General features: G+C 38.7%; 2 protein-coding genes across 2 annotated transcripts; both read left to right on the top strand.

Moving 5' to 3' along the window:
* The first annotated feature begins 6,175 nt into the window (after positions 1–6,175).
* On the top strand, positions 6,176–7,981 carry LOC149011618 (putative GATA transcription factor 22). Its single transcript, XM_089162083.1, has 3 exons — positions 6,176–6,573; positions 6,680–7,087; positions 7,271–7,981. Exons 1-3 carry the CDS (start codon positions 6,238–6,240, stop codon positions 7,601–7,603), a joined length of 1,077 nt encoding a protein of 358 aa, XP_089018209.1. The 5' UTR covers positions 6,176–6,237; the 3' UTR covers positions 7,604–7,981.
* A 31,794-nt stretch (positions 7,982–39,775) lies between these two features.
* Positions 39,776–59,845, top strand: RH20 (DEA(D/H)-box RNA helicase family protein). The gene is made up of 10 exons (XM_089161842.1): positions 39,776–40,035; positions 40,128–40,405; positions 49,245–49,424; positions 49,518–49,679; positions 49,850–50,004; positions 55,874–55,966; positions 56,072–56,157; positions 56,246–56,472; positions 58,799–59,032; positions 59,377–59,845. Exons 1-10 carry the CDS (start codon positions 39,980–39,982, stop codon positions 59,430–59,432), a joined length of 1,527 nt encoding a protein of 508 aa, XP_089017968.1. The 5' UTR covers positions 39,776–39,979; the 3' UTR covers positions 59,433–59,845.
* The last annotated feature ends 12,244 nt before the right edge of the window (positions 59,846–72,089 follow it).

The raw sequence follows: 72,089 nt of genomic DNA, 5'->3' as shown, positions 1-72,089 counted from the left end.
GTATGTACTTACAACAAAAAAGAAGAAGAAGAAGAAGAAGAATATCTAGTATGTAGTATCTATTATTAACATAATGTGTTTGTGATAATTTAGTACGAATAGTGGGCGCACAGCACATGCGACGATCTCATTTGATGATTTTTGGAGGAATGTGACTATTGTGCTAGAGACCCTGGAGCCATAGTCAAGGTCTTGCTTATGGTTGACTCTTCCCTGAGGGGCCCCACTATGCCCACACATTAATGCAACACTTGAGCGCGAAGATAGCCATAAAAAGAGCAAACCCAGAGACCACACTACTTACTTAAATATTGTGCACGCTCGACGGACCACTCATTTAATGCATCTGATCATAGGGTGGGTAAGTAATTAGTAAGGATTATTAATTTGTATTGTAGTAGATATTAGTAATTCATTCAATGACAGGTCCAAGTCTCTAATTGTGAGTTTGAGAATTGTGCATCCTATTATCTCAATCCCAAATATCAGTATAACAAAAATTTGGGGTTAAGATCAGACCTGCTTAATGCCGTCATGCAGGTTATTTCGAAGTTGGAGCCGAACTTAATTGTCCATTCAAATTGCCACATGGAGGTGAGATATCAGGGATTTAGAACTTAGTACTTGCTTTTTATTTTTGAAAGAATTTAGCTAACCATAAATACAAATGGTTATAGATAAAGATGTTGAGGGATGCACTTGGGGTCTTTGGTTCAGATGTTGTTGTACATAATCGACAAAATTATGATCTAGGTTAGATGCATGATTATTATTATTATTACATTTTACATATAACTATATAAGTAGAAATTTTTATTAAGCATTAAAGTATTAATTTAATGCATTTGTGATAATGTAGCTAAGTGGTGGGTTTTGTATGGGGGAGATGCAGAGAACCTTTGGAGAGTGGTAGTGAAGATCCTTTCCAAGACTTGCTTTGCTTCTGGGTGCAAGAAGAACTGGAGTACATTTGGCATGATTCACTCTAAGAGGAGGAACATGTAGGGAAGTTAGCGCCTAAATGACCTTGTGTATTGCTACTATAACTTGAGGTTGAAGATAGAGCATGCTAGGATACACGCTAACCGTGATAGGGGACAAGGACATCTAGCTCGATGATATCTTCAAGGTCACTGTAGATGAGCAACATCCCCTCATTGATTGGTTGTTAGACAAGGGTGAGCCGGTGTTGGACCAGCTTGGAGGTAGGCCAGACCCATTCATTGCTCAAGCTATGGGAGTTGATGTAGATGAGTACATGGCATCTCGAGAGGGGCAAGCGCATGCACTGCCGCCACTGCGGATGAGGATTGGATGATGGAGCCTGGCACGCATGAGGATGATCCAGAGTACACCCTTGCTCCTAGTCCCAATCAGACTCAAAGGGATGATGATGCTGACGATAGTCTTGGTGGTGGTGGAGTACAAAAGCGATTATATGTTCCATTATCAAAGACATAGCATCCCTGGAGAGATACACTGGAGAGACTCAATACACACATGCCACCCAGGATGACGATAATGGTGGTGAGCTTCATCGTGGTCGTCTTATGACCAACACTCAGCTAAGGAGGGAGGAGGGTCATGGGGAGGAGCAGCAACACATGCATGGCTATGGTTATAGTGACGATACTCAATCGTATGGATCATACAACTATTTAGATTCGACAGACAGCTTATCGAAAGTGATGGGGCCCATGAGCTTGGAGGAATCCTTAGGCTCCACATCTCCTTATGGCTATGGGGCTTATGGTTATGTTTTCCCTCCCGCTTATGGACACGATGGTACATACCTATCTTCTAGGAGTTCGTACTACTATGGGTATAATGATGGATTATCCATGAGCTTAGATGATTCTAGAGGCTCTACATCTACTTATGTGGGGGTTATGATGGTTGGGGTCATCATCATCCAGAATGTCCCGATTATCCCTCCCAATGGCTCGGGGTCAACTGTTATGTTGGAAGCAGTATACCAATATGGTATGAAAGTAAACCTACCATCATATGAACCAGCACCACCACACCCAGCAAGGTTTCTTGACTCTCTTCCATATCTCTATTCACATTACCCTCCTGATCGGGTAGTTTTGCATCTATAGATGACGCCAATTACAAAGCTCTAGTTTCTTTGTACATTCATAACCATTAGCATGAAATGATATGGAATGACTTTTAAAAAATAATGGAGGAGAAGCTCGTAACTGTAGCTTTTGGGCTTTGTAGCATGAGATCACATGACATACAACAGATGGATCCACCAAGAGGCATAGTACTTGGGTATTGACATGATACAGGTGGTGCCAACGCAAGTATATCTTAGTTTTACTTGTATACTAGTATTTTAATGATGTTTATTGTCTTTGTGCATATTTATTTTGGTTTAATTGTTTAAAATAATGTTATAGAATTCTAGTTTTATCCGTATATAATCGGGTATATGCCGATCAAGAACATCAATTATCAGCAATTCCAACGTGTTTATTGGCATCAAATTAGGATAGACACCAAATTTAGGCCCAAAATTAACTAAAATTCCCCCGAAATTGGGGGGTCGAAATCTGGTCTAAACATGGCTATATATCACAATGAATTTCGGGAAAATTTCTGACCTTGAGGGGGAGAGGCATCCAAACAAACTCATAAACTATTTTCTCTCTCTCTTCTCCCTTCTTCCTTCTTTTTTTTTTTTGGGGGGGGGGGGGGGGGGGGGGAGCTGTTTCCCAAAATAAAACTCTACACTATTGATTATGTACTTATATTAATACCAAATGATTGAACATTAAATGACCATGTGATTAGCCCATGACATGACTACTGAACCAGCAGTTTTGTGATTTTGTGCTACAATATCTTGACAGCAAACCCCTAAACAAAACTGAGCTTTTTCGATAAGAGTGAATTTCCACCGCAAAAAAAAGGCTGGATAAAAGCCAATCTAAATATATCATTAATTTAATGGTACCTATTTATTTTAGGTCTGGTCAGACCAATTTAATTGTAATTGATTAACTTAAATATATGGGCAAAATGAGAGATATTGAAATCAACCAAATTTGAACCAGAAAATGTCAACAAATTAAATAAAGCCAGTCTCAATCATAGCTGATGGTGATGGCAGGCACACGCCATACTGATATTTGAGGGCCACAAAAATTGTAAGCCATGCATGCATTAGCCACCTCATCAGCGTCTGAGTGTGATAGTGATGTTGGGTCCTTATGCCTTAAGGACAAAGTGTCTTATAGCCACAAAGGGACACGAAGGTTATGTCCCTTAGATTGCAAGGAGCCTTGTGAAAACTACCCTTTACTTGGACATACTCGAACAGTATTGTCAGCCCAACATGATTTATAAAGACAGAGAGAGGGAGAGGTATGCATCCTTATCGAGGAATCAATCTCTTCCTCAATCATGCATTCGGGAGTGATTTCTAGACTCTGTACGTAGCCTAGCTCCTCATCATAAAAACAAATAGATGAACATTTTATTTTAGTCCAATAAAATTATTTATTTATATAAGAAAATTTGGGGCATTATTGTGGCTATTAATTGTATAAGGATGAAGAGCTTCAAAGATGAACAAAGGGATAATTTGTGAGTCTGTTATAGAAATCTGTATGGAAGAGTGATCAGATTTGACTAGATGAAGCTACGAGAGGTACATGTAGACTTATTCAATATTGAAGAAGTAGTCAGAATCCGTTCGGCTGAACCAGATAAAGTGACATCCCTGGAATACTACCTTGAGTACTCTCTCCTAATTATCTTTATATGCTTAAGTTTATCATTGTTACTTCCCTTTTCTCTTTTATTTAACCTTGCAAGGATCCATGTAGCTGACCCCGTTGTGTTGGGGATTAGATTATGGTTATTGTTGTTGTTGTCCATGATTGATGGGTGTGTTCAGGGTTTGGGCTTTGGACCAATATGATCTAATAGACTAGTCTACCTTGGGAGTAGATGTATATTTTTATTGTATAACCAAGTAAAAATAAGTGAAATTCATGGATTTTTTGGCTTAGGGTTTTGGGTGAGAGTATGAAACGCCATTCCAAGTGTTTTTGGAGATCTCCATTAGAGTATTTTGGCATACACAATGAAAGTTCTCTAGCTTCATCCATGGAGGAAGCTTTATACTTTCTAGGTTCCTTTTTGAAATGGGCGAATTTATGTATATTGGGTGTGGGGCTATTGTATATACCACCAAGGAGAGTCGAACATTGACCTCTTCACTAAGAGGTGTTGGTCATTGTAAATTGAGCCAACCTCTTTGGTGTGTGAATTTTGCTAAATCTCTAAGTTGTTTATACTTGTGTTTGTTATTGTTCATTGTTTTTTTGTGTTCATATTGACATATAAAAAATAATAAATTTCATCATTAGATAAGAATGCAAAATCAACTTAAAATACATTCCAAGAGACATGACCAAGTGCAAGTTGAGTCTAGATTCTCAATATGTTGGAGTAGAGGATTGTGCTCCCCTCAAATCCCTCCACCACATGTTTAAGAGAAGGACTTGCCTCTACCCACTTATGGTTCACTGTATCAGCATTCAAAGATGGACTCTCATCTTAACCATGTAGTGAAGAAGTGTGAGGAGAGTACAATACTGATAGAAAATCCCAACTTGCACAAACTTATGTTATTAATCTTAGAAAAGTTTGGGGATTAAGATGTTAACTACAAACAAGTGGTGGATTTATCCTATTGAGGATAAACCTACTTGGAAAGGGTAGTCTATAGCAGATACTTCTAGTGATACCCTCATTATTTAAAGTGGGAAAAAAATAAAAATTTGCTCATTAGTTCGATCTTTTACAAAAAATATTAGGGAAAAAAAATCTTGATGTCTTTATAAAACCAAGCAAAGTATATTTGATACTTAGCTGTTGTTTCAATGAAAGTTTTGGATCTGTTCTCTCTCCTTGTATTGAAGACAAAATTTCTCTTGGATTATGCTTAAATGGACAGATGGTATCACGGATGATACAGCTATCCAAGTTTTTAATCGGCTAAGGATAAATCAAAGAGAGCCATACAAATTAATAGCTGAAAGGACCAACCTAGTTCCCTTCTGAATACCCCAAAATATCTACATGAGTGTAGAAAACCCACTTCAATTCTAAGGTATGAGATCCACAACTTATGAATGGCCAAAATGTAGTTGTTTCCCTCATATACCCTTGTGGATTAGATTTTCCTTTGAACAGTGAATAACCTACTTTTGGCATATATTCCTCTTGTTTCCTATCTGTTATTGGGTTTCTTTTTGGTAGATATCTGTTATTGGGTTTCCACCAACTACTAGGAAACAAGAAATGAAGAACAATGGACCAAAAAGAAAAAGCTGGCCTAACTAAAAGTCTTGTAATTTAACTGATCATGGTAAAAAGGGCAGGGTTGAGAGATAAGAAAGGCTCAAGGTTCAAGTCTATCAGCTAAGCAGAAATGTGGGGATGGAGGGGACTGGGCCACTGTTTTGTCCCTGTCTCTTGCCTGCAAACGCATTTAATAGTTCTTGGCAATATGAAGGAGAGCCAAAGATGCTATACCATGCAAAGGCCACACCATATCCTCTCATTGCACAACCCCCTAAAATTCTCTTCATGCATAAAGAAACCATAAAACCCTAAACGGACACATGTTAATTACAAAAATACCCATCTAACCGTTAAAAATAATTCTCTCAAGAAATTTAATTAGATACAACAATCAAGAACGCATTTGGGTCAAGTTCTTCAGGTGAGAAAACTCTGAACTCTTCTATGTTATCTGCAATCAAACCATGAGACTGAAAAACTAGACGACTCAAGGTCTTGAATTTAGTGGGTTCTACTCAAAAGGAACATTGAGAATGTTGACCATGCCCTTCTTAAACTCTCAGTGGTGATCAGATGGACTTGGTGATAGGCAACCAATCCAATGGTCTATGTTTATTTCTCTAGGGTTGTGGTTGTTCGTCATCTTCAATGCCCTATGGGAGTTCAAGTTGTAGTTTGTTTAGTCTCTTCATTTTATAGATAAGGTTTTGTCACTGTAGGTCAGGTAGTAGCACTCTAGCAACATCTCTTCTTTTGGTTTGTCCCTTTAACTTGTGTTCCTGGGTGTCATGAAGTCACGTGAACTCCTTTTAGGCCTCTCTTTCCTCAGACTCTTTAAAAGAGATTGACCTCCATACTGATCAGTCCCCTTCTTTAGACCGTTTTCCACCTCCTCATCACCTCCCATCTCATATGCCCTCGTCCTTTGCTGGACAACAACAAGACTGTTCTTTGTTTCCTTCATTTTTTTGTTTGTCTTTCTGTCTCCTCCTCTCTCTTTCCCAAATTTCATTCTCTTCCTCCATGAATCCAGTTTATCAGATTAGTCCTCCTTTACCTTCTCCATTTTCAATTGCAGAGCCTAATGATGAGAATCACCACTACCTGCAACTCTTCAGTCCATCATCTAAAGCTTCTGCTTCTTCTGAATCTTCTTCTTTTCTCTCAAATTCTATCTTCTCCAACCTAGCTCAAGAGCATGGAAGTGCTTATGACAGAGACCTACAGCAAGGAGTACATCAAGAAGAGGTCAGGAGAGAATAGTTATAGGGTTTAATTGAGTAAATTCAATAGCGAAAACTTTATGATCTTGTTATCTTAGCTGCTAATACTTGCTTTTTTGATGACATTATAGGCCATGAAGTGCGTTTTCAAAGTTGGATCGAATGCTCATCATGAGGTTCTGGAGTCTCCTTCACTTCCCACAGTGGACCATGACCTTATGAATGGCCAACAAACGTCAGTTTATGAAGGAAATTATGGAGATCAGTATCAAAGTAATGGTGGATCAGTCAAGTGGATGTCCTCAAAGATGAGATTGATGAAGAAGATGTCGAATTCAGATCGAACTGGGGTAGATATAAAAGTGGAGAATAAAAACAAGTTTCAAGATCATCAAAACCCACCAACCTCACCTTTAGACACAGAGAATAGCAGCAACAGCTACTCCAACAACAACAGCAGCACCACCACAGTTAGGGTTTGCAGTGACTGTTACACTACTAAAACTCCCCTTTGGAGGAGTGGCCCAAGAGGCCCTAAGGTGAATAAATGCTTTACTGCTGTTCTAATCTCCATAACTTCATCTATCTATCTATATGGAATGGATCCGTTATCTTTCAATGGAGTTTCAGTTTAATTTTGATCAGGTTTCCTTGCCTTTCTTAGCTAATGAAATCTTCTTTTCTTGTAATTTGAGTCTCTTATAATCATGCATATGGTGCAGTCACTATGCAATGCTTGTGGAATTCGACAAAGGAAAGCAAGAAGAGCCATGGCGGCAGCTGCTGCAGTAGCAAGTGGAGGACTTCTTGGGAATGAGATATCATCTATGAAGACAAACGTGAGCAAGGATAAGAGATCAGATAATAATGGCTACACTCAGCAATACAAGAAAAGGTTCAAATTCACAGGCCCTTGTAGCAGAAACAAGATTTGTTTCGAAGACTTCACTATCAATTTGAGTAAGAATTCGGCTTTCCACCAAGTGTTCCCACAAGATGAAAAGGAAGCTGCAATCCTGCTAATGGCCCTATCTTGTGGTCTTATCTTGCTTTAACTTAGTAGCTATGAAATAACAAATGTATGTGCGATCATGGTAGAGAAAGAGCAGTAAGATAGAACTAGATCCACTGAGCTACCAAAACCAATAAAAGTGAGTGATTAGTTTCTTCTTTTTTTGCTCAGTGATAACTTGAGTTTGTGGCAGATTTTAGCAGTGTTGGTGATCAAATTATTGTCTGTTGTTCATCATGAATTGTTAATTTGAATGGAGAAGATGATAATACATCTAGGGTTTCCCAGCTCTCTCTTTCTCTTTCACTTCTTTTTCAGCAGCAGCTTTTTCCTGTTTTGCTAAAATGTAAAAGCATCTTTGTACTTCATTTTGAGAATGAAAACTGTCATAATAACAGTCAGTAAAAGATTAGTTAACCATCACCTGATCATCGCCTCCTACTCTCCTCCAACCACACCCCCGGGAAAAAAAGAAAAAAGAAAAAGAAAACCCTCAAAAGACATGCAAGGAAATCATTCAAAAAACCTAGCACTAAGGGTTCTACAAACACTAATTCAAATAATCACATGGTTGACATTGCATGTTGATCACAGAGTTCCCAGTCGATCCACAGTTGGAATCTGAAAACTGTCAGCCATTAATGATTCCACTGCTTTCAACACAGTCCATATGTATAATAACCAGATTTTTTTTTATTGTGTTTTTTAGGGTACAAGGACGGATTGAGCCCAGACATATAAATGGAGTGGGGAGAGAAGAAACTTCTGGTGCTGGTGAGCAACTGCACAACAGACTTGTTAGTGTGTAACGTTACAGTGCAATGTACGAGGAAGTCTTGGGTTCAAACCTCTTGGTTTACACCTGACCTTCCACATAGAAATAGTACATTATCAGAGGAAAAATACATGGTTCTGTGACTTACTTGGCTTTCTGACTTCTTTTGTGCTTTACCCAATTGGCTCATGATAAGTTTGCAAGTTACTGTGCACACAAGGACAAGGTAGAAACTGAAGAAGGCTCTTTTTAGGCTTTCTAGACATATATGCAAAAGACGTACAATTGCAGGTAAGCGAGAGGGTTTACCAGATTTTTATTTTACTTCTTTTTCCTGGGTTCAAAAAGAGACTTACCAGATGTTTTTGTAGGCTGCTTAGTTAGGTTGCAAGTGAAAGAAAGGAAAGGTAAGTGAAGTCAGTTTTCAGAAGGGGAAAAAGAAAATTTGTAATCAAGATTACCTGACTGTTGTGTTATACAGTTGGATCAGACAGGATAAAAAATACCCTAAGGTGGAGTGCGTTAAATTTTTCAAGAAAGTAGATACTACTTAGACAATAGAATAGTTCTTAATGTGAATAGAGAACAATCGACAGTATAAGAAATCTAATAATAATTCATGACGATATACAGAGATAGATCAAACACTAGAAACCATGGTTGGTGTGCTCCCAACCTTGGCCTTCCCACCCAATCTTTTTCTCATCAGCTGCCATATCCTGTTAATCCTAATTGTATATTTATTGGAATGGTTCAGCTAGAGGATCTTGATCACCTATCTTTTACCTGCCCATTTGCCCGTTCCCTTTGAGGGAAAGCCGTCCCTTCCATTTGGGCACTGCTTCCGTTTCTCCGTTGGTTAATTTTGCTCGCAGGTGGGCCTGGATTCTGAAGAGTACTTTCTCTGCCTCTACAATATGTGATCATGTAGGCTAGTTGGTTTTTGGTACCACCATCTATAATTTATAGTGGAAGTACATTCCTAGGATATAGTCTTCCAAATCATGTCAAGATAGTCTTCCAAATCTAGCTAGCTATCTTGACATGATTTGGAAAGCCATTTGCTTTGATGTCTTTTCTAGGCTTCAATCTGTCCCCCATCCCTCTGTAGGGATACCGAGGGAATATGCATATTGTTGTTACATGGGTTCTACTGTTCTAGGCTCCCCTATCCAATCTCCCGGCCTCTTGCAGGCTGGCTCTCTCTCTCTGGCCTCACACTCTTTTTCCCCCTTGTATGTTCTTCTTGGTAATGTTAGTTTATTCATAAACAAAAAAGTTTTCTCTTTTTATTCTTCTCCTTTTTTGGGGACCTCATTTTGAGATTAAGATTTATTCATAACCAAAACTAGGCGTGATTCACAAACCCTCAACTGAACCTCCACCTTTTTTATTTGGGTAGTTCTAAGTAATTGGGATGGTTCCCACTAATTTTGGTCCTTTGCATCCGCTAAATTAAGGGTGTCAAGTGGGGTGGTTCTTAACCAAATATAGTCTTATACCCCTTCAAACTATTCAAACTCCAAAATTGGAATGAATGAGACTCAAACACTATTTAGCAAGGGAGATTGTAATTGGACTCAACCTTTATCATTTCTAAATGGTTCTAGCCAATTTCTTATTAGACTTTTGATTTTGAACCCATTGGGAAACCCATCTTAGAAAATGGTCCCTTCCCATTTAACAGATGATCCAAAACTAGTGTAAGTGGATCTAACTTCGTATTTTTTTTGTATTAGAGTACAGGTTTTTATACTAAAGAATACATCATGAAATACCCGGAATAACCATAAATCTGAAGGTAATTCCTAAGAAGTAGGAACAACTGACCATTCCCTGACATTCCCCTTCAACATGTCGGATAAAAAATTGTAAGCTTGCCTCTAAGTAGAAGAAAACATGCCCAAGATAACCCTTTTTGAGCAAGTCAGCTGGCTAATCTATAGTAGAAACATAACAGACTGATAGCTACTGAGAGGCAAGTAGGTCACAAACAAAATGAAAATCCATTTCCACGTGCTAATTGCGAGTATAGAAAATAGGGTTCACAGTTATATACGTGGCTCCTATATTATCACACCAAATCTATGGAGCTAAAGGCAAGAAAGCATGTAACTCTCCAAGTAATGAGTGAACCCATATTAGCTCAGTAGCAATAAAGGCTATAGCTTTGTATTCAGCCTCAGTGGATAAATAAGAGATCATGCTATACTTTTTGACAACTCTAGGAGATGAGACAATTCCCAAGAAACACACAGTATCCTGTGGTATAATGTTGATCATCGAGACATCCTACCCAATTAGCATTAGTGTAAGCACTTAGAGTCATAGATGAAGTGCCAGAAAAGAATAGCCCTATAGTGGAAGTGCCTCTAAGGTATCTCAAAATAAGTTTGATTGCACTTCAATGGATATTTGTTGAACGAAATATAATTGAGCAACCCTACTCAGCGCAAAACCAATAGTTGGACGAGTGTTTGCAAGATAATGCAAGCATCTAACAATATGCCTAGACATTGTCCCTTCAGTAAGAGGTGTCTCCTCTCGAAGAGACAAAGATACACCAAAGGCAACAGGAGTAGATACACCTTTGCTTCACTCATATTGGTTTGAGATTAAATCTGTAATATACTTTTGTTGTGCTAAGAACAACCCTTTAAAAGTTCTTTTAGCTAGCTTCAATCCCCAAGAAAGTAGTGTAAATCACCAAGGTATTGGCAAAGATAGTAGACAATGCCTTCAAAAGAGAACTTATGGCATTCAGACTATTCCCAACCAATATATCATCCATGTAGATAAAAAACTAGAGTGTAACTGTAAAATCCCCTAAAATCCTAACCCAATAACCCTTCGTTTCAAGCCCACGAATCCAGAGTTCTAGTAGATGACAACTTTGGACCATGGAGTTGAGCCCGGGAGTTCAAAAATCGAACCTATGGACTTGGATGAACTAGGAGATGACCCAACTACTTTAATTGATTTCAAGAGGATAGAGAAAGTCAATTTGGAAGATTTAAAGGGGAGATTTTTGGCATGCACAAAAACCAATTCAAAAGGACCCCAATGCCAAGGTAAAGTATGCCATTGAGCTAGGTTTGTTTTGGGAAATCTATCATTTGAAGCCTGTTGAAAACTGCTTTCACATGTGAAAGTTATAGGGGCGGTTGATAGGGGTGGTTAGGCAATTTGATTGACCCCCCCGAAAAGGGGCAATTTCGGGTTTTTAGGTTCAAAATCCTATTTTATTGCTTTTTAACCTCATAAATGAATTGTTTATGTTCCTTAGAGGCTGAAAGCTTGGGAGAGGAGAAGAACTTGGAGTTTGGAGAAATCCTTGCATGTGAGGCAATGTCAAAGCTTGGATTACAGAGATAATCGCGTGTGAAGATAAGAAGACCTAGAAACCCCCTTTTCCAACTAGTTTTCATGGTATTTGAGTTTATTGATTGCAATAATGGTGGTAGTTGTAGAAGTTGGGTTGAGATGAATGCTCATATATGCTCCCCATCATGTTTCTTAACCCCTTTGAGTGATGAATCATGCTATCCTTTCCATTTGAGATGATTCATCTCTTAGAAACGCCTGAAGACGACATTCTAATAACCAACTTTGGGATTTTTAATTTGAGACTAGTTGGATGTTTGAGGTGTTTTTGGAACAATACTAGTGTTCCATTGAAGTCCCAAACCCCCGCCCCCAAATCAATTGATTTCGAAATGAGCTTGAAATTTGGTTTTGGTTGTAGCCAAGGAGGGGCAGTCGACTGGCCCTGGTGAGCTAAACTTGCCATCCCCTATCCGAGTGTGCAAGTTGGGTCCAATTGATGCTTAGTTTGATTCCCGACTTAAACCTAACTTAGTCGATATGTTTCTAGGGGTCTTGTAGCGTGTTGGCACACTTAAATTGTGGATTTCTTGGATTATTGGAGATCATTCTTGTTATTGACAGGTGAGGAATACATTATCATGTGTTGTGTATTTGATTTAAATTATAATTCTTGTACATATGTCGAATACCTTTTTATTAATTGTGTGTGAGACTTGCACGGATAAAAGGTAGTATGATGTTTATGTTTATGTTACTATTCAATTCATTCAATGATGATTGTGAATGTGATGTATTTGGAAATTCGAGTGGTAAAGTACTATATATATATATATATAACCCCAATCCCGAGTTGTGGGTTCACCCATTACTCTTGGTGCCTATGCACTGACTTAGATTAGTATATAAATGGTCAGTAGGTGTTTAGAAGCATGGTTAGGTTATCCCCACATGATACTACCCCTTCAACAAGGGTGATTTTAATGGTTGGGTCCTGTGGGCATCCAAAAGACTACTTGAGTGTTGTGAGGAGACACATGCCCACTATTATCATGCAATGGTAGGGTTGCATATGTTAGGGTTGGGCTCATTGGCGTCCAAAAGATGGCTTGAGTGTCATGAGAAGACATGAGAGACATTTGTCCCAACATATGTGAATGACCATAGAGTAAAGGAATGGCAATCCAAAAGACAGCTTGAGTGCCGTGAGGAATAGCATTCCTAGGTGGAGAAGGATATTGGACTAAAAGGGCACTAGGCATGAGGAAATGTATCTTGACCACATTTAGTGTGTTACTTTATGATTTTGCATTGGGCTAGATTTATCCCTGACAAGCACTAGTTCTTAGACCAAATGGTGTTGGTGAGAGAGTGGTGACCTAATTCCTGACCACAGTGTGATGTGATCTAATCCCATTGTCGTGGGTTCCCAAAAGAGGTAACTAGTATATAAGGGAGAGTGACAAGACTGCCTAGAGGAGGAGAGTGTTGTAACTTAATGCATGTCTTGTGAAATCCAGCCCTAAACCTAGCCTAGACACCCTATCTGTTTTGGGATAAAGAAGTGACTTGTGGATATTAGATCTATGAGTGGGACCCAAAGTTCAGTGTGGATAGGTTTAGAAGATCCTAGAAAGTCAGGTCGAACCTCTCCCTTAGTGTAGATCCGAAGACCCGAAGTGAAAAAAGAAGGCATGTGGGCCATCTCAATTGAAAACACAGTGTTTGAAACCAAACCCATAGAAAATTGATGATGGAATTCCCTATTTGAAAACCTTGTCTAATTTGGAGATGAAATGCACTTTGATGAAGAGAAGATTGGTTGATGACCTTAGGGCATGGTTAGACATGATTTGAAGGCATTTCTCCATGCTAGGTAAGTTATAGTTTATGTGTTTAAAATCTCATTTGATTCCGATTAGTGAAAGGCCCTCAAATCCCTGATTCAGGCTTTGCTGATAGCCCTGGTAGATTGCCTGGTCAATCTACCCAACCAATCAACCCAAGGATATTGAATTCGGGCAGAATCTTCTAAATAGGGTTATATTGCTATACATACCATAGGACTTCGTATTTTTAGTCTCCCTTGCCTCCAAAACACCTAGAGAACAAAGGGAACTCATCTCCAAGCCTCCATTAGTGGGAAGAAGATCTACACTCAACTCTCAAGCTTTCTATCTCTTGTTCTTCAATCAAAGGTTAGTAATCACTCTAATATGTTATTAATTCATTCTTACTATGATTATTCTCTTCTCTGAAGTGAGATTATGAAGAAGATGTTGCATCCTTGCAATCATATCTTCTACAATCTCTATTCTTTCTCTATTGCTATGATCTTCCTATTCAATACAAACCATGATTCTTATGTTTTCTTCATGCATCTATGATCATATTCTTATTATGATTTCTCTAGCAATATAGATGCATCTCCATGATCATTCATACTCTTGATTTATTGTGTTAGTCTACTAGAATGAGGTCTCATCATCTCTAGTCCTTCTCTTTCATTCATAGCTTGTTTTCAATGAAAACTATGATTTTTACCAAATTAGAAAGTATGATTCTAAATTAGTAAGTATTGGTTTTGATCAGTGTTTGATGTCTAAACTGTGCTTAGATAGTCTTAGATTATTGTTTTAGAGATTCCCTCTAAGTTTCGTAGTGTTTCGAATCTCGTAGAATAGGTTTCAGATAAAAAAATCTGATTTTGGATGCGCACTATTCAATGGGCAGACTGCCTGGGTCGATTGGACCAATCAACCCAGACAATCTACCCGCAGTGACAGCATCTCCGTTTTTGATTCGTTTTGACTCCAATCTTTTAGAATTGCTTCTTGTGACCTATCATTTTTGTCAAGCTTGTTTAGGTGATTTTGGATCTGTTTTCTGATATCTTATTTGAAGACTATAAGTTCGGATTACGAGGTGAGTATTCCAACTCCCAATATGCCTACTTGCATGCCTTTATGTATTATGACATGAATGCATGATTTAACTACTATTGTTTGGTTTCTTTTACAACATGATACTTCTGCAACTATAGTAGCTTTTCCACATTTGTGAATTACATATTAGAATTGATTATTGATTATGAGAATGCGATATGGACTATGATGTGGATATGAGTGTGAATATGATATGTTTGGAATCATGATGTGATGTGGATGCCTAGGTCGTAGTTGTGGAATGGGGAATGCCCTATTGGCGTTTCTGTCTTTAGACATCAGTGGAAGTGGTATGGGACACTTTCCTATGGTGCCCCTTGACTCTTTCTTTGACTACTTGTTGACATACCTAGGATTGGTCTAGCAGTGTTTGTCTAGGAATACCCCTGTTATATCAGACCCGACTCGGAAGGGTATTGAGACCGAACGACCCGTGGCAGCAATGGGGATTCATGGGCGCTCAAGACCGTTAACCAATCCGTGAGGAAACATGAATCACATTGTGGGGGCCATTTATTGGTAGGGTTGCAAATCGTAGACTTGGGCTCATGGGCACTCAAGACCGGTAGCCAACCCGTGAGAGGACATGAGAGCTTCCCTCTATTATTTGTGGATGACCAATAGGGTTGATGAGTCCGTAGTCCGGGACTATGTTGACTCTAGTGGAAAGGATACCGGAAAGGATTGCCAGGGACGAGGAATGGACGTATCTAGACTTGAGTTGATATAACTAAGTAGAAGACTTGCATTTGGCTAGGTTTTACCTTGACATGTGCCAATACTTAGACCAATGGTGATGTGAGAGAGATGTGACCTAAACCCCAACCATGGAATGTCCAAGAGGATGCATGACCCAACTACCACCGGCAGACCCAAGATGCCAAGATGGCTGAGGGAGAGTGAATGACCTTCCCAAAGAAGTATGGTGCTATGACTTAAAGCATGTCTGCCAATAGAGACCAGCATACATATATAGAGTTAGAAGCATACTTGCATATATTGTTTCATATCATCGCATATATGTTTGCCTGTGAATGCATGTGAAGATGCTTATTGTGTTTGGATTACTTGCTAAGTTCTTTTGAGCTTACCCTTTGGGGGACTTGTTTTTAGATGACATTGTAGGATCAAAAGAGAACTCGTGCCACAACACGGAGGACCTTTCATACATGGTACAGCTTCGGATGTCCTTGGACAAGGTGTTGACCAGCGAGGCAGCCAACACTCAGATTTGGACTGCGCTGATGGCTCCCATTGATGGCAGCCAACATCGTCTAATTTGCTGATGGGATCGTGCGCTAGATGCTGATTTGAAGCTTCAAGAGCATAACCCAAAAGTGAAGAAGATGAAGACGAAGAAGAAAAAGAGCCTACTAAAGATGTGGATTAGATTCTCTTGTTTTTTCTAGACTTTTATTTTACTTGTATTAGTTTAGAGCTTTGCTTAGATTTCAATCTACCTTCCGCATATGTTGTGGGGTATATTTCCACTATACTCTATAGTTGTCTTTTGTTTTAGTATCTTGTTATTCCGCACTCTGATATTCTTTAGTGATCCTTTTGAGATCCTTTCTTGACTTTTATTTGTAAAATACTTGAATACAATGATTTGTTCTTACTTTTGATTATGTTATTGTTTTAAATGGATATGATCATTCCTAAACTTGATCTTCGGGGCTGTGGATCACACCTCCGGATATTCCAGATAGGGTACCGGTTGGCGGGATGTGACATTTCTACCATAGAAACTACATTTGTTAAAGTTGAGGAACATAATTGCACATTCATTTATTATCTCATTATATTTATATTGCCTATTGATGTATGTGACGGATGTGCGATGTATGATTATGTTGACCTCATTGAGTTCTACGGAATTCATTCGTGTATATATATATATATATATATATATATATTCTTCATAGATTCTTCTTAGATTTTTTTGTAGGTTATGAGAACACCTTTTACCTGGAGAGTTTGCTGTCGGCGGAGTCCTATGAGGGACTGGCGGGAGAGGACATCGAGGTACACAGAGAATCGTGTCCTTGCTCAGACTGCTCCTATAGAGTCCAACCTTTCTGAAGCCATAGGGATACCATATGAGAATGTAGTTGCCATAATTGTGAATAGTTACATTGTTTATTTATTTGTTAGGAAGTGACGCTACTTATACTTCTAAACTTTTGATAACAATACTTAGAACTTCCACTGTAATAACTCTAACCTTCCTTCTTTTACACTCTGATTATGAATTTTGATTAACTTTGATTATTAATATTAGGATGACAATAATAACTTTGATATTTGATATTTTTTATCCTTTTGCTCCAAGGATATATTGTGTTATGTGGTTATGGATTGGCTATGAACCTAGATCATGTAGTGTATCACCCCTACGGGTATTTGGATAAGTCCCAAACCGGCTGGGTGGGGTGTGACAGTAACTATAGCCATATGATATAGAAACAAGGAAGTATCGGTCTTGGACTGGACAACCCCTTGGGATGCAAGAAAGGAAGTAAGCTTGTTGTATCATGCTCTTGGGGCCTATTTGAGCCCATACAATGACTTCGGAGATGACAAACATTATTGAACTTGGTTGGATTAAAAAATTGTGAAATCCCTCGATTTCTAACCCTTTAACCCATTGGTTTCAAGACAGCGAACCCGGAGTACAAGTAAGCGACAACTCTGGACCATATGAGTTGAGCTCCAGTGTTTGGAATCAAACCTATGGAGATGGACGACCACGATGAAGACCCGATCATTCTAATGAATTTCAAAAGAAGAGAAGGTCAGTCTAGAAGCCAGAAAAAGGAGGTTTTGGCATGTCCGTAAACCGATGCTAGAGGACTCAAAATTCGAGGTAAACTATACCAATGATCAACCCTTAAAAAGACATTTTTACCCTCTGAAGCCTGTCACAATCGGCTTTCTGATGAAGGAGATATAGGGCCAGTTGGTCGAAGGAGGTTGACTGGCTGGATCAACCGCCCCTGTCTAGTTTCGGGGCAGATTCAGAATTTCGGGTTTAAACCCTAATTTATGATTCTCTGACCCCCACAAATGCAGTGTTTATGCAAGAGGGAGGCTGAGAACATGGGAGAGAAGTGGAGCTCATGATTTTGAAGCTTCTTCACTCCTTGGGTAGTGCCGAAGTGCGAGAAAGAAATGAAATAGCACAATAAGGTAAGGAGACTCGAAAACCCCTTGACGACCTCTCTTTTGAATGCAATTATGATAAAATCTTTGCATTGCTATAGTGGTTATCATTGTTGGGTTACATTGAATGCTTCCTATTGTCCCACCAATGCTTCCCAACCTTTGTGAGAATTGGTTCATGCAATCCTTTGCATTCGAAACCGATTGAACCTCTCAGAGACGCCTGTGGGTAGACAATGAGAGCCTATTTTGGGGTTTTCATTTGAGAACCAATTGGGGTGTTTAAAAGGTAGTTTGGGGACCCTAATACTGTCAAATTGAAGACCCCAAAGTCTCATTGCAAGTTGACTTCAAATTGGGGACGAAATCAAGCTTCCTGGATGGAGCCCTATACTGGGCGGTCAACGAGGACCGGTCGACCAGCCCCGTATGCCCCAACCCCCTACCCCCTGTTTGGGTGTGTGTTTTACCCCCCTTGATTCCAAACAATTCCCAATTATTGCTCATTTAATTTATTGTGTTTCTAGGGTTATTTTAGGTCAAGTGCACCCTCTTTCTGGTGGATTACTTTGGGATTTGGATATTTATATAGATTGAAAAGTGAGGAATATGCTTAACCATATCTTGTATGAATGATGAGTTATTTAAATCTTCGGTAATTTGATATCTTGTAATCTCTTATAAATTGTGTCACTTTGCACGAATGGAAGGTAATGTTATTTTATCTTTGTTTCTATTTAAAATTTGATGAATTGTTATATGAGAATGGAATGAATGTGTGGGCTTGATTTTGGGATTATGTCATCTTATACTTATATACCAACTAGAGTTGTGGGTTCTCCCATTACCCTAATGACCTTATACATATATGCACTTAGACCTAAGTACATGAATGCTAGGTGACTAGAAGTGTTTGGCTAGGTCTTTCCATGAGTATTACTACCCTTCTGGTAGGGGTACTAAAGCTGGTGAACCCGTGATGTCAGTGGTTGGGTCCTGTGAGCATCAAGTAGGTCCACTGCATCATGAGATGGTAGGGTTGCATATGTATAGAGTTTGGGCTCATGTCACTTTTAGCGCAATGTGCGATTTCTATGGGAAAGCCACGAAAGCGTCAACCTGTATATATGTGGATGACCATAGGGTTGAGAAATGGAATCCAATAGATCCCTCCCGTTGAGGATCCTATTTCTAGGTGGATAAGGATATCAGACCACTAGATGTCTCCCATTTAGGAATGATATCTGGACCATAGGTTGTACGAGACCATAGGACTATGCATTGGGCCTAGAGTTGTCCTTGACAAGTGCTAGTTCTCATGCCAAACGATAATGTGAGAGAGTGGTTACTTATATCCCTAAGCTATGGATTGATGTGACTTGACCCAACAACCGCAGAGAACCCGATAAAAGTCTCTTGTTGAGGGAGAGTGATTGAAACCACCCAGAGGAGACTGGTGTATAGCTTAATGCGTGTCTACCATAGAGACCTCATGATAGAGTAAAAAGCATAATATCATTTTCATTCATTAGTCATATTACCATTACTAGTCTTATATGTGTGATGTGGGAATTATGTGGATGAATGCTTAATATGTTGTTGAGTTGACCTCACTGAGTTCTATTGAACTTATTCCTTTTATATATTTGTTCTGTTAAATCTTACTGTAGGTTATGAGGACTCCATTCAAATGGAGGATTTGTCATCGGTAAAATATTTTAAGGGAGCAACTTGTGAGGAGGTGGACTCGCATGGAGCTTCGTGCCATTGCCAGGACTGCTCATACGAAGCTGGGTAGCAGTGGAGAGTCGGCAATACCCTTGGAGTCAATAGTGTCCCTCGTAGCTTTGTGTTTTGTTTTCATTCTTAAACCTTTAAGATGGGCGATGTCGCTTTCTATTAAAGTAACTAGAATTTTCCGCTACAAACAAACATTTCTTCCTTCTAAACTCTTATGTCAAGTTTTGATTACATTTGGATTATGTTTTAACTCTAGTTGAGGGATAATTGTAACCTCTTTGATAATTCAATTTATAACTTTAAACATTTATTTTGATTTATTCTTATCCTTTGATTTTTCTATGTCATATGATTGTGTGGGTTTGTCATTGAACCTTGGTCCTGTAGTGTATCACCCCACAAGTATTTGTGTATGACCGGATCCGGCTAGGTGGGGTGTGACATAAATCCTAAGGGCTAAGCCATGTAAACATTCTCCTCTAAGTCTCCATTTAAGAAATTGTTGGAGACATCTAGTTGTCAAACCGGACAATTATTTGTAACCGTAATAGACAAAACCACCCATACAGTAGTACGCTTCACTCCAAGACTTAGCGTATCCCTAAAGTCACTTCCAGGGCATTCATGAAGCCCTTTTACTACTTAATCTAGCTTTATATTGGTCAACAGACCCGTCAGGGTGATGTTTAATAGAAAACACTCATTTGCAACCAATACATTATGTGAAGGCTTTAGTGGTAATAGGATCCATGTCCCATATTGTACTAGTGCATTAAATTCCTTTTGCATCGCATTTTGCCACTGAGGTGAGAGAGAAAACCTTAAAAAAGCAAGTAGACACATACTAGTGTGGTCTAAACTGGTTTGGGAGTGTGTAGTCATAGACTGGTTTGGTAGCGTGTAGTGATAGAATGACTTATAAAATCACATCCTAATGTGGTTTAACCTAGTTGATCATTTGAAGAAGGAAAAAAATTTGTTGAGGAGCTAGCTAAATCAGGTTGAACCATTGAGTCAACTCTTTTAGACTTATCCATGAGACAGTGACTGAACCAGTTAGTTCAAGTATTGGCGTAGGACATAAACCACTCATCGACATGTTAATACATTGAGCCTTAGATCAGCCTCAAGGCTGAACGCCCAAGTTGCATTGAGCCATCCTCGATTATCCACCCATAACTATTAGGAGGACTAAAACCTCCACCAAATTGAGCCGGTTAGTACTGCTAGGCCCATCACTTAACATAAAACTGCCTAGGTGAGTCAATAAAACCCTGGCTCTACCCAAACCTACGCTGAGCCTGGCTTGTTTTTAGCTCGATTTTTTCAACCCAAAGGGCGGGCTTGGGTTACAAAATAATAAACCTTGACAGGTTTGGGTTAGGTTCGAGTTTAGCCCTCATGCTAACGGCCTAGCCCAACTCAACCCGATGTTAGTTAAATTTAATTTTAAAATTATAGTTAAAGTTATTTAATACCATAATAGTATATCATTGCATCGTTGTTTAGTTGATAAAATACACAACTTGCAATAAAGAGGTCATAGGTTTGATTCTACTTGGTGGCAATGGTATCATCCATTTTGTTTCCCTCTATAAATTGGACCTTGGGTATGAATTAGTGGGGTGGGGGAATAGAAAAGGAAAGGATTTGTGGAAATGCTTCAAATGTGGGTCCTACTTTTGTTGTTTCCCACACTTTTCCACAAAATCTCACCTATTTAGAGGGACTTTGGAAAGGGATGGGGTGGAAAGTTAGCATGCCACATCAGCAGAAAAGCTTAAATCTTCCAACTTTCCCACTCCCATTAAACCAAACAACCCATAGTTTGGGAGTTCATGAAAATGATTACCTTTTCAAACTTTTTTCCCACCCCACTCCAAATTCAACAAACAAACAATGCCTTAGGGCCAAAACAACCATATTTTTTATAACCAGCAGGGTATCCTAAGAAGACACAAGGACAAGACCTATGTGGCAATCTTATAATAGAAAAAGGCCTTAGCCATGGATAACACAGGCACCCAAATATCCTCAAAGCATGTAGTTGGTTTGACAGAAAAGAAGACTTTTAGACATGACTGAGAGCTCAACACAGGGATAGGAAGTCGATTAAATAGAAAAACAGCAAGTCAAAAAGAAGCGGGCATCCCTGTTTGAAAGAGCGAAGCCAACCCATACATTGGGATATGCTATCCTCATGCTTGGCAGTCCCATTTTGAGGAGTGTATTGGCATGAAACTCTATGTGTTACCCGATGTTCAGTATAAAACTTAATCAATGACTAAAATTCAGTATACCCATATGTTTGCAAAGAACAAATTTTGGTTGAAAAATGATTCTCAACAGTGGCCTTAAATTGAGCAAAAATTGAGACGAGATCTAACTTGTTTTCATAGGATATAATCAGGTATATTTGGTTTACAAAAACAACATCGTATTTAAACCCATTATTTTAGATATAATTGGTGCAAGTCCACAAAGATCATTGTACACTATGTCCAAAAGAGCATGATTGGGAGTAAATGAAGACTAGAAGGCATTCGAACACCCAATGTTAGAGCTATTCAAATTGATCAAGAGTTGGCAGATATAAATCATAAACTAGGACAACTTACGAAGGGAAAAAATATAGATGACATCTACTCTATCATCAGGAAGACCCCATTCATGGATGCGATCACCAGTTCGAATTCCCCCACAATTTCAGGCTCCCAACCTTCTCCCTATTTGATGGATGTGGAGACCCAAGTGCCCATATAAGTTATTTTCAGCCAAAGATGGCGGTGGCTAGGAATTCGAACGAAATCCTATGCAGAGTGTTTAGAGCCTCACTTACAAGAGCAACATAGAAGTGGTTCTTGAACTTGCCATCAAGAGGAATAGCCAGCTTTGACGAACTGGCACGGAAGTTCATCGGTCGGTTCCAAAGTGGTATACAAACAAAGAAGACCAATGAGACTCTATTCTCCATAAAGCAAGCAAAGAGTGAATCTATTTGGGATTACTTGCAGAGATTCAATAAGCCAATAATGGAGATTGAAATTCTCAATGAACATGTAGCAAAAATAGCTCTTCTTACAGGAATTTCCAATAGGCACCTTCTAGAGTTGCTGTTACAACCACATATGCTGAACTAGTCCAAAGGTGTCAGAAGTAGGCATAATTGACAAAAGTTCTTGATGCCCGGCAAGGAGAAGTGAAGGCAGCCAACAAGGAACAGAAGGCTCTTAAGAAAGGGCAAGGATTGAAGAGACAACATAATGATCGAGGAAGCAAGGGATGATCCAACTAAAGGCAACGCTCGCCCGATCAAGCAGAATACATGCCCCTGAATGCTCAAAGATTTTGATGCAAATCAAGGATCGGGACATACTGAGATGGCCATCCAAGATGGTATCGAAGCTCGAGGAAAAAAAATATGAACAAGTATTGTCGATTCCACAAGGATTATGGGCATTATACAGATGATTGTAGACATTTGAAGGTAGATATTGAAAGATTAATATCCTAGGGGTATCTTGCCAGCTACGTGAAGCAAAGGGAAGATGATCAAGAGAGAAGAATAATAAGAGAAAAGAAGGGAATGATCAGGCAGCAAAGACCGCAGATGCCAAACTTCCAATACAAAGAGGGGGAAGGAGGTAGTTAGTGGGATTGGGAGAAGCAATCAAGAAAAGGAAGAGGCCGAGCTCAAAGGAAGCAATCACATTTACCGAGGAAGATGAAAGAGGAGTTTACGCTCCCCATGATGACGTAGTTGTGATCAAAGTCATAATCAGTCATTGTGAGGTTCATCAAGTGTTAGTGGATACTGAAACCTCCATGGATCTTCTATCCTTTGAAACTTGCCAAAAATTGAATATGGAGAAGGACCTGATGGAACCAAGCTCAACACATTTGTACGGTTTTGCAGGGTTTTCGATGGTAGCAGAAGGAATGGTGCAATTGATTTAACCATTGGGACATACCTGAAGGAGGCCACCATACGAGTGAAATTTTTGATTATATAGGAGCTACCAACGTACAATGTCATCCTCGGGAGGCCATCTTTAACCAAGTTATGAGCAATTGTCTCAACTAGACATATGAAGATCAAGTTCCTGACGGACAATGGCGTTGGCAAAGTGGCTTCAAATCAAAAGATTTACCAACAGAGTTCCGTCTCTTACTTGAAGGACAAGAGTGGGCCGAGGATGGCTATGGCCATGTCCATTGAAGTTTGAAATGACTAGGACAAAGAAACAATGCAAAGGCCCGAACCTATTGAGAAGTTAGAAAGGATCCAACTATATCCTTCTGAGGAGACAAAATGAACCTTTATTCGTTCAAAACAACCAGAAGATTTCAAGAGAGACTTGAAAAAATTCCTTCTGGAAAATATGGATGTGTTTGCATGGTCTGCAATAGATATGCCAGGGATTGATTGCAGTATAGCCGAACACAAGTTGTGGATTGACCCAAAAGCAAAACCAATGATTCAAAGGAGGAGGAATTTCTTGATTGAGAAGCACAAAGCCATACCGAAGGGTTCAGGATTCATTGAACTGATTGAGTGCCCGACATGGTTGGCCAATGTCATATTGGTCAAAAAGGCGAATGGCAAATGGCGGATGTGTACTGATTATACTGATTCGAACAAAGTATGTCTAAAGGATTGTTACCCTTTATCTAGAAATGACCTCCTTATTGATGCAATGGTAGGTTATGAAAGAGACATTGAGTTTCATGGCTTTGTACTTGGGATACAATCAGATTCTAATGCACAAGGAGGATAAGAAGTTCACGGCATTCATGACCGATCGAGAAAGCTACTACTACAAGGTCATGTTGTCCAAGGTCAAAAATGCTGGAGCTACTTACCAAAGGCTAGTGAACAAGAATTTCAGAGATTTGATCGGGTGAAACATGGAGGTCTATAAAGATAACCTACTGGAAAAGAGCTTACAGTGATAGAGACATGTCTCCGATTTGGCAAAGGTTTTTGGCATGTTAAGAAAGTTCCAAATGAGACTTAATCCAGAAAAGTGTGCATTTGGAGTATTCTCAGGAAAGTTCTTAGGGTTCATGGTCTCATAGATAGGAATTGAGGCCAACCCGGCCAAAATACAAGTATTGATTGATATGGAGCCACCGAAGACCGTTCGGGATGTCTAGTGTCTAACCGGACATGTAGCAGCCTTAAATAGGTTTATCATGCAATTGGGAGAAAGATGCTTACCGTTCTTCAAGGCACTGAAAAACTAAAAGGTGAAAAAGAAGCATGATGGACAAAAAAGTGCCAGAAAGCATTCAAGAATCTGAAGGCAATGCTGGGGAAGCCGCCCTCCTATCCTGACCAAAAAAAGGTGAAAATTGCAATTGTAGCTAGCAGCATCTGCCTCTGCAGTAAGTGTTGTCCTTGTTCGGGAGTAGGAGAAAAAACAACTACCCATATATTATAATAACTCATGTTCTTCTTGACACTGAGACCATATACTTTGAATCGAGAAGTAAGCATTGGCATTGATGATGGCTGCAAGGAAGTTAAGGCCTTATTTCCAAGCTCACCCAATCGAGGTACTAACTAATTTTCTTTTGAAGAAGGTACTCCACAAACTAGACCTTTAAGGGTGAATGGTAATATGGTCAGTAGAGTTGGGTGAGTATCAAGTGGATTTCAAACCCCGAACGGCCATAAAGGCACAAGCGTTGACCGACTTTGTGGTTGAAACGACATCCCCTATGTTGGAAATCATTGAACCCCAAAGCTCAATGAAGTGGGACATCTATGTTGATGGGTCAAGTAACAAACAAGGTGGAGGGGCTGGAATTCTATTAAAGAGTCAAGGAGGTTTCCTCATCCCTTATGCCTTGAAGTTTGGTTTCGATGCAAGTAATAACGAAGTTGAATATGGAGCCTTTCTTGCAGGCCATCTGTTGGAAAAAGCACTTGTCATCTCAGAAATAGAGATTTACAATGACTCTCAACTGGTGGTAAATCAAGTTCAAGGAGAGTTCGAGATAAAAGAGCCCTGACTAGCTACGTATTAGGAGATGATATGAGTGTTGATGAAGGAATTCAAGGAGGTTTCAAATCTCCCAGATCTTGAGGAAGGAAAATGAAATGGTTGATGAATTATCAAGGCTAGTGAATGCTCAGCCAAAACCCCTGGAACAGACAGTTTACATCGGAAGAGTTGAATCTCTTGAGTACAAAGGCGAAATAAATGATGTACTTGGAGGAAGAACGAAGTTGGGTGGACCCAATCATAGAATACATTCAAGATGATCAATTATCGAATGATCAAAAGGAGGCACAGTCAATAAGAATGTGAGCTGCAAGATTCACTATTTTGAATGGAAGACTTTATTGAAGATCCTATGCAAGGCCATTGCTAAGGTGCTTGGGACCTGAGGGATCGAAAAATGCACTCACGGAAGGGCATGAAGGTATCTATGGAGCACATATGGGAAGACGAGCATTAGTGCACAAGACCCTCAGGCTCGGGTTGTACTGGCCGAAAAATGCAAGAGGATGCTTTAGAATATGTCCAACAATATAAGAATTGCCAAATAGATTCGGTCGTACCAAGAAGACCAGCAGTTCCCCTAACGTCCATCTTGGACGTTCGCCATGAGGGGGACGGACATAATGAGCAAATTCACTAAAACAAAATGGGTCAAAGCTATCTCACTCATCACAATTACCCAAAAAAGAATCAAGAAGTTCGTACTGGAGTCAATAATACATCGATTCGGACTCCCAAAGATCATTGTCACTGATCATGGGATGCAGTTTGGTAACCCACAACTCACTAGTTCTGTGGTAGGTATATGATCGAGCACAAAATGTCGTCAGTAGCCTATCCCCAAAGAAATGGACAAGTTGAGGTAACCAACCAAACTTTGCTTGATGGAATCAAGAAGCGGTTGGAAGAGAATAGAGTGTTAAGGGTGGAGGAACTCCCAAATGTGTTATGGGCCTACAATACAACGATTTGAACCCCAACTGGGGAGATGCCATTCAAATTGACTTACGGATCGGAGGCCTTATCCCCAGTAGAAGTAATGGCTAGGACCCTTAAGGAAAGAGAATTTAACGAAAAGGTGAATGAAGAAGGTTTGCTGAACAATATGGAGTTTCTTGATGAGGTTCAGGTGAAGGCTCTAATCCGAATCCAACAATATCTGTCACACCCTACCTGTCAATATCAATCCCGCCCGATAACCCGTGGGTGCGATCCACAGTCACAAGATCCACGGATTACCCATCAATGATAATGAATACACATAATAATAATCAAAAGCAAGAATAATTCAAATAATTAAATAAAAGGAAATTACATAAGTCCAACTTCCAAAAAGGAATAATCAAGAAAAGAATAAAGTAATCGGGTCCAAAATGGAATCTTAGTGGAAGCAAATAAAAATCAAGTTTGATTGTTTCTTTGTTCTCTTTCAAAGGTGGTAGTTTTTCCTTCTAATTTCTCGATGAACGGGGTCATCCAACCTTCCTTCATCGACTTCTTGAAATGGCAAGCCACCTGAATCCTCCTGCCATCAATGGGAGCTGTAAGCACACTCCAAGCACCCGCAGGTGACTTCGTGGTATACATCACTACCTCCCATTGGCGTCTCCAAAGTTTCTTCACAGGAGTTATCCCAGTCTTGCGTAAGTTCTCTTGATCCGAAATCATCACCTACTTCGTTTAACAATAATCCACAAAAGGAATGAGTTCTGGAGAACTTAGTAAGGAAATATATCTCATATACATGTCAACATCATATCATGGTAAGTAACATATGTAAATGATGATATGCATTAGTATGGAATGCATTTAGTAACTAACAGTGCAAGTTTCTAATATGGCAGACATGCCTTAAGATATGACACCAACCCTCCTCTGGGTAGGTCTAGTCACTCTGATCCCTCACAGACTGGTTACCTCTATTGGGATCCTAGGCAAGGGGTACAATCCTCGTCAACAACCATGGCTGGGGTTCAGATCCACACTCTCTCACCATGACCATTGGCATGAGTATTTGTGCATATCGAGGATTCTAATCCAATGTAAGGTCATACAGTGACATACTACATGTGGTCCAAATACTTCCCCTATGGCACCAACCAACTCAGTTCAGTATCCTTCTCCACCTAGGAATGGGAATCCTCATGGACTGGCTACCTCTATTGGACTCCATTACCTATCCCTATGATCATCCACATATTGTTGGGGCGGATGCTCTCATGTTCCCACACGACTCCCAGCCGCTCCTTGGACGCCCATGAGCCCAACCCTACCAATGCATGATCAACAGTGGACCACTAAGCCTCCACACGGACTGGCTACCGTTGTAGGATGAAACAGAGTCACATCACCTTTATCCCGGGTCATTCGGCTTCAACACCCCTACCAAAAGGGTAGTAGCATGTAAGGGTTTCTAACCATGCAACTATACCTCCTAGGTATGTAATTCCAGCAACCATGATAGTGCTGGGGGCATCAGAGAGCAATGTCCCATACCACAGTCTCTGATATCCCAAGCCATGAATACCCAATAATAATACCCTCAATCATAGTCACAACATCCCATCATTCCTCATCACATAACAAGTCATCCAAGATTACATAATAAATTGGTATAATAAAACATCATTCACATCATATTATAATCAATGAGTCATTAAAACCATTGTAATTGCAGGTTATACAGTCACTTATGCATTTGAATTTATACACAACTCATCACAATACAAGTCAATGCATATATTTAGAAATGTAACCTTACCTATTGAACCGCAAAAGTTATTGAAAGTGTAATCAAACCTCACAACTAACAAATCTAAAGAACCTTAGAGATCACCTATAATAGGATTATAAAGTTACATTAAGAATAGAAGTCAAAACTAAGCATTAACCAAGCTAACAGGGCTATTGTGTCCCAGCCGGTCGCTTATGGCGATTGGTTGGGCCAATCAACCACCCTAAGCGACTGCCTCTCATACAGGCAGAATCTCAAGTCCAAAATTCAGACTTTTGATCACCCATTCTCGATCCGATTTTGGGATGATCCAAATCTGAATTTCGTTCTTAACACACTAGAGAGTCAATCTCAAATCAAAACCACGAAGATTAATGGTTTAGTAATCGCACCATCTCCTTCAATAAATCAAACCTTGATTCGGATATGAGAATCCATTTTTGAGTATAATCAAATCGAGATCATTGATGGAACGACATTAACCATCACAATTCACCATCTATAGAATTATGGAAGAAAGGATTCACACTACAAAAGAGAAGAAGTAGAAGAGTGTGAGATCATCGTACCTCCAACCGATTCCCTAAACAGATCAAGGATCGAAGCTTCTCCTCAAATCAAGCATTCTTCACCTTTGAACACGTGTTTTCTACCTCCTAACTATCCACAACAACCTCCACGAATATAATAATACAAAAATAAGTCGTGGTTGGTTATTTATAGAGGGCCGGAGCAATAGGGTTTAATTTCCATAAGCAAACCTGGACGGTCGCTTGGGGCAGTTGGTTGGGCCAATCAACTGCCTTAAGCAACCGCCCTAGTACTTTTCAGTACTTGGCTGCTTTGCTCATCCGGTTGATCCCCAATACTAACCTAACCCTAGCCAACATGTGGGGGTGTTCTTACCTTGATCCCGAACATCTTAAAACTCAACTTGACTCTAGCTAGAGATCCACTTTCCCAGTCCATTAGGGTTTGACCAGTATGGCAAGTTCTTCATCGGCGGTATCCAGATCCATGGACGTAGGGTATGGATCATGGACTTCAATCTGGATAGTCCACAATTTATTCCGTTGGATCTTCGGGTACTCAGACTTGCAATACAGATCTCGAGTTAGAATTACGAGGGTTGTTACAGTATCATAGGAGCATATCATCATATTACAATGGTCAAGTAAAGCATCGCCAATACAATCCGGGAGATCTTGTGTTAAGGAACTGCAGCTTTAGATCCTTGACATCAGAAAAAACTGGACCCTTCATGGGAAGGTCCATATGTGGTCGTGAAGCAGGTAAGCTCAGGCGCTTACCGACTGAAAAATGTAGCTACTAGTCAAGAGTTGGACCTCATGGAATGCCAAAAGTCTAAGAAAATATTACCAATAATTTTATTTTTTCTTTGGTATCTTTAGTCATGGTCTGAATCTGGTAACGCATTTAATATCAATGGAGTTATTCTTTTTTCAATGAGAGGCATCATAATATGGGTGGATGGTTTGAGAAAGAATTCAAAAAGCTTCGGTACTCCTGACTAAGACCTTACAACACTTAGAAAATTTTGAGAATTTTTTTAAGGAAAGACTTCAGGACGCCCAACTAAGACCTTCTAACACTTAGAAAAATCTGAGAATTTTTCTGAAGGAAAGGCCCCAGTACGCCCGACTAAGACCTTACACCACTTAGAAAAATCTGAAATTTTTTCTATGGAAAGGCTTCAGTACGCCTGACTAAGACCTTACAACACGTAGAAAAATTCTTAGGAAAGGCTTCGGTATGCCCGATTAAGACCTTATGACACTTAAGTTAAACGTTTCAAATTATTCACAGTGAACAAATCAATAAAAATTCGAAGAACAATAGATGAGGAAAGCTAAGTTTTATAAAGGCCAGAGGGGGCCAACCCTTACAACTCACACACACACACAAAAAGAAAGAAGGAAAGAGAGAGATAAAATACCGAATGCAGTCGGTACAAGTACAAACGAACAATGAAAAATAACAGAAAGATCAAGGTTCAGTAGCATCATCGGCAAGGTCTAGAATTTGGTTCAGAGCATAGGCAGGGAGATTAGCATTATCTTGAACATCTTCTTCGTGAGCTCAAGTTCGGGAATAGCAAGAGGTTCGTCACTCAAATAACCCTCAATATGTGGATCTATCGGTTCGTTATCAAGATTGTTGAGGGATCATCGAGGGGCTTCCAAGCTTAGCTCTCCAAAAACTTCAGCATGGCAAACCTCTTGATGGGCCTCGGTGTTGAATGGGGGATCCTACCTTAGGATGAGACTGCACACCTCATTTTGCCCATCATAATAAGCTATGGAGTTGTAGCGAATCATCAAAGCAAAAAAGGTCTTGCTGTTAAGATACTTCCGAACGCAGGCTTTTCAAACTTCGATTGAAAGGTGTTTGAGCTTTGAAGGAATGACAATTGTGAGGCAATCATGCAACTCATCCTTTTCTTTTACCAAGCCCCTGACTGTGGCGTCCGATGCTGAGAGAGCGGACTGATGCCTAGTCACTTCTAGTTCAAGCTCCCTGATTCTCCTTGTAGCCACCATCAACTCCTACCCCAGCTTTTTGAAGTTTGGAGCTCTCTTCTCGAAGTCGAGAGACTTCCTTTTCCTTCGTCTTCATCTCCTCATCATGGTGTAAGGACCGCACGCTGAGACAACCAACCTATAGCAAAGCCTCCATTTTCCTATGGAAGTCGTTGGTAAGGACCTTGTAACCAACAAGAGAGTTAGAATGCAAGACTCAAAATAAAGCAGAAAAGACATTAAGGAACCAAGAATCTCACTTGATTGAAGAATTTACGAACTCTTCATCGGGCATAGCATTGAGAATCTCCAGATCCACTGGCATCCAAGTATTTGAGCCCCACTTCAAAGCCAAGTTGGAGTCCCTAGAGACTCTATTCCTTACCATCAAGTTTCATAGAGGAATGTACACTTCCCCCTACTCAACCCTAGCCCTCTTCGACGTAGCATGATCAAGGAGATCATGCCTTCTCTTTGACAAATTAATGTCTTCCTATGTTGACTCAGCAACATCGATTGGAGCTTTACCCTTCTCCATCAGGTCACAACGGATCTTCAGTAGCCCTTTGGGGACTTGGGAGTGAGCCTTCGGGGTAGAACCTTCTACCTTGGGCTCTTTCCTTTTTGATCATACTGCCCTATCCTCGGCATATTCGAACCCTTGGTTGGCTAGAGCCTTCACCGCCTTAGGGTTGTACTTTGGAGGCACAACATATGAAAAAAGAAAATAGGAGTCAGTAAGATAGAAAGCTAACAGTAAAGTAAAGTTGAACAAATGCTCGGGAGCTCATCAGGGGCAAGACCCCACCATCGAAGCACATCTTCTTACTCCATGGTGTGTCCATGGATCTCTTGATGCGCACGAATGGACTGTATTGTTCGAATGGCGCTATCCTCTTTGGGAGATAAAGAAAGAGGCCAATTTACCTGGGTATACGAGTCCTAACGATTTCAGGTAATCAGAAAGCTCAAATCCTCAGGAGGCACTTGACAAAACAGAAACTAATGGCATGACCCTTTATGGTTAGAAGGGCAAGTACCGTCGACTACGATACTGCCCGACCACCCTAGTTCACTTCTGGGGCGTTTGGAAAAGAAGACCCAACCAAAAGGGTTGGATTTGCTTAAGTAATAGACGTGAGAAAAGAGGGGTAAGAAAGGAGGTATACCTAACTCAAAACATAGACCAATAAAGCCAACAATATGGCGTCAGCTGTTCGGGAGAAGCATCTCGGGAGACAACTCATAGTGATTAAGGGTGGCTGCAAACAATGAAGAGAAGAAAGGAAACCTAACCCCACTCTTCAGGGTATCGGTATAAATGGAAAACTTCTTGGGAGGGTTTGAATTAACCCTTTCATCATAATTAGGGACCCGAAGGAGGTAAACAAACATAATGGAATAGTAGTTTGAAATGTAGTCAAGTTTAGCGGGATTAATATGAGAAACGAAAAAAATTTGGGCTCTGTGAAGGCTTCTTGGATGGTCGGTAGCTACCAGCAGTGACTTTCAAGGAAGCCTTATGCTTTCGAGAAGCAAGGGGTGAAGCAGTTATTCCACCCTCCATTTTATTCCCTGGTTGCTCCTAACGGGAGGATTGGGCACAAGGACCAAACCAACGATCGGTAACCCTAACATTGCTATCGTCTGACAACTCTACAGAAGCAGAAGTAATGGATTGGTCAGCCGAATTGTCACCCTCGACCATACGGTCAATCATATCATCCTCAGATGTTCTACCACTACCCATTGTCAAAAGGAAAAACAAAAACCTAAGGATAAGGTTTGGAAAGGATTCGAAGACGAAACCCAAAAATTAGCAAAGATTAACGAGCCCAATGAAGGGGAAGCAAAGGATGGAAGAAAGAGGAGAAAAGAGAAGTGAGCAAGAGGCAGAAGAGACTTACTTGTTTGAAATTGAGCTAGGTTGAAGTTGATTCCAAAGGACTTGAAGGCAAGAAGTCCACTCGAAGCACATGGATATCTTCAAGGGTTGCCAAAGAGAAAGTGAAGAAATGAAAAGAAGACGAGGGGGGCTTAAATAAACCCAAGAAGAGAATTCGGACGAACGAGATCAATCAGGATCAAAAGTCGAGAATGGGCAACGATTCGAGACCAAGTATTCAACATACAAGATTAATCCAAAATCAATGCCTGAAAGTAAGCGGCGGTTTGAGAGAAAAGAATGCCAGGATGGCGCTTGTTCCCAAAGGAAACGTGAAATGAAGAGCACATTTCGAGCTGAACGATCGTGACTCGAGAGGATGTATCGTTTCTGACAATAAATGTGATGTTTGGAGGACGTTTGAGACATATGTAGTTGTTTAAACTACCACCTGTTACGGCCATAGTCCGCAATCGAGAAAAACATACCAAACGATCAGTCTCTTGATCCCAATCATTCAATCTGGGGGGCTCGAGATAAGTAAAAATAATAACCAACCAGGTCGAACCATGGTCTGTTCGATTAACCTTGTTGGGACCGGTTCCAAAGGTTGACCTAGCAATGCCTTGAGCATGAAGAAACTTGACGGTTATGGAAAGAAGCGTGATCCCACCAAGCTTAGGATAGGCAATCTTGCCCCATATGGAAACCACACTAACCCAGATTAAGGAGATTAAACCCTACAATTGAAAGGCTACAAAAGAGACTTGTGAAGCAATCCAATAGTAAGAAATAAGAGGTAAAACCTATATAAGTCAAAGGATAATGCAAAGGAAAGGTAACTGAATCGTTTCCCATTGAATCTTTCAATTAAGCTTTGTAACTCGCCACAACCCCTTGGGTGGTGCTCTTATTGACTTAACCATTGGAGGTGGCTTCCCAACAGCCAAGTCAACCCATGTCTGGCGTTTGTTTTGTAGGTATTCGAGGGTTAAGCAATTTTCAAACGCATCATAAAGTAATGCTGACCATACTCTCTTGTAAAAAGGTTAGGAGCTCACAATACTCTTCTTATAGTCTATGTGGATGACATTTACATCATTGGGAATGATGGGGCAAAAATACAAAAGTTGAAGAGCTTCCCTGGCAAGGAATTTGAGCTTACAGATCTAGGGAAACTCAAGTATTTCCCAGGAATTGAGGTCGCTAGGTCAGAAAAAGGCATCTATTTGACGCAGTGCAAGTATATCCTATACTTACTTTCAGAAGTGGGAATGTTGGAATTTAAAGCCATGGATACCCCAATTGAAGTAGGTATTAAGCTTAAAGAGAAATAGGGAGTACTAGTAGATAAAGGGAGATATCAGAGGCTAGTTGGAAAATTGATTTATTTGTTCCACACCAGACCTACATTGCTTTTTCAGTAAGCCTAGTGAGCCAGTTTATGCATGACTTATATGAATGTTTTTTTTTTGTAACAAAGGCGCTTTATATATATAGGGAAATTGGGGATGGGATATTACATATGCCGCGGGTAAGGATTGAATGTGTTACTAGAATACTTCAGTATTTGAAGTCCACACCAGGAAAGGGAATACTTTTGTCACCCTCACATAATTTGAAAGTGGAAGCTTATAAAGATGTTGATTGGGCTAGTTCACCTGACGGAAAATCAATATCAGGATATTGTACATTTGTTGGGGGCAATCTAGTGACTTAAAGGAGTAAGAAGCAAAATGTGGTGTCATTGTCTAAGAAGCAAAATGTGGTGTCATTGTCTAGTACGAGGGCAGAGTATAAATCCATGGTTTGAGGAGTATGTGAGCTTTTATGGCTGAAGGGTCTATTAGAAGATATTAGGTTTCACGTTACAAGTCCCATGATGTTGTATTTTGACAACAAGGTTGCCATTAGTATAGCCAATAATCCAATGCAACATGATCGTACAAAACATATTGAGATAAATAGATTTTTTGTCAAAGGAAAGTTGGAGCAAGGGTTGACATGCATGCCCTTCGTGAGATCTGGAGATCAAGTAGCTGACATCTTTACTAAAGGACTGAAGGAAGGAGACTTCTACCCTATTTTGAGCAAGTTGGGCATGATTAACATCTATGCCTCAACTTGAGGGGGAGTGTTGGTTGGTTCAGTTTATTTGTGGTTTGGTTTAATTATAACTTGTGGTTCAAGTTATTATTATTCAGTTGTTTAGCGAGGGTAATTACATAACTTCATATATTTCACATTATTATAAATAAGAAGCTTGGGGGTCACATTGATCCTCCAAGGGATTTTGTTATTTCTACAAAAGGCATCTGTCCTAGCACCTGTGGATGACCATAAGGTTAAAGAATGTTGTCCAATAGAGGTAACCAGTCCGTGAGGATTAGCATTCCTTGGTGGAGAAAGATACTAAACCAACATGGCACTAGGCATAAGGAAAGGTATCTGGACCACATGTAGTGTGTTACTCTATGACCTTGCATTGGGTTTAGAATCCCCCACATGTGCCAATACTCAGACCAACGGTTGTGGTGAAGGAGTGTGGACCTATACCAACCATGGTGGATGATGTGGACCGTACCCCATACCGGGATCCCAACAAAGGTAGCCAGCCCATGAGGGATCAAAGTGACAAGACCTATCCAGAGGAAGACTGGTGTATATCTTAATGCATGTTTGCCTAGATAGAGACTTGCATAGTTAGATTCACTAGATGCATACTTATCATATCATTTCGTTATTCTTTTCCTTATATTTATGCGATCATGATATGTATGTGATTGTTTCCTTATGAGTTCTTTAGAATTCATTCCTTGTGGATTTCTTGTTTTTTTTTATATTACTTTGCAAATCATGAGGGAACCTTTCTCCAGGAGAGTTCAACACCAACGGAATCAAGCTATAAACCCTCAAGGGAATACTCCGAGGGGCATGGAGACTTTTTCTCCTGTTGGTGTTGTTCCTATGGAATTTGGTCTTTTTGAGACTTGGGAGATAATTATAAGAGCATAGTAGCCTTGGTTGGGATTATGTTTACATTTGTGCGCCAAGTTAGGCTAGTTGTTAGACTTTTCGAATGGTTGGGATAGAAGAATTGTAAACAATAATGAGACCATTTTGATTTTGATTCCGCTCACATATTCTTACTTCAAATACTCTTTGGATTCATTTCTTGCTCTTGATTATGAGATTGTGTGCCTTATTTATTACTGAGAGCGTAACCTGATCTTGCGGCTATGGAACACACCTACGGGTTGTTGGGGCGGGTCCGATACTGTCGGGTGGGGTGTGACAAACAAGTCTAGACTCAGTCATAAAGGACCGAGTAGCTTCACTGAAACAAGAATCACTATTTTGATCACTAGAACTGTGAGGTCTTGAACCACCAGAGCGGCCATATCCACACTGGTTCCAAGAATGAGGAGAGGAATCCGGATCATCACCCCGTCAGGGGAGCACTCTGTGCTCCCCGACGGCTTTAGCACCACAAATCCTATGGGACCCACGGTAAAAAATAAAAAAATAAAAAGAAGATCCCATCACCCAACCCTTGGGTCCCCCTCTATTTACGATGGTAAAGCCATCGGGGAGCACAGAGTGCTCCCCCGACGGGTAACTGATCTGGACTCTGCCGAGAGGACTCCCCTGTAGACCTTGAATTATTATGAGAACAAGCTTGCACACGTCGAGAAAGATTAGAAGAGCCAGAGGTATTTGACCTTGATTGGATGGACGTTGAGCTGCAAGATTTAAAGTTATAATGGAATTGATAGAGGAAGAAGCCAGATTCCTCATTTGAATTTCATGAATCATTAATAGACCCAGAGAAGTCCTCAAAAGAAACTAGATAAGCCCTAACTCTTACAGAGGTACACAAATCCCTAAACTCAGCCCTAAGACCCTAAGAGTATCAAGCACTAAATCCTAGTCTAGAATAGGGGAATTTGTAATGGCAAGGGAGTCGGCAATTGACCCAACTTCAAGATGATAGTCAACAAAAGATTGCAAACATTTTTGAAGACGAAACAACTTAGCTTTTAGGTCAAGAACCCTAGTCCTAAAGCTTGAAGCAAAGATTCGATTAAGAATTTCCCAAGCTTCAAACAAAGTCTTTGCAGACACCACATGCGAGAAGGTTCCATCAAACAGGAAGGAAATTAACCAATCAAATGAGTTGGTCTTGGCGGTACCAATTTCTTTGAGAAGTAGCCAAAGAAGAAGACAATTCAGTAGTTGAATCAGACGCACAGGGTGACGGTCTTAAATAGGATTCGTCCATGTAAACTATCAATTACCATAGCCTTTAAGAAATGATAGTAATTGAGCTTTCCATGCAAGAAAATTTGTGGAATTAAACTTGACAGGTAACCCTGTACCAAAGTTCAGTGAGAAAACATGAAGACGACAGAGCTGGCTTTGAAGCCATGAACTAGGAATGAAAAAGGCAGAGACCTGGATGAAAACCTAATACCATTTAACGGATCTCATTTCAATCTTTGTTGTATCAGAGTACAAGTATTTATATAAAAGAATACATCATAAAATACCCAAAATACCTATACATTTAAAGGTAATTCCTAAGAAGTAGGAACAACTAGCAGTTCCTTGCTGTGTTTGTTTGCTATAATAAAAGTGGGGAGGGAAAAAAGGGGTGGGAAAATTCTTGAAAAAAGTGTAGATTTCTTACTTTTCCCTTAAATCCCAAAATTGTAGATTGTTTGGTTGCTTGGGGTGGGAAAGTGAGAGACAAGCTTCCTTGAATCAAAGAAACTTGTCCAGTGATGTGGCAGCCCAACTTTCCCACCCCAATCCATTTTAAAACCCCACAAATTTGGTGGGATTTTGTGGAAAAGTTTGGAAAAGTAAAAAGTGGGACCCACCACTATCACTTTTCCACAAAACCCTTTTCTTTCTTTTCCTTCTCCTTCACCCCACTGCACATGGGGCCCACATGTTTTTTTTTCTTTTTCCCACCCCACCTTTGCAAACAAACGCAACCTAATAACAAATAGCTCCCAAAATCGTCCCATTTAGTAATGGTAAGGATTGGTTCGGGTTTTACAAGGACAATTTTGTGATAGTCATTTCTAGTTCCAAACCCAAATCGACATCCTTCTACACTTGATGTCAAGGGTAAACTAATTGCTCAGTCCCATGAAATGGAAATCTTACCCCTGTAACCATGTGGGGCCCAAGGTATGAAATTTCGCTAAGAATTTGGTTTTCGCAACTTGCCGAAACTAGCAAATCGGCTTTGCCGATATTTTCTCCAATTCGTTTCCAAAATCCCAATAATTAAATATTTAAATCCCAATTCTTATTATCACACCCACCCACCTACTTTCAAAATTTCAACTTCAAAATTTTCCATTAATTCCCCATCTTGTTAGGGCTGTTAGTCACGCAACCCAATTCCTATTTATCACACGCACCCAGTCACCTACTCACTTTCAAAATTAGAACTTCAAAATTTTCGATTAATTCCCCATCTTATCAGGCTATCAGTCACGCAAGTCAAGAGAAGCTTCTCTCTTCAAGCTTATCCCACACACTCAACCCTTTCTTCTCTCTTCAAACTTCACTATGATTTTAAACGGATAAACGAAGAGAAACATTGAGAGACCACCGGCAATTTAGGGTTTCAATCTGGCAACTAGCATCAATGTTTGAGAGAATTCTAGAGCAACTCAAGAAGGCGAAGGTCTCTACACGGAAGAGCGAAGAAGGTCTCTGCAGGGAAGAGTGAAAAATAATTTGTATCAAGGCATACTACTGTGTTGAAAGTTGAAACTCTTGCTTCATCTCTGTTCCTCCTTGACGGTTGGATTTTTTTGTTTTTTTGAATTGCAGAGGTTGCAAACGGAAGAGTATCTAGAATGTTAGCCAATATATCGCTTGTTCGCCGGAAAAGCAGCCAGTTCTGCATTCTCGAGTTTTTGGCCGTCCGTTTCGGTTCGCCGTCTACCGAAACAGCTGAAATTCGACAAAATTTCATGGATAAGTTGCACCTTGGTTGGGCCTCAAGTTGGTGTAGGGACCACGCAGTTTCCCGATGGATCTTCTCCTAATCTCTAATCATTAGAAGAAGGAAATGCTATTTTTTTGGAAGCATAGCTTAGCTTATATTCCTAAGAGCTAGATCGTTGGAGCTGTAATTCTGTACCCACATGGGTGTAGATGAGAATATATCTTCACCTTTCATGGGGCATAATAACCATAGAGACTACAAATGTAGGGTCGATACACTATGAAAGATGGAGTTATGTTGCCACCTACACCATTGCATGGGTAGAGAATCTGTATTAGTATAGTTATTAGTTAGAGTTTCCACTAGGGGTGTACATGTAAATGGATCGGATTCGGCTCCGATACATTAGTATCGGAATCTAAATTCAATAAGCAAAACAACTTTTCAAATCTGATATGATATCCAGTTAAAAATTTTCAAAAGGTATTCAAATTTGAGTCCTATATTTTATTAGATATCCAATAATAATTCGATACAATAAAATATTCGATTATTAATTGTTGATTGTTGATTGTCTTTTATTTTTTATTCTTGTATTTCTAATTCTAACATCCAAATTTTTTATCGATTATCGGTTTTTTAATTCAATTACTTGTCATTTTTAGAAAAAAGTGTTTAATATTTTACTCTAATCAAATAATTTTTTATCCTGATATTTATGTGATTACATAAACAACTATCTAAATCCGAATCTAGTTGTTTATCATGTGGATACATTTTAGGTTTGAATTCCCTTAAACAAATACCAATGCGAATTTGAATGCAAATTTCAGCTATCCATTATAGATCTAATTAGGGGTAAAAGGGTCATTTTATAGGGATGAGAGTGAGAGTTTTCACAAATTTTCCTATCGAATCTGAAATATAAGGTGCAAGTGGGCCAAACATTTTTATTTTTGGGTAATCTGGGCCAGCTTATGACACTTTACTACATATACAACATTTTTTTTTTTTTTTAATCTTTTTCTTTCAAAGAAAGGTGGCTTATTATAAATAATTTAATGGCTGATTTAAAATGATTTAATTTTGATTTACTTTTCCTCATTTTGTTTCCTTGGCAACCAAACAGAGACTTGATTTTACAGTCTAGGTTGTTCTTCATTCTCTCTCTTCGACGCAGGGCAGGCGAAAAAAGGAAACGGAGAAGAGGCGAAAGAGCGAGAAAACCAAGAGAACTTCTCTACTGCGCTATTGCTGCTGAGAGCTCCAACTGCTCATTTACTTCTCTCAGTCTCTCCCCTTCAACTGTGAAGCTCGAAGAAAGGGAAAAATATGAGCCGCTACGATAGTCGGTCCGGCGACCCTGGTTCCTACCGTGACCGGAGAAGGTAACGCCTTTCTCTATGGAAGAATAACTATAACATACTATATCTTCCCTATATGCTTCTCTGGAATTGATCATGCTTTGCAACATTCTCAGCGATTCTGGTTTCGGAGGAGGTGGAGCTCTTGCTTATGGAAGCGGTGGAAGTCGGTCGTCGTCGTCGAGCAAGAGGGAATACGATGGTTCTGACTCCCCTAGAAAGCTGGACTTGGATGGTCTCCCTCATTTTGAGAAGAATTTCTATATCGAGTCTCCTTCTGTGGCGGCTATGACCGAGAGTGAAGTCGAAGCCTACCGAGAGCGGCGGCAGATAACTGTCGAAGGAAAAGACGTCCCAAAACCAGTTAGGGAGTTTCGCGATGCTGCGTTTCCAGGTAATTATTCATTTAGGCTTTAATCCCATTATTTTTTTTCCCTTGGAAGTTGATCTCAAGGTCATTGAGTTTCTAGAGCTTCCACTGCTATGTATTAATAATTTAATTTAGCTATTAATACCGTGCTGCATTCGAGTGGCATGCTTTTAGTTAGCATTGTTGTATTGATAACAACTCGAACTCTTAACTGTAAGTTTATGTCAGTGATAAAGGAGCTTGAGATATTTTTGCTTTATATCTTTCCCATTTATTTCTATGTTTGTATTGTGGAAAATCGATATTTGGCATTACTTTTATTTGTTTCAAGCCGCTGCCCAATGTATAATAAAGCATTTCAACCAACGTTATATATAAATTAATTGTATTTAGCATTTAGGGGACAAAGAGTGATGTAGGAGAAACCTAGAAACTAGGGGACCTACAAAGTGAGCTATTAGACTCTTAGAATTAAACACCTATTCTTGACAGATAGTAAAGAATGGAATTAACCACCACTTGAAATCTGATTAATCATGCATGTAAAATAGCTAAAGTAGAGAAATAAACACAATAAGTCTTATTGGTAAGCACAACTAAACAAGAATCAATAGGGAAACAAGGGGATGGGGATCTTGGCACCATAACACTAAATTGAATGCAAGGGTATTAAGAAACTTAAAGAAAAATAGAGCTGTCCTAATCAATATCAGATTTCTAACAAGGAATTCAACAATTAACAATGTAAAGGGAGTCTTGGAAAGTTTTTGTTTTAAACAAAACTACTGCCAAAGAATAAATGAGAAATATTTTGGGAGAGATAATGTTACCTGCTGATCTTGGCTGCAAAACAGAGGTTAGAAAACATCTAGGAATAGAAATAAGAGAAAGAAAAATATTTTGAAGTAGTGGTGAATCCTAGGAAAGGAGAAAAAAATATTTTGAAGTAAAAGCGTATCCTAGGAAAGAGAGTAGGTGATAAGAGAGAGGGAGAGAAAGAAAAGAAACAAAGAGAAGCGAATGGAAACTAACAAAAGACAACTAGACTGCCATATATGGGAAAGAGGGAAGAAAAAAAAATATTTTTTTTTCTGCAAGAAAAACAGAACCGTGGGGTTTGGGGAAGAAGAAGAAGAAGATTTCTAGGAAAGAAACTAGGTCTATTTGAGAAAAAGAGTAGATCTTTGTAGAGGAGAGCAAGGGGAATTTTTCTAGTGGGAAACAAGGGTGAAAGGAGGAGAGAGAGATTACCTAGAGAGAGGGGAAAGTGCTGGTTCCGCCAGGGGAGGGGAGGGAGAGGGAGAGAGAAAAAAAAGCAACGTGAGCTCTTTTTTTTTTCAAATTCTTTCATTCATTGCCTCCAAAAACGAATTTCATGCAAGATTTAAATAAAAAAAATTGATCCTTCACAACCCTACATGTTTAGTTTCCAAAATAACCCCAACTTAAGTTGTATATATAACCCAAACTCAAAATAATTCAAAATTGGGCCAAAATAGACTCTAGGCCCAGCCCATAATTAATAACTTCAATCTGTCATTTGTTTCCATGTGGCATTTAACCCACTCGGTTATTTCTTGCACCTGGAAAAGTGAATTACTTTCCTTTGAAGGCATGTTGGAAAAACAGGTGATCTCTACTTTCCACGCCTGCCCATCATAAACAGCAATTAGGCTGAACCTGGATGTTTTTTCTAATTAAATTCTCATGGTTGGGAGTGCATCCTAAGACATATCCAAGCCACAAAAAGGCCTAGAAATGTCGTTTGCAAATCAAACTACTACCCACCACTTGACCTTCCAGTTTCTTATTCTGATGGTCTCCCTGGCTAACTTGGTAGTAAACACTCCTGTGACATTTTTCTTTCCAAACAACCATTTCCCTTGACTTTCTTATTAGTCTCCCTTGCCTCCACGCCTCTGAGATTCCCTGATTGCCCTGTACAAGCTCCCTGCTCTCCATCTCCGAGGAACTTCTTCAGTTCTTCACCAGTTCCAACGTTTGGGACCCTGCATAATATCTCATCCTGCTACAGCATCTCTGTATGAGTACCCCTTTTGGATGCCAGTTATCTAGCTACATGTGGGTACCCTTCTCATAACCAATTGGATGTTGGAATAGAGGTTCTGCCTTGTCCCTATGCTTCAGCACTTTCCTCCAAACCCAAGAAAATTTTTGGCCTTGCTTGACAGTTAGATTGAATCTTGTTTAAAGTATCTACCATATATTCTGTGTACCCAGATACCATCTCTTTTTTGAAGCAATCTATGGGACCTGTTACAGTACCTGCCATATTCATATTTTCGGTATGGCGAATCCCTAATCCTCAAGACAGAAATTGCCTCTTCCTCCCCAATGACGGACCAATAAAGAAAGTTTGAATACATCAACTCAAGTTTCGTGATCACATTACGTGACAGTGCAAAAATCCCTGAACAACATATGTAGCTGCCCTGAAGAATCAAGGATAGAAGTCGGGGCATTTCCGCATAAAACAAGAACCTTGCTTTTCAACCTTCAAGGTTGCTCTCCACCTTTGTTTGTAATAGGCACACAATCACCAATAGAAAGCCTTCCTGGAATAAAAAAGCGACGGTTGGTAGAGGAAGAAAAGAGAATTGTTTTGGGAGGGTTGCTACTGCAGTTAGGTACAAGACAAAGCGTTTTATCGTTAGGAAAAGTTGTGTTGGGGCATAAGCCAAGCCATCCAGCATCTTTGTGGCAGAAGAACTGCTGGTCAAGGTGGTGTTGCTATTTGCAGGAAACCCGGAACTTAGAAATCCGTCATGGCTAAGGCTAATGATGCAAATCTGTTCTACACTCTATCTCCATAACACAACCTAAAACAGCATAATGACACACTAGGTAGATGCCCCGATAAAGAAAGGGGTTCTAGTCTTTCTTTTCCATTTTCTGCTTTTGTCATTGAGATTTTTCTTGCAATCTAAGACTTGTTTTGGAGAATTCATAGCTCCAGAATGAGAAATCCATTACAACAAAGATCTGTTGTGTTCCAGACACACTAGGCAGAGGCTAAGAAAAGGAAGAAAGAATGAATTCTGTCTACATCGCAAGCATCAATGGCATTCACCTCTCTTTGTGAAATTGGTGAGTTCAACTCTTAACAGAAGCAACAAGGGTAGTGGCGATGCTGCTATTTGCAGGAAACCTTCCTTTCCTTTGATCCATGATTTTGAAGAAAATGTGTAAGTCTAGTCTCAAACATTTGCAATTTATAATGCTACCCACAAGGTAAAGGCACCATGTTCTCCAAAACTCAGTAAACCCAGGACAAAAGCTCTCCAAGAACAAACGCAAAGAGGTTGACTGTGAGAGTGTGAGGAGGTGGAGGTAGAGCAAATGGGTGGGCCGTTGGGGTGGGTATGATTATTTCCTTCTTAGAAGATCAAAGGTCAACCAAAGCAGCTCCTGCTGGGCCCAAACTGGACTCAGTCAGTCCACCAGGTCTTCTGGAAAGGCGAAAACAGGCCAAAACACTGTTCACATGAATGAGTGTCAGAGCCTTTTTTGGGCTGTAGTGAGGATACTATAAGAAGATATCTTGGGGGCATAGTTTGCATATCGAGCTGACAGACTTTGGACTTCTAATTGGGACCACCTGTGCTAACTGAAAGGCATCGCAGTAGGGACCACCTGGAGATTAGAAGCAACCTTGAATGGTGAAGATCTCTCGTTTGTTTCCACTTTTATTTGTTCATATAGTTCCTACTTTTAAGTGCTGAGCATCAATTTTATTCTCAGCAGAGCTGCTTTTAATTCTATCTTCTATGTAGCTTGAAGAGCAAGTACCACATCTCCATAGGTATGTAAGGCTGTAATTTTGATTGAAGCTTTTGCTTTGAGTTCTCTTATTGTCTTGTCCATGTGAGTGTTAAGAACAGTTAAGGGACCCTGCTACTGACTGCTGGATCTTAAAGGCTGAAGGAGCCTTTCTGAGAGGGTTAAATACCCCTCCGTTGCTTCTCCTTTTTGAATCTTGCTGTGACTGTTCCTGTGTTGCTACTGCTATTGAGGACCATTAAACTGAGATTACTTCCTTCCAAAGTTACTGTTAAGGCACTGCTGATCCTCTAATTTGATTCTGGTCACTGACTGAGAATTGGACTGCTAAGACTTTTTCCTTCCCCCCTCTCCATCTCACTAACCCTGCTGAGTTATTGTCCTTCCACTAATCTTACCTTCACCATTCCACCCATCCACCACCGCAGTCCTTCATTTAAACAGATCCTTTCTATTCTGAGTTGACCTGCTCAACTGGAGGTCCAACTGTTGCAATCACTTCAAATTTGCAGCATTGCATCGGTTATCAGGTCCCCAACTTGCTCCAAGTCTGGAGCCAGTTGGATTAGCTTGCTTGTTTGGTCTGCAGCACTTACTTTCTGTTTTTTTTAACTACCTTCTAATTTGGGCTCATCCCCGTAACTCCCAGTTTGGCCATGGAGTTCAAGTGAAACTTGCAGTAGTGTTTCACCACATACAAGCTGCATTGAAGCACATCCTTATCATAAATTTGGCGACTGGTTTGGCTTAAACATAAATTACTAATGGTCTGTCCTCCTATTTTCTGTTTGTGGGTTATTTGGGGCTAAGTTATCCTTAATCTTAGCTCTACATTAGGCCAGGTGGGGAGGTGGAGATGGCAAGTGGCAGTTGTTAAAGGGTGACACTGGAAATTTATTCAGCTTGGGATAAGCGTAAATTGATTGGAAATCCAGATTGTAACTTTTATGTGATGAGGCTGCCAAGACATCCTTATGCCAAATGTTGGGAACCTCATATGTAATTTACTTAATACTTGACATGCAATGCTTACTATCCTGTTCTGATTGTGTTAGAAGTAGAAGCACTCCAAAGGAGACCCATGGAGGCCTAGAGAAGAGGAGCAGTGGCGTGAGGTCTGGTACTGTTGTGATTTCAGTCATTCAACAGGAGAGACCAAGGACTTCAAGACTTATCGGCCTAGCAATCTCTTGACAATTGTTTTGATGTCCCAAGCACTTTAACCATGCCTTTTCTTTTGGGAACTCTAATTATTCAATTTTCTTTGAAACTAGTTGCTCCTCTACCTGTTCTATTGATCAGAAGCATTAAGCAATCCAACCAATACCTTAAGGTCTACAGTCAACAATGGTCATGGATCAGCTTGCTCAAATTGGGGTTCCCGAGGTAGTAGTCCTTTGTAGGAAACCAAACCCTGGCAATGTTGCTAGGAGGCTCTATACCTCTTATTTGTTCTTGTTTCTTTTGTCTTTTTCTCTGGATTCTAAGTTTACCCCATTCAGGTTCACCATCCCTTGTTGTATAAAACTTTCGTAATAAATTCAGCAAATTCTCAAGCCTATATATGCCATTAGATGTAGCAATGGACCATTTCAATTGTTTTCATATCCCGTCAAAACTGCTCTCAACCCTAGGACTCCATTCCATATCATTGTTAGAAATTCTCTACCTAACATAGCTTAATTAGTAAAGAGTTGTATTCATGTCAATCCATGTAAATGTGATCTTAGTTTTGTGTCATGTTGGATTCATAGGCAACACCTAGTCATCCTTGCCCTTCGTTGGTTCTAAGCGTCCGGGGGTTGCCTTTGTTCTCTCCGCGCCCCTCAGACGCCTTCTTGCCTTGGTGCTTGACAACTGTGGTTGGACTATCTTAGATTCTTGACATGTGTGACTTCTTTTAGGTGAATTAGAATAGTTTTTCTTTACAGAATGACAAGAAAGAAATTAACTTGCTGCCTAACGTACAGAATTACATATAAATCAATAAACCAAGCGACAACATTCGTTGATGCTTAGGAATAATAATTGAACAATCAACCTTTTAATAAGTGTGTGTGTGTGTGTGTGTTTTTTTGGGGGGGGGGGGGGGTTAGTTTCTACGGTTAAAAATTTATTATGTCAAATCTAATTGCAGCTTAAGTATCCTCAACCAAGGTTCCAATTATCGGTATCAGTACCATATCTTAAGGTTGATTTTAAGAGAGAGCATATCTGAGATACCTATTCTACTCTACAAGTATGGATGGGAATGTTCTAGTCTATAATGGATATGTGAGTGTTAGGGCAGCCTATGGCTGAGGGACAGCATTTGCTGTAGGGGTCATTGGCACCATTGTAACCAGGTTTATCTAGCTTATTGTTCTTGTTTCTTCATTTCAATAATTAGATATTATCAGTTTTCCAATTAGATTCGCGGGTTCCAATCAAATCATATCGGAGATACATATTCTACTCTACAAGTACGCATGGTAATGTTCAAGTCTATACACACAAAAATGTGCTTATTGACGAGAGGAAAAGAAAAGAAAATAGAAATAAGCAATCAGCCGAGTTTTACCTATATCTGTCGTTCATGGCAAAAAGTGTGATTGAACCCATAATTTAACTCTTTGATCAAGTTCTTTTGAAACATTTTTTTTTTTCTGTGAAATCTCCTCCTATCTTAATCTCAAAAACAGTTGTCTGATGGTCACATGGGCCTTTAATGGCTGTAACAATGGGTATCAGTTGTTGACTGTGTTGTACATATCATATTTATTCTCTGCTGGTACATAACAGAACTCTTATGCAACCTCTAGCAGATATATTGTAAGTGTTGGTACATGTCAATTTGTGTCGTGCTGGCTTATACATTGTGATACCGATTGAGACATTCTATTTTCTGAAAAATGGGCATGTGTCGGTATATATTGTATTCATATTGATCAATACTGGTATATATCGGTCCCTATTGTTTCATATCATATTTGTTAATATTTTAAACCATATCATCAGCCCTAACATGACCATGTTATTAGTCATTATATCATGTCAATTTTCTCAGCCCTAACACTGTAATTTCACGTTGTCTATATAGTGGGTTGGAGATTGCCACCCCAATATTCTTAACTATGTCACCCCAGATATTTCAATCTCTGGACCATCAATGTAGGGTTACACTGGCTGGATGACACCCAAAAACTGACACAGTTGGGTGTGAGGCGTGCCACTGCCACCTAGTATGATTTTGGGGAGGTCCTTTGATGATTTATAAAGTACTCTGAGGTTTTTAAGTGAAACTTCAACTAGGGTGGTTATGGAGAGCCTTCTCCATACCCCCTCCCTACCTATCTTACCATCAATGTAGGGTTACGCTGGCTGGATGACACCCAAAAACCGACACAGTTGGGTGTGAGGCTGCCACGTATTATGATTTTGGGGAGGTCCTTTGATGAATTATAAAGTACTTTGAGGTTTTTAAATGAAACTTCAGCTAGAGTGGTATGGATGGCCTTCTCCAAACGTATCTTGGTTATCATGTGAATTGAACCAGGATCTAGGGTTTAATTGATGGATTCAAGCCCTAGGTCTAGTTCCACTGTCAGGATCCTCTTCAAGTGATTCAGCAGTCTTCTAGGGTTTATAATACCAGGTGGGGATATTGGGCTGGATTTTTTTTTTTTTTGGGGGGGGGGGGGTTCTAGGGTTGGGAGTGGGACAGGGTTAGGTTTGGCTAGGGTTTTGAATTCCAATATTAATCCTTTTGTCATTTTATTTTCAGAAAGGAATTCAAAGTCTACGGTTTTGAAAATTAGGGTTTCTAAGATTTGAACTGGGGGAGCGTGAGTCCGAGCGTGAGTTCTTTCAATGTAAGGCTATAAATATAGCCCCATACTTGTAAACAAGAAGTTTTGATGATTTATAAATTTGATTGAAGGAGATATCCAGTTGAGTTGTGGGTTTCCAATGGAGGAAACATGTGGCAGTATTGAGCATTCTAATTCTCTGCAAATCTCAGCCGTCTCTCTTCCACATCAAGTAAACATTTCCCACCCTTGCCCCTAGCCTCCCTTTTCTTCCCCCTCCCATCGCCCCCATCTTTTTGATTTTCTTGAATTTTTGAACTTTTTTAGAGACCCAAAATTCAAGATCAGATCTACCCCAATCTAACCGTTAGATCTGTCTCAACCTTTAGGAACCCATCTCCGCAACCCTAGCAACCTTAGATCCTAGCTTGACCCCTTTCTAACCATCTAATTCAAGATATAATTACTCTCTTAAATTTTCGTACTTCCGAAAACCCTGAAAACAAGAACCTTCGTATCTTTTAATTTAGCAACCTCACCATACTTGGGGAATCATATCCCTTTATTATTACCTACATTCTCTCGAAGTTTCAATCCATTCTAACACCTACAGACCCCAGTTTATCTTCTCAAGGAATTTATCCCATATCTCCCATGGGATGGGCTATGTATCTTCAAGATCCTAAATATCATCTTAGAGCATATCACATTTGCCACAAAGCATTATCCTAACCCTTTCTCCCTAATATATCATTCGCTCACAACCTATATCACAGAGGATCCCATATTCCCTAAACCCTTAACCCTGAAACCCTAAACAGCACTTATATCCCTAAACCAAAGGGGTTAAGGAACCCTAGTTTACTGCTGAATTCAACTCAATTGATCCTGAAAAGTGTCCCTCAATTTGGGGGTTACATCATTTGGTCAGTTTGCAACAATGGAACTAAAATGAGAAGATTTCAAGAAAATTAACGATAGATGCCTAAATGAATGATGAAGCTTCAAAGCCAAGAGACACCAGCTTATATGGTGCTGCCTCCATGGTCAAACGTGATTTTTGTGACATTTAGTTTTAAAGATGTCAGTGTTTTTATGGACAATGCAATAATTTGCTTTTTCTCCATTGGGGTTTAGCGTCTGTATACTTTCAACAGAAACCATAAGATTCTTATTTCCTTTGCTTGGCTTCTCTTGGAGATGATTTTGATTACTTAAGGGTAGAAGGTTTTTCATGGAAGATGCTAATTGTTTATCTACGTCTTTGATTGTAGAATATGTTATGCAGGAAGTTGTCAAAGCTGGTTTTGTTGAACCTACCCCTATTCAAGCTCAAGGATGGCCAATGGCATTAAAGGGTCGTGATCTTATTGGAATTGCAGAAACAGGATCCGGAAAGACTCTTGCTTATCTACTTCCTGCTATTGTTCATGTTAATGCACAACCATTTTTAGGTAAAATTGTTGGTTGCATACCTTGAGTATGGGAGTTTTATGAATTTTATCTTTGATCATCATATCTACATGCTCTTACACCCATATTTTCAGCTCCTGGAGATGGTCCCATTGTTTTAGTTTTAGCTCCGACACGTGAACTTGCTGTTCAGATACAACAAGAAGCCACCAAGTTTGGATCATCATCAAAGATTAAGAATACCTGTATTTATGGAGGTGTTCCAAAGGGACCTCAAGTCCGTGATCTGCAAAAAGGTAGGGTATGATTAAGTGATTACTTTGCTGATATCATTGTGATTCTCGCGGATGCTGGTGGGGGGATCCATATTAGTGTTGAAATTGTTATTGCTTGATACTCGTTGTGGTTCTAATAAATTTTGCTGGGAGTACATTTTGCTAATTTGTTTTCTTTTTTTCTGTTTTAGGTGTTGAAATTGTTATTGCTACCCCTGGGAGACTGATTGATATGTTAGAGTCCCATCACACCAACTTGCGAAGGGTTACTTACCTTGTTTTGGATGAGGCAGATCGTATGCTAGATATGGGTTTTGACCCTCAGATAAGGAAAATTGTTTCTCAGGTCTGCTTTCTTCTTGTTTTTCCTTCTACACCAAATTTTGTGTGAAAAATATACCTTTACAATTTTATTTATCGAAATTCTTAAGGTTTCGTTTTATTGACATAGTATGTCGTGCCCCCCCCCCCCCCGGGCCTCTTTTCTAGTAAACAACATTGGGGTTGGGGGGTTGTAGTTTGTTTGTGTGGAGATATAGGTAAATACTATGAAGCTAAAGAATATAGAATAGCAAAGTTAATCCTAGTGAAGTATATACCAAACTAGACCTACAACAAGAAATGGTGTTCCAAACAGTCTTGGCCCTATATACTTTTGTGTGTTACAACCTCATTAATTCATCTGGGGTCCCTTTCGAGTTGGGGGATTCAAACATGATAATTGTGTGGCTTCATAGTCATCTACATGTTACTTGGGAGCTAGGTTGTCAAGGTGGCAAGGCAACCAAAGCAATTGGGGCTCTGCCTAGGCGATTAGGTAGCAATAAGGAGACCAAAGCGGTTGGGTAAATTTTTTTCAATACTACTACTTTTAAACTTCTTTTCAATATAACTACTTTCTATAATAAGCTAAACAAACATTCAATAGTCATGTTCATCCAAAAAAGAAAGCATTCAAGAATCATAATTATAAAAAATTATCCAAAAAAAAACACAAACATAAATCATCTCATTGACCATCATAACAATGACTATGTACTAATAGGGCCAACACGATAAATTAATAGATCTCATTATTCTGATTTCCAAAGTCATTGTCCATTTAATGATTCATGGATTCTTAATGTTGAGTATGGCTCATGCCTCATGTACAAAATGTAAAAAAAGCAGCTGCTTTAGCGTCTAAGCGGTAATAAGGCGCACAAGGCCATAAAAGTGGTAGTGGTTAGGCGAAAAAGCGGCAAAAAAAGCCCGTCAATAAGCAGTTAAAAAACCAACTTGCCGCCCAGGCGGATGCTTTGACAACACTGCTTGGGAGTCATTTATAAACTAAAATTTTCAAAAGAAAAATGACTATCAGATGACATGATTGATTCGGTAAGCTAGAAATGATTTAATTGAGCAATTGTTGTCTGGATACATGCTGTTGGAGTCCATATCTGCAAGAAACTTGTCAGCAATCATGTGTTTCACAACTTTAAATGTAGTCATTTCCATCTTCCATATTTTTTCCTTGAACCAAGGAATCAATAGTTTTGCTGGGTGAACTGTGATTCTATCTTTTATTATTAACTAATTTCAGATTCCAATGACTTTCCATTTATGACCCTTGTGAAGAATTTGAGGGGAGCCATTTAATGGCATGTTGGATTTCTAGTACTCCATAATGTGTAGATCTGTTTATTGGAGGACCATGATGATTGTGATAGGACCCTAGGAGGTAGCCACGTGGATGGGGTGGTGGGGTGGGGTGGGGAGAGAGAGTTAGGGGTGATTAAGGGGATTATAATTTTTTTTTTTGGGGGGGGGGGGTTGAGAAGAGAGGGGATGGGGTATTTTGTAGTGGGAGTTAGGGCAGCCTTTGGCTGAGGGCACCGTGAGGTGTGAGGGTGACTGGCGCCATTAAATTTTTGTGTAATTCTTGAGTTTTGTATTGAATTTCATAGTGGATTTGAAAGTTCTTATCAACTGGTATCGGAGCAGCCACGATTCCAGGGAGGCAAGATGCCTTTATCTCTGTTTACCAGAGAAGAGAGTGTGCAGAATTGGTTAATGGAAGTTGAGATCTTCTATCGAGGACAACAGATCAAGAAGGAGCAATGGTTGGCAGTGGCTCTCCATTACCTAGAAGGAGAAGCACTAGAGTGGCTCTACTGGAACGAATGGCCGGTGTTGGACTGGTTGAGTTTCAAGAAGGCCTTGTAGAATGATTTTGGTATCGGGGGGGGGGACAGGTTTGGGTCCAAGATTGGATACTTACTGAAATGTAACTGCGATCATGTTCAATGAGATGGAATTGCAGGATAAGCAGAATAATGCTGGAAAAATGACGAAAAGTGCGCTGGAGGCTGTTGCTGGGAGGTACTGATTGGCTGCAAGCAGTGCTCGTCGTCGAACTTGGAGAAGAAAGAGGAGAAGCTCGATTTTGAACCACTACTGTTCTGGAGTACAGGCGAGCGCTGATGCCGGCAAATCAAATGTTGTCGAGGGGGAGGTGAATCGAGTAGGCTTGGGGATTGATGTTGGAAGATTTCACCGGCCGCTAGGATTTCTTCTCACTGCAGTTGGAGAAGACGATGCCAAAGAGTTTTGTGTGTTCGTTTAAAAGACCCCAACCTGGTTCAACTAGACGACTCAACCCATAGGAGCCAAGGGTTAACCAATGTGGACCCAAACATCAAGCCCAAGCACTGGCATGGGCCAGAAAGTCACTGCGGTTGGGCCATCTAGAAGGCCCAATTCTACTTGCGCTGCAAGCCCATTTCTGTCTACCCATTCTGGCCTTTTGATCTAGGTTCAAATTCAGATAAAATACATTCTGAATGGCCCCCAGGGGGCTCAACCCATTTTGTATTGACCCAAAAGCGTGGTTCAACCAAACCAACAGTCTTAACGGACCGTCGTCTTCAACCTACAACTATTGAGCAGGCGTGGCAACGACAAGCCCTACCTGCCTAGTTTTCCAGAGGCAGCAAGTGCCGAACGTGGCGTGGAAGGAGGTCGCATCAGTCACGATGGTGGCGGTTCTGCATCTCTGGCGAAAACAAACCCCATATTCCTTCTTCTTCCTTCACCACCATGAGCAGTGCTGCAATCCAGAGGCTGCAAGAGTTGAGGGCAGTATAGCATGGGTGGTTTCAGTGATGCGAATGACAGCAGTGGTGTGGCATCTCTGCTACGGAGAAGACCCCGGTGGATCTGATCGTGATGGCGATGTTCTGATGGTTAGCAGTTCAGTCAGATTAGATAGATCTTGGAATGAAATTTTTTGTTACCGAACACAGGAATGGGATCTTCCAGGAAGGGAGATACCGCAAGGCATTCGCCGTCAAGCGCACGCAAGTAAGAAGACCAACTTATATTCCTTCCTGCAAAAGTTGCCCCCTGACTATAGAAACAGGTGGGAATCTGTTTGATACAAGCTCTTTCTAGAGAATGAGGAGCAGCTATGCAGATATTTCCAGCAGCAACCTGAGAAGACCACGTGTTCTGTTTCAGCAATTTCTGAAACTCCTTAAATTTGTTCCATTGGTAGATTTGTTGGCTGTGGAAGGATTCAAGAAGGTCATGCCATCGGCTTTTGGGAAGAAACCCATAACTATTATTCGTTGGAACCAAAGAGCAGTCGTGTGCGGAACTATGCAGGAGATTACTATGTTTTGTTGGGTGACTAGTTGAGTTGAAGTCCGATGGTGAGTATGCAGCTGACCTTAGTAAGAGTTATGACTGCAGTACAGCTTATAGGCTCAGTGAGGCTTTATTCAACAGTACAATTGAAGCTCTTGTTAACGAGTATAATGACCTCTTCACTGGACAATTGACGAGTCACAGGAAACGTTTTGAGTCTCTGCTGCTTGTGGTTGAAGAGGGTACTGAGAAGGACATCCCTGAGGCTTTGGTGATGAGAGTAAAGCATATATCATTGCAAGCCAACTGAGTGATGCTATTGGATACCAGATGTGTCTCTGGAAAGGGGCCTACCTGCACACCTTGCTGAGGAAGGCGGGCAAACACGAAACCAAACCAAAACCACGAGACAAGGAAAAAGGGCAGGAAGATAGGGACCCAGGAGGAGCGCATGGAAGAAGAAGGGGAATAAAGGGGCGGAGAGAGGAAGGAGAGGGGAGTAGGTGAGAGGCAACCGGCGACCCAGAGGTGAGGGAGGCGCACCAAAACCAGGAACTGAACTGAGGAGAACAAGTGGGAAGCACAGTTGGTTCAATCCTGATGAAATCAGGAACGCCAAGGGATGTCAAACCAGAAAAAGGAAGTGAGGCCACCAAAGGCCGACGGACAGAAGGAGCGAAACCAGCAGAACGAAGAAACAGGATGTTTAAACCTCTATTAAAACCAAGCTGGATATTGGTCCATAAAACAAAGATAGGTGTGACCCTACAAGATGGGGTTATTTTAATTATCGTTCGTGGTACTTTCCAGGCGGGTTTTGTTTTATTACCAGGAAGACTCTCCAATGATTTGATAGTGGATTGGAATTTGGAAAGATGGTTTATAGAATGGAGAAAAGCACCCCCACACCAAAAAAAAAAAAAAAAAAAACCAATCCTCCCAACTGGAAAAAAGCCCCCCACCGGGGGGGGGCTTTATCTTGTATTATGAGTTATGACTTGAGTTTGCTATTTGATATTCTGTTTTGTGTGTGAGCTTTTTTTCCCTCTCTTATTTTGGTTTTGATGTTGTATTCTCTGTTCCTCAGAAATTATTGTTACATTATGTGCCATAAAATCAGTTATTCATAAATGGCAGGGGATTCTGCTCTGCTCTATAACAAACTACGTGTATTATTACTATGTTGCTCTCTTGTTTATTCCCCGTTAATGTTTTAGCAGTCCCCAATTTTACTGAAATGCATTGATTACACATCCTGTTGCCTTCTCAGCAGTTTCTGTTTGACATCCTTTTGTCTATCCCACAAATGATGAATGTGGTTACTCCAGGTCATTCTCAGTTATGAGTCTGAAACAATTCTGACTTCCACTCCTACCTTATGTTGCATTTCTGCTTTCACCAGGTTGTGTTAGTCTTCGATTCTAAAATCAATCCATTTGTCTAACTAGGCATCTCTTTTTTGTATATCAAAGCCCAAAATTATATAATTAATAAATGTGTGAGTTCATGTTCAAAATATTTTATCCTCACACCCTCATCTTCAGCAAAGGGCCATGAACTGTATGTTTATCCTTGTGTGAACCCTAATGACAGATACACATTTGCTCTTGTGGGAAGTTTCTAATTCTGAAAAGTTTGCATCTTTGTGAACATAAGATACTTGAAACAAATTTTTAAGAATAATCTCAAAGAACCTCCAGATTTCCTTTATACTGTTAAGTCATTGTCGTCCTGGCTTTTGTGTAACTTAGCTAAACCCATGCAGAGATCTTTCATATTGTTCCTTAACTTTATATCAGTTGCCATAATAATTTGCCTTTTCGGTGGTCGGTCTTCTAGACATCTCGTTTTATGGATTGTGGTATTCTTGCTTCGTTTTGAAGAATTATCTTCTGGAGCTTTACATTGTGTTTATAAACGTTAACCCTCAATTTCTGGTTTCTGACTATCTACCTTGTTCTCTGAGATAATGTTGCATGAGATTGGGTAGGAGTCAACGAGTCCACCTTTCCCCCATCACTTGTCAATCTGTGTCAAATGGGCATTGTATGGATAGACAATGCTAAATGTGCCAAAAGGTTGTGTAATGTTTCGTAAGAAACAGGGATGATTTTTTTTTCAGCAACATCCATGCGTCCAACTTTTGAATGTGTGTCGGGCATATACTGCCTCACCTATCCACATATTGTGACCACACTGGGGCATCAAGTATCTGTGTTGATACCACTTTCCTTTCCTCTTTTCATAAGGAAATTGCTTAGTTTTTATAATCTTGTAACTGGTTGAGTGCCTTAATCAACCAATATGCTCTTCTCATTTCAGTTTCTCTATTGGAACAAAGTTAAAAAAAGTCCCTTAATATTGTGCCTATGGTAGTAGAGCCCAAATTAAGAGATTCCTCATAATGAAATGGTATTTACTTCTATTGTTTAGAGATTTGGGAATATTGTTTTTCAAATGCTTTGCTGGATGGTGTTTTCATTTCAGATTCTCAGCTTGAGGGAATGGTTTGTACAATAGCGAGTCCATAAACCTAGGAAGTTTAGTCTTGAAAATCCTACTCATTCTCTGAGAAACTCTTTATGCAGATACGCCCAGACCGCCAAACTTTATACTGGAGTGCTACATGGCCCAAGGAGGTTGAACAGCTTGCGAGGCAGTTCTTGTATAATCCGTACAAGGTTAGATACATTGACAAGCTTTTAGTGTCATAGATCTTTGACTTTTTGGGCACCTTATCTCATGGCTTTTGTTAATACGCATTTAATTGGTTTTATTTGGCATAGGTGATTATTGGTTCACCTGAATTAAAAGCTAACCATGCGATTCGCCAGCATGTGGATATCGTTTCAGAGAATCAGAAATATAACAAGTAGGCAGTAGGTTATTCACACCAGTTGTAACACATTGGTGCATGCATGGGATTGGATGCACTAATTTTAATTTGGTTGATGATTTAGGTTGGTGAAACTTCTAGATGACATCATGGATGGTAGCAGGATCCTGATATTCATGGATACCAAGAAAGGTTGTGACCAGATCACTAGGCAGCTCCGAATGGATGGTTGGCCTGCCCTTTCAATCCATGGAGATAAGAGTCAAGCAGAGAGAGATTGGGTACTGTCAGAGTTCAAAGCTGGCAAGAGCCCCATAATGACTGCAACAGATGTGGCAGCACGTGGTTTAGGTATGTATATTGCTTGCGTGGACTAATGGTAACTGTGTTCTTCAAGCAGCTTGAGGACACCTATTTGACCTGATATATCAATGTGTATAGGCATGGAATCTGTATTAGGCTTGGATCATACGTTCATTAGTCTTCTAGGAACAAAGCAAAAATGTAGGTTTAAGCTTTGACATTGTTATGTTCATAATTTGCTTAGTCTGCACATTTAGTTGTGGCAATGACAGCAATTTGGGCCCTTCAGTGTTTAGGAAATTATTTGGATTGGCCAGTTGTCAATTTTCAACCCTAAAATCTTTCTTATTACATTCCCATGTTTGCCCATACGGCCACTCAGTAGTTTGTGCACCCTCCATGAAATTCTCAATGCTTTATTTTTGCAGTCAGAAAATCTGTAGGCTGAAACCTAACATGTGAGCAGGGTTCTATGGGGCTACTTGTCCCACACAATTGCGGCCCCATCCAACCAGCCATGTGACAGGTATTTTGTGCAAACCAGGTAAGAGCACGGTCTGCACGGTTGAGAGATCCTCTATTTATCAGTCATAAATATCAAATGCATATAGTTGTTGTAGGTCGCACAAATTCATATGCTTTGAACTATGTTTTAATGTTGTTAACTTGTTTCAGTGTCCAACATGGCCATAGTGTGTGCACTGCAGACCCAAAAGGCTTGACAAACACCAATGTGTTCATATATCTTTGTCAGGATTATAATCTTTGGGGATAACTGCCTAGGTCTAATTTATATGTCCTTTCCATTACCTTGTGGATGTGAACCAGAATTCACCACCTGGCTGAAACCCTGGAGTTGCCCCCAAGGCCACTCCAAAGTGGCGCACCAAGGGCTGGCCTAGCTCTCGTAGAGGGGTATTTTGGTCAAATTCAGCCCTAAATAATTGCTGGATTTAATTTTCAATTTCTCCCCCCCCCCCCCCAAAGAGTCTTGATTAGGTAGAAGTCGTGTTTAAGTTAAAGATGAGTTCTTGAGGCTTTTGGAGTCGTCTTTAATGATGGACTCTTACAAGTCCTTATTTACAAGAAGAGTTTCTTTATTATTGTTAGAGCCTTAAGAGTCTTAAGAGGAATCTATTTTCAAGGAGATCCCAATTGATGTTGGAGTCTTTTATTTGGATGGTTGAAATTAATTGTAAGGGAGATCCTAATCTACAAAGAAATTCTACTTAGGTTGGAGTCTTAGTAGGCTATAAAAGCATAGTCTGATTGTATTCCTTAAGTCTGATTATTTTAAAAGATTAAGGATCATGGTTCCTTGTTGAGGGGGCCACGGTTGAGTCAAGGATTGAGATTCTTCTTCAAATATGAGCACCTATCTTCTGTCTAGCACTCTTATTCCAGTCTCCATCTTCTTCAGGAGCACACAGTAAGTAGTCTCCAAGTAAGTGCGGCAGACCCCAAATCCCTTCCCTTACCTCCCAACCCCATCGCACCTCTCCCCCAGCCCCACCCTTGCCTGCAGATCGCACCCCCCCCTCATGGCTGCACCCCTGGAAGCAGCTCCCCCTGCCCCCTGCAATCCTCCCTAGCCGCTCCCCCCACCCCTCCTCTACCCTGCTGATACTTCTTTCCCTCTCTTTTCTTCATTGCAGCCCTCCCCTCCCCTGTTTCAGCTTGCTGCAGATCTTTGGGGGGAAAAAAAGAAGAAGATAATTCAAGATTGCCCAAGATCTTTTTCCTTTCAGAGATCCAACCTGTAGCCTTTCCAAGAGTCATTCCTAAACCCTCCAAACCCCAACAACAGGCTTCCTTTTCGCTTCCCAACTTGCCTAGTGTAAGTTTGGATATCATTATTATCAAATAAATCATCCCATCTTGGGTTTTGATGAAACCCTAATTTTTCCCCTTTCTTAAAGATATCTAGGTTTGGTTAATTGAGTTTTCCCTTGGTAATTTTAGGATCATCCTTAGTACCTTAAACCATCCCATTAGTTTTTGAAGATCACTTGCTGGAAGATTCTGGGCAAACCCTAAATTTTAGGGAACCTTTCAAGAAACCTTAATCCTAAAATTGGGTTTTCCATCAGACGTGCACATGTTCTCCTTTGGGATGCAAAGTGTTGCTGTGCCACCCCCTACTCACTTGACCTTTCTCATACTGTCTTCCTCAATGAAAAAATAACGGAAGTATTTGGCATGCATGTTAGAAAAGCATGTCATTTTTTGACGTACAGAACATCACATAGCAATATAATTGTTTACTTTTGGCCGTAGCTATATTCATACTCTGTTCATGGTGCATGGGTGGTATTTTGTTAAATAGGCATTATCAATCCTCATCTCATTTTCACATTCCTGGTTGTGATGACAGATGTGAAGGATGTGAAATTTGTGATAAACTATGATTTTCCGGGGTCCCTAGAAGATTATGTCCATCGTATTGGTCGAACAGGCAGAGCTGGGGCAAAGGGAACAGCGTATACATTCTTCACTGCTGCAAATGCTAGATTTGCCAAGGAACTTATTAAAATCCTTGAGGAAGCTGGGCAGAAAGTCAGTCCTGAACTAGCTGCAATGGGGCGTGGAGCGCCACCTCCTCCATCAGGTATTGCTTTTCCTTCATACAACTGTTTTTATGTACGTATGTATGTATGTATGCTTGCTGTATTCTGCTAAACCATCTGTACATAATCTCCTCCCAACAAAGTTTACCTCTCCTTTGGGCATGAATTGTTGATATGGTGTTTTACCCCAAAAACAAATGAAATATATATATATAATTGTTGATATGGTGGACTACATTCTGACTGGTGAGCATGCCATGTCGTCTTATAGTCAATGTAGTGTGTCTCATCTTTCTTACGCGTAGGTTTTTGTTTCCTTGCATTGATATTTTACTGATTGTTGATGTTAATGTTTTTTCCTGTTTCTGCTTCTATAACCAAACAGGTCATGGGGGATTCCGTGATCGTGGGAGAGGTTTTGGTGGCCGCCCATGGAGTTGATTGGTGTGGGTTATGGATGGCCAGCTACGTATGGATTGCAAAACAGATCGATCCCTACAACCATCTGGGGCTTGTATTTTGAGATTTGCTGATTGATGGTTGGACCCTTGAATCTTGCGGTTACTTAATTGCAGTACCTGGGATGTCTTCTTATTGGAGCTTAAATGTCACCATTAGCTGAGCTGTAGGCTTTAATGTATGGCAATTTGTAAGATAGAATTACTCCACTAAGGAAAAAGAAAAAGAAAGCAACCTCAATTCTTCTCTCTTTTTCTGCTCTGGCTCTGGTTTCCACCACTGCCTCTCTGTGTTCTTCACTGATTGAATTAGATTCTTCAGCTTACTTATTGTTACTTCCATCCAAGGGTTTATTCAACTGATGGTTGTGCTGCCATGTTCTGCAAAACCCTCTTGAGATTGTGTTTGTTTGTTGTTCATTACTTTTTGCACCCCATATACTGCTAGGTAGCATTCTCTTTCTAATAATTTTAGGTGATGATGATACAGTGTGGAGTGTAAAATACTGATATAAGTCCATGTTGGAAGGTGGTATTCAGCCAGAGATGAAGAGGAAGCTATATGACTTAAGGAGTTAGTTTTATCATTAAGATCTAGGAATCTAGGCACAGGAAGTTAAAAAGGCAACTCTTTGTCAGTTCTAACTGTAGGGCTATCAATGAAGCAAAACTTGTACGTTTAGTAGGATTTGCTCCAAAGCTAGAAAGAAATATACCCGCTTAGGCAACAACTGTGGTAAACAATTTTGTAACCTCATAACCCCAATGTTAAAAAAATATAACTGTTCCAAGGATTAACGAAGCTAAGCTGTTCAAAACATAGGACGATTTCCAAGTACTTTGTTCTTCAATTGTGTCTTTTTTTTTTTTTTTTTTTTTGGTAATCGTTCTTCAATTGTGTCTTGGAGCTTCTAAGTATGGTTTAAAGTATCTCATAATACAATATGGTAATGATCAAGATGTATTCATATTGGATGCAATTAATAAGATACACATTGATCTGTTTCTCTTTTTCTTTTATCCTAGAAGATATGCATGGATGCTACTTAATTCTGTTGTTTTTTCCATGCCTAATTATATTGGTTCACACTTTAAAATTCCAGCTAAGGTGCATAAGTATGCATTTGCCGTTTGGTAAAGTTTCCGTTCTGAGAGACCAATTCTTAAGCAAAATTATTTTTTAATGTTTTTGTGCTAAAAGACCGTTCTTTGCTTGGAAATGGGCGTTTGATAAATCCATTATGAAAATATTTTCAGAAGACTATCAGAATAAGTTAGTGTTTGATAAATTCGTTCTAAGGTTTCAATTTAAATCAATTTTATTACTTCTGTTTCTGTTCTTTGGTAAAACATCTTTTTGATGTTCTGCAAAAGACGTTCTTTATAACACTTTTCTGACCGGTCCGTTCTTAAAGAACAGAAAAACGAACTGTTTAAACAAACGCCTCTAACTCGTTCTTTAGTTCCCAAAGAACAGAAGAACACCAAAAACGTTTTTTAAGAACGTTATCAAACACGCCCTAAGAATTTGAGGGGAAAGCAGTGAATTTTTATTTGGGTAACTCAGAGCAGAAGTCCATGATTCAATGGATCAGTTGGGGATGAGTATTCAAGTGAGCAAGAAAAGATGGGTTATGTTGGCGTATTGGGAATGGACTTAAAAGTGAAGATATGGAAGGGTGGTTTTAACTTCTAAGGTGCGAGCTCAATCTCCAGCTTAATTAACTTCTAAGATTGCTGACTTAATAGATCCTTTCAATAGGACTTGGCGGGCTTACCTGATTAAAAATAATTTTGATCAAGAAACAGTGAATGCCACTTTAAGGATTCCCTTTAGCATTTATAAGGGTGAGGATGAACAATTCTGGGCAGGTGAAAGAAATGGGATTTTCTCTATTAATCATGAACACTGGATCCAACACACCACAATAACTCGAGTTACGGGGGAAGGGTACCACTAGTACATATCATAGCATAGCATACAGAATGTTAGAGAAATCAACAGAATCAGCTTCATTCCGGGTCATCTCAGGTTTCTAAATCGAGAGAGGTGTCTAACCAAATTGTTCTTCAGATATGTTTCTAACTAGTATCTTGCTTCGCCCATGAAAAAATAAAAGTCAATCCTCTACAAAGCCTTGAACTCTTTTTCGAGTGAGAGAGGTGATGCCTCGGCTTATTAAGATGGGAGACCCCTGACAAACGGAGAGCTTTGATGGCGGCATGAAATTATGTCATTTTATTTGAATGAATCCGTCCTAAAGAAATTATCATGACTAGATTCATGACGTTTTTTAATCAAGAGTAAGTTACATGTTGTTGAACCAATTCTGGTTAGACCACCGAACAGATATGAACCGTTCGGCCTCGGGCAATTAGTTTTGACTTTCGGATGGTGGAGTTCGCCACGATCTACAAATCGGGTATGCACAATAATTCCTAGGAGATGATTTATCCTTCTTTCCAACTTTTACCCTCTTGGCATGCTCTAGCGCAAGAACTTTCTAAATGTCTTGGGCTAATTTCAGAGGGGGCACCAATTGTCCCACTATCAACTTTGGTTGCTGTTTTCTAAACTTGTTCACCAGAGTTCTATCTATAACAGGACACTTTCTAAATTCTTTTTTTATTCTCCTCCTCCCGTAATTAGGGAATCATTGATGGATTTTGAGAGAAGGTGCATCAAGCTCTGATCACAATAAACTTTGCCACAAGATTAGTATCAAACTTTGTTTATTTACAGAGAAAGCTATTATTGTTTCGTGAAAATTTATATGTTATAAAATAAAGAGAAAATATATTAGATACAAAGAAGAAAGACAAGATGAGTTCAATCAGAACTAATTCATTCAGTTGAGTGCATTACATATTTATAGTAGAATGAGCATCTACTCTGATATAGAAATACAATATATGATTCTTGCACACAATAAGATATTCTTGATATGGAAAGATAAATTGCCGCCCAAGATAGAAGGTGCATAGAATGGAAATATTGATTTGCCAATATTGTGTAATGAGATGGTTGTGATCTTCAACCAATATGGGATGCATCATGATTAGGTAATTGAAATCTTCAATTGAAAGTACATTCTCTATTGAGGGGTAATGGACATCCATAATAAATATTATTTATAACACTCTCCCCTTGGATGTCCATCAATAGATAATGTACCTCGTTAAAACCTTACGAAGAAAAACCTTGTGGGAAAAAAATCTTAGTGAAGGAAAAAGAGTATACATATCTAAATAATATGTATTGGTAGCTGTCTCATTAAAAACCATACCAGGAAAACCCAGTGGGACAAAACCTTGGTTAAGGGAAAAAGAGTGCAGCACGTATTTTACTCCCCCCGATGATAACATCATTGAGTATCTTTGAATACGTACATTCCATTATCATATACCAACTTCTCAACATTTGAAGTAGGCAACGCCTCAATAAATAAACCTGTCAAGTTATCACTTGAATGAATTCAATGAACATACATTTCACCATTTCATTGAAGATCAAGAATGAAGAAGAATGTCGGTGAAATATGCTATCGTTCCATCTCCTTTGATGTATCATCTCTTCAATTGAGCTTTGCATGCAGCATAATCTTCATATAATATTGTTGAAATTCCTTTTTCTAGTAGAAGACTCATGCTTCATGAATGTGTTGTATCATTGATCTTAAACCAAATATAAAATAGCTAACATTCACTTGAAAATAAATAATATGTTTGAGATCTAGTTTTATGTAGATTAGATAAATATCTTGCATCTGCAAAACTAGTAAGTTGATATCCACATTCATAAAATAATATCATGTCAATAATTTCTCAAATATAATAAAATATATGTTTTATAACATTTCAGTGTCTTCGTATTGGAGAATAAATAAATCTTGTTAATACACTTATAGAAAATGCTATATCCGATTGTGTATACTATTAGCAAAATACATTAATGCCCCAATTGCACTAAGATATGATACTTTATGACCAAGAAATTCTCCACTATTTTCTTGGGGTCGAAATGAATTTTTCTTTATATTGAGCGATCTCACAACCATTGGGGTACTCAATGGATGTATTTTATCTAGATAAAATCTCTTCAAAATATTCTCTATATAAGTTGATTGATGAACGAATATTTCATTCTTCAAATGCTCAATTTACAAATCAAGACAAAACATTGTCTTTTCAAGATTTTCATTTCAACTTTCTTAAAATAATCTACTGCTTTTGGAAACTCTTAAGAGTTTCGATGATATTTAAATCATCATCATATATACTTACTAAAATTAGATCCATATCCTTTAATAAAGGCACAATAATAAATTGGATCATTTTTATGCTTTTCATTTAGTAAATATCCACTAAGGAGATTATATCATATATGCCATAATCATCTTTGAAGCATTATTAAACAAACTTCATAGGAATTTTTTTATATGCTTCAATCATTTTGAATCCTTGAGGATTTTCATATATATTTCACACTCGAGTGAGCCATATAAATAGGCTGTAATAATATCCATTAGAAGCATGTCAAAATTTTCATATCTTGCCGGATTAATAAGATATCCGAAGGTGATTTGCATCCACCACAAGAGAACATGTTTCCATATAATCAATGCCGGGCATCTCGCGAAAATTCTTGTGCCATAATTCATGCTTTATATATCACGATTTCATTCATTTTCTCATTTTATTTTTCGCAGAAAACTCAATTGTACCCCACTGGCTTTATACCTTTAGATATTGGACTATAGGTCCAAAAACTTTATTTTTCAAGCAAATTCAATTCTGCTTGAATTGCGTCTCTACATTTTGGCCAATCATTTCTTGATTTATATTCATCAACAAATTTATATTCAAGATCCTCATCTTGTTGCATTATTTCAACAATAACATAATATGCAAAAATTGTTGTCGACAACTTTATATTTTCGGTTCCATCTTTTTCCTGCAATGACATAACTAATCGAGATCTCTTCATTATTTTCAGGTACCTGAACCTCTTCTAGGGTTTTATAGAAAGTTATGTCTTTAGGATCTTCATAATCAATTGTCTCCATATTATGATCATCTTGATCATTTGCTCATTTCTTTTTCTAGGATTTTATCCTTGGAACCGATTGATTTTCCACGTTTTAAACGTGGTTTAATTTCATTTGCACTGATAGATTGTCCTGCTGGGACATCAATTCTAATTAGAGCATTTACAGCTGGAATATGAGATTTAGTAACTCTTAGCAGGTCAGCAAATCTGGCAGTTGATTTATAATATTTATTGCATTATCCTTTGAACTTCAAGTTCACGATTGCTCGATCTGAGGATCTAATGAGATAATGATAATGCATACAATCAATCTCTTTTTCCAACTGTTTATTCTCTCTCCTTCATGTTGGAAAAACTAATTCATCAAAATTATACTCAACAAGTATTGTATTAAATAAATCTCTTATCTTTAGCAATTTATTGAATTATATAAAGAGATTTATATCCAACATATATTCCCAACTTTATTTTGGGACTCATCTTTGTCTGCTTGTGGTGGAGCAATTACATCCAAAAATTTTAAGATGAGAAATATTTGGTTTCTGACCATAAGCCAATTGTAATAAGGAGAATTTATGACAACCTTTTGGCCTGATGCGTACAAATGATGCTTTATTCTCATAAACAATGGTTTAACCATTAATTGGAGATAATTAATAAATAATTTTACCAAACCATTTTGGATATAAATATAAACAACAAAGCTATTCAACTGTGATCTCAGTTGTCATACAATAATCATAAAGCCTGAGATGTAAATTCACCAGCATTATCAAGACAAACTGTCTTTATCTTATAATCCATAAATTATGCTCTTAATCTTATTATTTGAGCAAACAATCTCGCAAATACTAAATTGCGAGTTCATAATGAACATACATGTGACCACTTTATAGATGCATCTACTAAAATCATATATTATCTGAATGGTTCACATGATGGGTGAATGGGCCCATATATTTCACTTTGTATACGTTTCAAAGACGTAGAATGTTCAATCTCAACTTTAACTGGTGAATATCCAATAATAAATTTCTCTTGAAAACAAGCAACACAAGAAAATTCATTTAATTGAAGAATCTTCTGGTTCTTCAATGGATGACGATTGAAATTTCAATAATTTTTCGCATCATACTTGATCTGGGATGGTCCAACCGGTCATGCCCAATAATAAAATTATTGGAATCAATGTTCATTTGATTTACCCAAGCATGTATTTCAACCATGTGATATTCGTGTAGTACAAATTGGGAGAAATATCTAATATCTTTGTATAGATATTTATTTATACCATTATTTGTAGTCTCAATCTGATAATCATTTTGGCAAATAGCTTTAAAACTTAATAAGTTTCTTTGAAACTTACTACAAAATAATGAATTATTTTATCTCCCAGATAATAATAGATTAGCTCTTTTGGAGCTTTCAATCAATTTCAATCAATGGTACTACCCGATTATTATATGAACATTGGCTTCCGCATCATCAAATAAGATAGTTCTCGACCCCTAAGAAAATATTCCATACTCTTAAATGAAACAAATATATTAAAGTATATGAAAGTCAATAAAAATTTGAAGAAAAGATTAAATTTAAGTAACAACATATGGATGAGATTTGAAGGAAAGAACTCAAACTAATATAATATTAATTTTATTTTTATTTGAACTCGACTAACGTAATCAAATCTTCAACTATTATCTTCAAAGAAGTTTGCAGCATCTAGATGTGTAGTATTTGTGAGGTCATCAAAATCATTCCTTTTATAGGCAAAAATTGCTAAAGTATCATGATTTTGGAAAATTCAATTTATCTCCACATTATTTTTATTTCTTTAATTAAGGCTTGACAAAGCTTAATTAAATATTGTGGAGTATGACAGATACATGTCTAATAGCTTTCATACCACATCGGTAACAAATATTATCTTCACTTCTTGAATTGTTATATTGAGAATCATTATTATTCTCTTATTTATTTCCAGAATAATGATGGTAATTATTCCGTCTTTTGCCTCATCCTCTTCCACAGTCATGACCATAATTTTAATTTTGTCTTCTTTTAGGCATTTCATGAATTGCTGCATTTACTTCAGGGAATGGAACAGAACCAATAAGACGAGCTTCATGACTTTTCATTATTAGTCCATTATTTTACTCAGCCACAAATAGACATGATATCATTTAGAGTATTTCTTAAAACTCCTTTTACAATATTGTTATTGTAACAACAAATCTAAAACTTGAAAATTTGAAAATATGTTGGCAAGTTTTCATGAATAATATTTTCTCCTTATAATTTCAATAGAGAATTAATTTCAAAAACTACAGAACTGTATTTATTTACAGTTTCAAATCTTGCAATTTCAAATCTTGCAACTTCATGTGCATCTGCAGAACTGTATTCATTTACAGATTCAAATCTTGCAACTTCAAATGCATCTGCAGAACTGTACTCATTTACAGTTTCAAATCTTGCAACTTCATGTGCATTTGTAGAACTGTATTCATTTACAGTTTCAAATCTTGCAACTTCAGGTGCATTTAATAATATTTGTGGTGCAAAGCTAGTAACCACTATATACAATAAATAAAATCAATTGTTAATGACAAACCACAATTGTTAAGACAATCTAATATCTTATTATTTGTTTGATTCTTAGATTCAATAAAACACATACCTTTTTACCATTATGCACTTACATTATGAGATGGACAATGTAAACTCCATTGTTTACAAAAACGCACGAGGAGATCATCATCATTTTCACTTTGGAACAGAATACATAATGATCCATAGTCTGCTGTCTTTCTTCTCAAAATGCAATACTTTGAGCGGAGTCGTTCACAATTACTTCGAGCGGAATCGTGCTGATAACATGTAATAAAATAAAGAGAAAATATAGAATACAAAGAAGAAAGACAAGATGAGTTCAATCAGAACTAACTCATTTAGTTGAGTGCATTACATATTTATAGTAGAAGGAGCATCTACTCTAATATGGAAATACAATATATGATTCTTGCACACAATAAGATATTATTGATATGGAAAGATAGATTGCCGCCCAAGATAGAAGGTGTATAGAATGGAAATATTGACTGCCAACATTGCTTGTTGAGATCACTATAATCTTCAATTAAGATGGGAATGTGAATCACCAAGATTGTATGCTGAGGTGGTTGAGATCTTCAATTGGAAGTATTGTCTATTGGGGAGTGATGGATATCCATAATCAATATTATTTATAACAAAAACATAAAAAAGCACAACCCGAGGGAAAACGGGGTATATAATCCCTTGTTTATCAAACAACCACCTCTCCTCCCATTTCTCCCCCCCCCCCCCCCCCCCCCCCCCCCCCCCCCCCCCCCCCCCCCCCCCCCCCCCCCCCCCCCCCCCCCCTCATGTCATTTATATTCTTTTTTCTCTTACAAATTATTGGTATACTCTTTGTATTTTTTTTTTTTTTTTAACTTACAAAATCAAATTAAGAAACACAATTTTTCTTTAAAAGAGTTCACATACAAACTTATACACGTGCAAATGCACGTGACCATATATGAAGGATTAAGAGGGGGGATCTTTGAAATTATTTTATGAGATATCTCAATATGCAATAAATAAAGACAAAAGCAAGAGAAGAAGTGATAATTTTATGGGGAGAATGGTATGCATCCCAGTTAAAGGAAAGATAAAGCTCTACCTTCTACGGTCTCTAAATTAAATTCTAACTGAATATTGGGAAAATCATATTCAAATTCAATATCCTAGTTGAGACCTAGGGATAATAATGTGAAATGTTTTTCTTTCTCTAAAAAAATTAAAAAATAGAGTTGAATATCCATAACCTCAAATGATCCAAATTCTTTTTCTAATAACTTATATTCAAAGAGGGTCATCCCATTGAAGTCTGGATTTTTAAAATTTTCTATTTTGGTGATTGTTTAACATTCTAAGTGGTAATGGGACAACATTGATCTTCCTTGCCCTATTTAGTTTCAAGGTAAGTTAAAAAGTCAAGAGGTTTACCGTTCGAGACCTACCCAAAGAAAACTAAAGGATGTGTAGCTTTCGTATAACGGGCAACATTGTAACACCGCAATGTTGTAATCAAATCTCAAAAGCCCTTTAGAAAGAAAGGTTGCACCTCAATTTCCCATACTTATAGCCTAATTTTGTGGAGATTAAGATCAACTATTGCAATGAGCTTGTTAAATTGTCCCAAGGGATTTGCGATCTTGGCCGCCTACAAAAGCTCAACATATTCGCTTATTTGCATTGCCTGGGGGTATTGAATCTATAAAAGGTTTAGAGTTGTTAAGGCTCCATGTTCACTATGTACTACCCACATGTTGGTGCATACAATTTATGTATACTAAAAGCTCATTAGAGAATATTCAATATTGTTGTATCGAATTCTAATCTTCATCCATGTATAATAATTAATGTGGTACACAATGGATGATAAGAGGGAAGTTTAGAATTGCCTGGATTTTAAGCTGTTCATTCATATTGTTGCTCTACTTTCATGTTAGAATCTCATTTCTTTTGGTAGCATAGCATCCCCATGTTAAACTTATCATATTCAAATAAAAATTGACATTGAAAGGAAATGAAAAATAAATATTAGTATTTAATACATATGAAGAATAATTAAATTTATCATATCTAATTTTTCTCTATTTTTGATTTTTTTACATTTAAAGTCTTCATATTCGTCTAAATCAACTACTTACTTTAGCTTATCATCTTCCTTTTCTGACATCTACAACAATGGCCTTTGATCTTAATTTGTATCTGTTTCTACTATCGAATTTGAAGTAGAATGAATACATCCGATCATGACAATGATTTAATTTACTTTTATGCTGTAAAATTCAATAAAAGAAAAAGATATTAGATTTTTAATTGAGTCATATAAATTAGTATTTTATAACGTTAATTAAATATAAATAGAATTTATATTTATCTTTTCTGGCGATGCACAAATATTCCAAAATGCATCCAGTTTAGGTGGTATTTCAAGTGCCCTATGTTCCTGGTCAAATCACAATGCTCTTTCTAGTGGCTAAATAGATTGATTCCCCAAAAGTTAGGCTGCAACAAGACAATGAAACAGTGGCTTGTAAAAGCCCACATGTTATTATAGTATCCGATTATAGCAAACAGTCTATAAATGTCGATTAACTTCTTCAGCATCTGTACCATTCTTTGTACTACAGCCTTTATAGCGTAACAATGTAAAGTATGCTAGGTTTATTTTCAAGGAAGAAAGACCAAAGGTGAGAATGTTCCCTAAAAGCTCCAACTCGAGCTGTAGAAGACTGCTCTATGATGAGCTTCCCCCTGTTCCCGCTTTGCTGCTCCAATCCATAGCGGATAGATCAACACATATCTAGAAACTTAGCTCATATATTTGAATGACTTTTCTATATTACCATATTACAGTGTGAACCACAATTGTCTTGGGGTCTAGGTGACCCAATGCATTGGCAAAGCTTTGCAAGTAAAGCACTCACCCAGCCCAAGCATCCTAGGTGCTTGCAAGCACAAAGATGGTATGAAAACTAAACAAATTACAGAGAAGTGTGGTATGAAAACTAAACAATTAATGCATAGAAATGCAAAAATCTAATTGTCTAAATTCAGAGGGATATTAGTGGAAAACTAAATGTAACCATCTTCATTTGAGTTCATGCTTTTATAATAGTAGTATGATAGTATGATGTATATTTTGGGGTCAAAGAGTTCACACGATTTATAAATCAAGAATCGCAATAAAAGTTGTTTCCTTATTTCCAAACTCTTTCAAACGATATTTCTCTCCATAACAAAAATTTTCTAAATTTTGTCCTTTCTATCCTCCTCCCTTTAAGTAGGTCTTTTTTTTTTTTCTAATGGTGAGTAGACTTTAGAATCGCATTAAAACTTTGATTCCTTATTATTTTCAAACTTTGTTTTTTTACTTTTCAAACGATATTTCTCTCTAAAATAAAAACTTTCTAATTTTTTCTTTCTTATCCTCCTCTCCTTAATAGGTTTATTATTTTCGGATAAAAATGGACCTTTAATTAGGTTTGCTAGATCTTTTAAAAATCTTTTCCTATATATTTATATTTATCATATCATACTTTATAGGGTAAATATCACACCACCCCCAGCAGACAAAAGCACACACCCCCTACGGAAAACACACCTCCCCCTACCAGCAAAATACAAACACCCCCCTCATAACTTCGGTTAAATATAACACCGTAAATACAATACCCCAAATACCCGGTGAAAACGTTTAATTAAACCAAAATCTAATCACCCCGAGCTAAAGTACTAAATTATCCTCAATTAAAATAATTTTTAAATAACCAAAATACAAACTTAAAACCCAAATTATCTTTAATTATTAAAACCCCAACATACCCTTTTTTATTTATTTTTAATCAAGCAACTAAAAAACACACGAACGCGATATCAAAAGCAACAATATTGAATTACAAAAGGGTATGTTGGGCTAATAATTAAATATAATTGAATTTAACTATGGTGTTTTGGTTTTTAACAATTATTTTAATTGAGGGTAATTTAGTGTTTTAACTTCTAGAGTGATTACGATAATTTAGGATTTAAACTAAAAAAATATTTTTTGCCAAGGATAGTTTGGGGTTTTAGAAAAATATTTAACGGTAAAAGTTAAAGTTAACCGAGAAAGTTAACAGAGGGGAGGTGTTTGATATATTTGCTAGGTAAGAGGAGAGGTAACTGATATTATCCAAGTAAGAGGGGGTGTAAGTGCTATTTGTCCAGCTAAGAGGGGAGGTAAGTGATATTTACCCTACTTTATATAATATATACCTTGGTTCGTGGCAAATATTTTATTGGACAAAATTATCCAATTTGTTCTTTACAAAAACTTTTCATTCACTTATTTGAAATTATATATTTTCATTGTTCTCTGAGGGCAATGTTGTCTGTTTAATTTTTTATACATTTTTTGTCAATTTTTTTTTAAATCTTTCATTGAAAAAAATGATTCTATTTCTATTTTACAAAGACTTTTCATGTATTTAGTTGAAGTTATATATTTTCATTGTTCTTACTTTTTAACATTTTTTATCAGTCCTTTTTTGGTGAACTATTTTTTATTAGTTTACTATATTATCCTATTTTACAACTACAAATACTTGTAATACTATTAGAAAGTGGGTATTTTAAATTTACCAAATGAAAAAAATGTCAATCAACTCTAGCAACTGATTCCATCCAATATCTCTCCCTTGAAACCGACTCCTCTATTTCACGGTTACCGTTTCCTCCATCTTGACCCCTCAAACCGACTCCTCTATTTTGCGGTTGTTGTTTCCTCCATTCTCGCCCCTCAAGCCTCTCTCTCTTGTTCACTCTGGTTCTTTGTGCTCTTTTGACTTTGTAGTTCAATTTCTTGCTTGTTGTTCTGATTTTCTCCACTCCATCAATCCTAATTTCCTTTATTCTATCATCTTGATTTCCTGATTAATAATGACCATTGTTAAATGGTGATTCCGACTGACTTCATTAAAATGTCATTTCCTAACCACTTATGATGCACTATAT

Source organism: Hakea prostrata, chromosome 7 (genome assembly GCF_041222555.1).
Source record: "Hakea prostrata isolate BN-2017 chromosome 7, UWA_Hpros_2, whole genome shotgun sequence".
Taxonomy (NCBI): domain Eukaryota; kingdom Viridiplantae; phylum Streptophyta; class Magnoliopsida; order Proteales; family Proteaceae; genus Hakea; species Hakea prostrata.
Note: the sequence above shows the minus strand (reverse complement) of the source record. Positions and strands in the feature narration are given on the sequence as shown.

Bases quoted from the DNA above. Each gene is read 5' to 3' on its own strand.
- RH20 (XM_089161842.1), top strand. From the start codon at position 39,980: ATGAGCCGCTACGATAGTCGGTCCGGCGACCCTGGTTCCTACCGTGAC. The intron at 49,680-49,849 runs GTAGGGTATGAT...TTTCTGTTTTAG, and splicing joins AGTCCGTGATCTGCAAAAAG to GTGTTGAAATTGTTATTGCT. The intron at 50,005-55,873 runs GTCTGCTTTCTT...CTCTTTATGCAG, and splicing joins TAAGGAAAATTGTTTCTCAG to ATACGCCCAGACCGCCAAAC.
- LOC149011618 (XM_089162083.1), top strand. From the start codon at position 6,238: ATGCCCTCGTCCTTTGCTGGACAACAACAAGACTGTTCTTTGTTTCCT. The intron at 6,574-6,679 runs GTCAGGAGAGAA...ATGACATTATAG, and splicing joins AAGGAGTACATCAAGAAGAG to GCCATGAAGTGCGTTTTCAA. The intron at 7,088-7,270 runs GTGAATAAATGC...CATATGGTGCAG, and splicing joins GTGGCCCAAGAGGCCCTAAG to TCACTATGCAATGCTTGTGG.